The sequence below is a fragment of the Helianthus annuus genome, chromosome 15 (genome assembly GCF_002127325.2).
Source record: "Helianthus annuus cultivar XRQ/B chromosome 15, HanXRQr2.0-SUNRISE, whole genome shotgun sequence".
NCBI lineage: Eukaryota > Viridiplantae > Streptophyta > Magnoliopsida > Asterales > Asteraceae > Helianthus > Helianthus annuus.
The window spans coordinates 104,229,852-104,301,940 of record NC_035447.2 but is presented as its reverse complement, the minus strand read 5'-3'; the positions used below and the strand labels follow the sequence as shown (position 1 = coordinate 104,301,940).

The following is a 72,089-nucleotide window of genomic DNA, read 5'->3' as shown; positions in this document are numbered from 1 at the left end:
TAAGATCCAGTCAAGATGGTACGACCTAATTGAAAGGATTCTGATTCCCTGTTAACCTCTGTACGCATGTTAACCATCATGGCAGATGTGATTCGTTAAAATCACGCACGTCATTCTTATACAATATTCTTTTAAAGGATTTCAAACCCCACTAAATGATTTATAAATCGTGGGTTAAATCACAATGAAAGGTGATCAGTATTATTAAAACATCCATTAGTGATGTAGTGCCTACGGGCCAGTATTATAAAAACATCCATTAGTGATGTAGTGCCTACGGGCCAGTATTATAAAAACATCCATTAGTGATGTAGTGCCTACGGGCCAGTATTATAAAAACAATCCATTAGTGATGTAGTGCCTACGGGCCAACCTTATAAAAACATCCATTAGTGATGTAGTGCCTACGGGCCAACCTTATTAAGAACATCCATTTGAGATGTAGTGCCCTACGGCGCGACCATATAAAACATCCATTAGAGGTGTAGTGCCTATGGGCCATAATAATTGTCTTATAACGACAAAGGCAGTGGTAGTCTATGACTCTCTGTCAGAAAGAGATAAAAGACCACGGTTCAAATCTCTATGCCTTTGATTCTCTGAAATCTCGGCTAATATTATAAAACATCATCATGATTAGGCTTTATGCCGCCAATATTATCTATATAGCTGAAATAGGATATATTCAGATCCTAATATGTAATGAAATAATAAGTTAACCAAATATGGTCTCTGTACCATGGTTGACAAATTGTCATAAAAGACAATTATATAATAATCTCTTGAATAAAATTTTGTTATCTTCTGTAACAGATTCAAGTTACAATGGCGGATCCCAATGGAGAGAACAGCCACACAAATGAAGATGACTATGACAATACGCCAGTGCATCTGACAGGCGCACAACTGAAGGCTCTGATTGACAATGCTGTTCAGGCAGCTATTGATCGTCAATATACTGAGTCCCAAGGCAGAACCGTGTCAAAACCACCCTCTAAACCAAAGACACACTCCAAACCACCCTCTGAACCCAAGAAAGATGACGACAAACACTCGTCCACTGAGCACAGCGTTCATCGCGATAGAGAATATACTGACGCATCCAGTGCTAAGGGTTGCACCTACAAATACTTTGTATCATGTAAGCCCCGGGAATTTACAGGGGATAAAGGTGCTGTTGATTGCATCACCTGGCTAGATGAGATGGACACTATTGTGGACATCAGCGGGTGTGCAGCGAGGGATGTGGTGAAGTATGTGTCCCAGTCTTTGAAGGGCGAGGCCCTGGCATGGTGGAGGGCGTTGGTGCAGGCATCTGGTAAGTCTGCTTTGTACAGGATGACATGGGAGGAATTTATTGCTCTCATTAAAGAAAACTACTGCCCTCAGCACGAGGTTGAGAAGATAGAGGCTGATTTTGTCTCACTGGTGATGACGAACCTGGACTGCCAGGCATATTTGACGAGTTTCAATACCATGTCTCGTCTAGTTCCATACCTGGTGACACCAGAACCCAGAAGAATCGCCCGTTTCATTGGGGGATTGGAGCCTGCAATAAAGGCTAGCGTAAAGGCTTCTCGGCCGACGACCTTCAGGTCAGTTACTGACCTCTCCTTGTCTCTTACACTTGATGCTGTCCGTCTGAGGGCACAAAGGAGCAAGGAGGCTGAAAAGCGAAAACGTGAGGATGATACCTCACGAAAGTCTGGGAAAAAGCACCGTGGAAACGGTGAGGGCAATAGAGGGTCGGAGGCAAAGAAGGAGGGGCAAGCTGATGGAAGACCTCACTGTAAGGTCTGCAAGAAACCTCACTCCGGGAAGTGTAGGTTTGCGTCTGGTTCACAGTCGCAACAAAAGACTCCATCCTGTGGGCTATGCAAGTCCAAGGATCATAAGACCGTGGAGTGCAAAAAGATAAAGGATGCAACCTGCTATGGTTGTAACGAAAAGGGGCACATAAAGAGTAATTGCCCAAAGTATGCGAAAAAGGCGGAAGAGACAAAGAAGTCGAATGCGAGAGTTTTTCGCATGGATGCAAAGGAAGCGGTTAAGGACGACAATGTGCTTACAGGTACTTTTCTCGTAAATAATATATTTGCAAGAGTACTATTCGATTCTGGCGCTGATAAATCCTTTGTAGACCAGAAATTTTGCCAACTACTAAATATGCCTATCAAAACCCTTGATGCGAAATACGAAGTAGAGTTAGCAGACGGCACGATAGAAACCGTCTCTACTGTTCTAGAAGGATGTGAAATGTCCATTAAGAACCATTCTTTTCCTTTATCTTTACTTCCCTTCAAATTAGCGGGTTTTGACATTGTGCTAGGCATGGACTGGTTATCCCATAATCAGGCCCAAATCATTTGCGGCAAAAGGCAGATAGTTTTAAAGACTCCGAGTGGTGAATCTCTTACCATTCGAGGGGATACGCAGTACGGATTGCCCGAAGACGTATCTATGCTGAAAGCTTCAAGGTGTTTGAACAGAGGCTGCGTAATTTACATGGCTCAGGTGATAATAGAAGAACCAAAGCCGAAGATCGAGGATCTTCCTGTAATTTCTAAATACCCCGAGGTTTTTCCCGAAGAACTACCTGGTTTGCCACCATATAGACAAGTGGAGTTCAGAATAGACATCATTCCTGGAGCGGCTCCGATAGCAAGAGCACCTTACAGATTAGCTCCGACGGAAATGAAAGAACTGAGGACCCAGTTGGATGAACTGCTGGCGAAAGGTTTTATCAGACCTAGTTCATCTCCCTGGGGAGCTCCTGTCCTATTTGTAAAGAAGAAGGACGGATCGATGCGGTTGTGCATCGACTATCGAGAACTGAATAAAGTTACCATAAAGAACAGATATCCTTTGCCAAGGATCGATGATCTGTTCGATCAGCTGCAAGGAGCGAGCTACTTCTCAAAGATCGACTTAAGGTCGGGCTATCATCAACTAAGGGTCAGAGATGAAGATGTACATAAGACAGCATTTAGGACTCGCTATGGTCATTACGAGTTCCTAGTGATGCCTTTTGGGCTCATAAATGCACCGGCTGCGTTCATGGATCTTATGAATCGCGTTTGCAAGCCGTACTTGGACAAATTCGTCATAGTCTTCATCGACGATATCCTTATCTATTCCAAGAACCAAGCTGACCACGAGAAGCACCTCTGTTGCATTCTCGAATTACTACAGCGTGAGAAACTCTACGCCAAATTCTCGAAGTGTGAATTCTGGCTACGAGAGGTTCAGTTTTTAGGACACGTTGTGAGTGAGTGTGGTATCCAAGTGGATCCCGCTAAGGTAAAGGCGGTCATGAACTGGCAAGAGCCAAAGACGCCTACCGAAATCCGTAGCTTCCTGGGGTTAGCAGGATACTACCGGAGGTTTATCGAAAATTTTTCAAGGATTGCTGCGCCCTTGACTTCCTTGACCAAGAAGAAAGAAAAGTACATTTGGGGCCCAAAGCAGCAAGAGTCCTTCGAAATACTGAAGCAAAAGCTAAGCAACGCACCTGTGTTGACATTACCTGAAGGTACTGATGAATTTGTAGTTTACTGCGATGCATCACACACAGGCATGGGGTGTGTGCTTATGCAGAAGGGCAAGGTGATTGCCTATGCTTCAAGGCAATTAAAGGTGCACGAAAAGAATTACACCACCCATGATTTGGAGTTGGGTGCCGTTGTATTTGCACTGAAATTATGGAGGCACTACCTTTATGGTATTAAATTTGTGATTTATTCTGATCACAAAAGCCTCCAGCACCTGTTCAACCAGAAGGAGTTGAACATGAGGCAGCGCCGTTGGATGGAAACCCTGAATGATTATGACTGCGAAATCAGGTACCATCCCGGCAAGGCGAATGTAGTCGCCGATGCCTTGAGCAGAAAGGAAAGGGTAAAACCCATTCGAATCAATGCCAAGAGCATTGAAGTCAAGAACAATTTAATTGAAAGGATATTAGCTGCACAGCGAGAGGCTGTGTTGGAAGCTAACTATCCAAATGAAAAGCTGGGAGTAACTGAGGAGCAGTTGACTCTTAGCAAGGATGGAATCTTGAGGCTGAACGGACGTATATGGGTTCCGATTTATGGAGGACTACGAGATGTTGTTCTCCAGGAAGCCCATAGTTCCAAATACTCAGTTCATCCTGGTGCTGATAAGATGTACCAAGACTTAAAGGCAAATTATTGGTGGATAGGCTTGAAAAAGTCTGTAGCCGCCCACGTAGCAAAGTGCTTGACTTGTGCTCAAGTCAAAGCCGAGCACCAAAAGCCGTCTGGCTTGCTACAACAGCCTGAACTTCCCGAGTGGAAGTGGGAATGCGTAACTATGGACTTCATAACCAAGTTACCCAAAACCAGGAAAGGAAACGATACGATATGGGTCATAGTCGATAGGCTGACTAAATCAGCTCACTTTCTACCCATCAAGGAGACGTATAGCTCCGATATGTTAGCCCAACTTTATGTTGATAAGATTGTAGCCTTACACGGCATACCTGTGTCTATTATCTCCGACAGGGATACTAGATACACATCACACTTCTGGAAGAGTTTCCAGCAATCTTTGGGCACACGTTTAAACTTTAGTACGGCTTACCATCCACAGACGGACGGTCAGAGTGAGCGTACTATCCAAATGCTAGAAGACATGCTTCGTGCATGTGCGATCGATTTAGGTGGTAACTGGGATAAGAATCTACCCCTAATCGAATTCTCCTACAATAATAGCTACCACACCAGCATAAAGGCTGCGCCTTTTGAGGCACTATACGGTAGGAAATGTAGATCGCCTGTTTGTTGGGCGGAAGTAGGAGAGGTCCAATTATCAGGACCAGAGATTGTTTTCCAGACAACGGACAAGATTGTCCAGATCCGGGAACGTCTCAAGGCTGCCCGCGATAGGCAGAAGAGCTACGCTGATCCAAAGCGTAAGGATTTTCACTTCGAAGTGGGTGAAAAGGTATTACTTAAGGTGTCACCCTGGAAGGGGGTGATGCGTTTCGGCAAGAAAGGCAAACTGAGTCCGAGATACATAGGACCTTTTGAGGTCATTGAACGGGTCGGGTCAGTCGCCTATAAGTTGAACTTGCCTGAAGAGCTCAATGGAATTCACAACGTGTTCCACATCTGCAATCTCAAAAAGTGCTTCGCCGATGAATCATTGGTGATTCCACACACAGATGTGCATATAGATGAGAGCTTAAAATTTATAGAAAAACCTTTGTCGATTGAAGATCGACAGGTGAAGAAGCTTCGCAGAAAGCACGTACCGATTGTAAAAGTCAAATGGGATGCTCGTAGAGGTCCTGAATATACGTGGGAAGTCGAAGCTACAATGAAAGAAAAGTACCCCTATTTATTTGAGTAAATCTCGGGTCGAGATTTATTTTAAGGGGGTGAGGATGTAACACCTCGAATTTTTGTGTCCAATAATGTGTTAACACGTGTCATTTGTTTACACGTGGCATTGATAATAAATAAAGGACTAATTTTGACAAACCTTGAAAGTATATAAATTCGAGGGTTATAAATGTCAACAAGGGTAAATATACTGTATAGTAACCCTAAATAATGCTTAAACCTTCAAACGAACAAATCATAGATCGTGCGGAAGCGAAACGCGGAAGAAAGTGAGAGATTACGAGCTACAGGGGTTAACTGTGTCAACATGTTTAATATTACCTCTGAGTGACCCTTTAACTTTCCCAAGGCTTCGTAACAGTATTATACGCTCACTAGAATATACTGTATAAATTCCGCGAAGTTCCGTCTTAAAACGAAAGAGTTATACTCAAATTCGTATGAAAAGGGTTAAAAGCGTCAACAGTGAAAGTTAAGGCTTTCCAAATAATTAATAAACTAACCGGGGACTTTATAATGCGGGTATATAACACGAGGCCCCTATCGGTAAATAACCAAGGGCCAAACCGCAAAGTTACCCCTTCAAACCCGAAAGGTCAGGTAAATCATTACGAAAGATTTCGTTATTAATTACCGGATTCTGATAATCATTACAAAAGATTTTAAAAATCTGAAAAACAGACCTCTCGCGACCAGCGTGAAGGTTAGGCTTAAGTGTAGGCGGGCCGCGAGCCTCCTAAATTACACGCCTGATATTTGAACTTTAGGCGACCCGCGTTAAAGGAGCATGGAACTTCCATGCGGGTCGCGTAAAGTGCCCAGATGCAGAAACTTTGTAGTTTCTTGCCTTTTGAGCATTGTGAACGATCAAACCTCAATAAATGAGGCATGGGCACCCTACACTTGACCCATATCACTCAGGAGACATCTACCCATCATCATGATTAGTGTAGGTTGTTGTGTAGTGATCTAGAGAGCTTTCTTTGGCTATAAATAGCCACATTATGTGCATAACAATTCACACAACACAAAACACATTCATCTAATCATTCCAAGAGCTCTCTAGCATCCATCTCTGCTCTATAAGCAAGAACACACTTCTGTAAGTCGTTTACAACCATTTTGATCATACATTTCCATAGTTATAGCCTATAAACACAACCGTCGTAACTAACGGTTGTCAATACAATAACTTGCAAATGGTTCAGTCTTATGACGGATCAAAAGTAGTTTTGAGTAGGTAATTATGTGGGTAATAAACCTCTAAAAGGGTTCCCCCTGATCACCACTCTAACTATGTCAAATATCGAGTCAAACGTGCGGTTAAAAAGTCAACAGAAAGCTATTTTAGCGATTTATGCATAATCTGTAATGTACATACTATGGAACCTGTTTTGACAATCATAAAACATGATAATAAGTATATAAACTTGTTTGCGCTCGTTTGAATCGATCATTTGCTATATTGAACCGGTTCGGAGCCGAATGTCGCAAAAGTTTGACTTTTGCTTTGACTTCAGTTCTGACCCGTTTTAGTGAGGTATAAATATACCTTAGGACCCTCTTAGGACCAGGTCACATGTTGGAATAAACTTCTGTGATCGGTTCATGGGTTATCCGAGTCTTTTGCGCATTTCCGTCATTCGCTTAAAAGTTGACCGTAACGGCCTTTATAAAATAAAACGAGTATTTCGGACACGTGAACGGACCATTACCTTGCTTATTAAATTATAAGCATGTCCTTAAAGTTTCACGTCAATCCGAGGTCTAGAATGAGAGTTATGCTAAAAAGCGCAACTAAAGTAAACTTTAGTAATTAACGGCGCAATTAGCATAACGACCATCTAAACCAAGATTTCGTCACCAAAACTTTTACCCACTGTATTGGAATAATATTTTGGGAATTTTAAAGATTTTTAATAATTTTTACCTCGCTCATAACCTGCGGTTATGGCTACGGTTCGGTAAATACCGAATATGCCCTTTTCGGCCAAAACATGAGTTCTACAAGGTCTTTTGACCCGATTCCAGTTGCTACTGATTTTAAATAATAAATAAAGTATTTTAAGCTTTATAAGCTGTTCGGGAAACTCAGATTTCCTGTAGAACTCGAAAAGCCTTTTTAAAGTCTTTAAAATGACCGAAAAGCCCCTACGGGGCATAATATTAACTTAAACTCGTTACGGGCGTCACGGGAGGTATCCTACTGATACCACAACCCATTTAAGGCATATTGACTTAGGAAATAAGCGTACGACTCTCATGGTTAACCGTTTCGCCTATTGCGCGCACGGTTCGGCTTATGAAACTAGTTTTCATAATTTAGCCGATACGGGTCAAATTATATTATTTGAACCCCAAAATCCAGAGTGTGAACCTTGAACCCATATAAAACAAGTCTCTGAACTTGTTTGGGGCAGAATCACATTCCATTCTCGGTTTTCGCCTTTCACGCGATTAAACCATATCTATACATATCGGAACCAACCGGTCTAGGCTACGGCCATTATAAAGACTAGTTAGGATTCTAAGAGGTTAATTAAAACCTTCGTTCCAGATTAGGAGCCCCAGTAAAAGCTATCGGTGATTTAATCCAAATTAAGGAAATATACTTGCAAAGGTAAATACTTTAACTTATTTCCCCTATATGGGCTTGGGTTACGGTATATTAATACCGCTTGATTGAGCATTATATTCATCCATCGCTTAGGTGGTTAATTAAATAATATGATCGGCTCATTTAAACAGTTTTGTTGCTTATAAGCCTTTGGGGGGTTTAATGACCGTTGTCCCGGATATCCTTGGCATCATTTTACGAAATGGCCACGACCATCGACATCCCGGTGTAGGCGTACACCCGGTATAAAGTGTCGACATTAAATTAAAAGACGTAGCCGTTGGTTTTTATACTACGGTTTTACGCAAACGTGGTGTGTCTATAAATCTTTAACCCGACACGACCCGGGCTACTGAACGCATAAAAGAACATGTAAAACGTTCACAAGATTTTATTATAATTTTCCCAAGTTATAAAAGAGTTTGTGCCTTGTGCATTCAAATCAATTTTAAGAAACATTTTCAAATGTGTCAGTTGAATGTATTTACCAGTGTAAACTGACGTATTTTCCCCAAAAAGATTAAGTGCAGGTACCTAGACGTAAATTGGCTGGTATTAGCTCCCTAGCGTCGTGATAAGTCTCGCAAGCTTGATTGCAGTATCTGATGGAACAATACTTTATGTTTATTTACGATCCATTGTGGATATATTCAACCCCTGTAATACATTTTGATATTACAACCAGAGGTTGAAGTTTATATATTTATCTTATGCTTCCGCTGTGCATTATATAATTGTGTGGTTTGACTATATTGTTGCCAACATCGTCACGGTAATCCCCCACCGGGCCCACCGGTGAGACACGTGGAAATCGGGGTGTGACACTGTGCTCGTTGGTTTTAGCGGAGAAGCCAGGAATACCGTAGGGGAGATAAAACTGCTTGTATACGTTGAAGGGGTCAACTCAATGCAGCGCTTTTGTGTCATTGACTCCCTATCCTGCTATAATATTATATTAGGTAGACCTTGGATCCATGACATGAAAGCTGTCCCATCGACCTATCATCAATGCATCAAGATACCTACCCCTTGGGGAGTAGTAAAAGTGGAAAGTGATCAACAGGAAGCAAAGGAGTGCTATTCTTCTTCAATGAAGTCCTCGACGAAGCCTAGTGCAGCATAGCAATTAAAGATGCGGTCCCAGGATATTGTGGAGGCTTCTGAGCAGGATGTAAAGAAAATAATCATGGATCAGGATAATCCAGATATCTCGGTGCTCGTAGGAACCAATATCCCTCAGGATATTGAAAATCAATTGACTAACTTTTTGAAATACAGGATGTCAACATTCACGTGGAAACATGAGGATATGACAGGCATTTCCAAGGATATTATAACTCACAAGCTCAGAATTGACAAATCATTTAAGCCTGTCCAGCAAAAGAGAAGGAAGTTTGCTCCGGAACGAAATGTGATCATCCAATAGGAAGTTGAAGGACTACTAAAAAGCAAGATGATTAGGGAAGTGAAGTTTCCTAAGTGGCTGGCAAATGTAGTTGTGGTGCAAAAGAAAAACGGGAAATGGAGAGTATGTGTGGATTACACAGACTTGAACAAAGCTTGTCCCAAAGACCCGTTTCCTCTACCTCATATTGATTCAATGGTGGATGCTACCGCTGGACACGAGATGTTAGCCTTCATGGATGCCTCTTCAGGATTTCAGCAGATCCAAATGGAACCCTCCGATCAGGAGGATACTGCTTTTATGACACCAACAGGTATTTATTGTTATACTACTATGCCTTTTGGTTTAACAAATGCAGGTGCAACATACCAAAGGTGTTACACCCCAACCAATGGCGGAAACATCGGGATGAGACGAAGTGTGAAGATTGCTAGAGTCATCATAACGCTATTTGTGACAATATTTAATAAACCAATTTCATTTCATAATTCTTTTGTCAACATTACAAAGAAATCAAATAACATCAAGTTCAAAGGAAATACAATACAACATAATCAACATTGATACAACGATTAAACCTAAACGTCTATATGTGTATCTAGGCATCAACGCTACTTCATTTCATAGCATCATCGTCCTCAACCTGTAACATGTTTAAAATAAAGTTCAATGCAAAAGCAAAGGCGAGTATACAAGTTTGATACGTACATAGCAAAAGATAAGTTTGAACAATTCCACATAGCAAGCATGTGATTCAAGATAAACATTTAAACATGGCATGTGTCTAACATATCAAACCAAGAAAACGCAATATGCTCATGACATAACCGATGATAAAGGGCGGGTCGTTAATCCTATAGCGCTACATATGTCACGGTTTGGCTCGTACGAAGTTAATGATAAGTTCAACACATAAGAATCACCCAAGTTTAAAGTATCAAGCCATCACGTATACAAGCATGTTATAGGAATGTTCATGTGTTTAAGCAAAATGTTCATGTGTAAGTTTGTTGATAGATAAAACATGTTACACCCCAAAAGTGATAAAAGTAAAAGGGGAATACGAGTATACTCACAAAGTTTGCATATGTTTTCCGATTATCCAATGTGACAAAGTTGCCGAGGTTGGAAGGTTGAATGCGTAAGGGTTTAAGTTCAAGCATGTTTAGAGTCGAGATTTGGAATGAAAGTGACATGAAAATATTATATCAAAATATTCATCTTCACACATAACACTTGTATGACACTTGGTAACCTCATGGGTTATAATGATTTTATGAGTTGAACACCCATAAGAATCATAACAAGGTTTAGGTCCTTAGATGATAACCTACTACTTTGACAAATGAATATGATTTCAACATCAAAGATTCGAGTGTACATAGATAGTATGTAGGTCGTATATTATACACATATTATTAAGTCCAAATGTTCAAGTATTCAAGTAAGAGGTAGAAGATTACATCTTCATTTAGGTACCTCAAGTTGAGTCATGGGTGTCATGGATGGGGTAGGAAGACAAGACTTCCATTTAGGTACCCCTTTGATGTTCACCACTACACTTGATGTAAAAACAACCAAGGAGGGTCATGAACTAAGGTCTTTACATGTATGTAAAGTAAACTAACTAATAGAAATCATCAAATCATGTGAGGATTGTATGTTTGGACAACCCAAGTTGTTCCATAATCACTCATGTATCAAAGACTATGTTTGACATGATTTGTGGGTTGAAACCCTAGACAAAACACCAAGTTTATGAGGTTTAATCCTCTGATTTCAAATGTATCAACCTTGTTTTTAAGCTTAACCAACCATGGAATAAGTTGTAAGCATTAGGACATAGGCATGAGATGTGTTAGACACAAGTTGCATAGGTTTAAACAAGTTTTGAAGAACATAAAAATCAAACAGAAAGTTTATGGACTATTTCAGGGCATTTCCAGGTCTGATTTCTCCAAGGAGAAGTCTAGGAATCGAACCCCATGATTATCCAAGCAAGTAGGAAAAAGAATCAAGTGAATCGGATAAGAATTGAGTGAGTTATGCTCATTTTCGTGAAGGGGTGTCAATCTGCTCGAACCTTTGCTTTCAGCTACGGTTTGGAGGATGTTTTGAGAGTTTTTAGTGTTGCAAAAGTGGTAGGGAGGCTAGTTATAAGTGGTATTTATAGGGGGAAGGATTAGGGTTTCAATGGGTTGGGCTTTGGAAGTGTTTAGAAGGGGTTACACCTTGAAACTAGCCCACAAAACCCAACTATATGGGGCTGAATTTTGCTGAATTGGGGCTGCCATATTTCTTTATTTTTTTTTATTTTTTAAAACATTATAATGAGTAATTTTGTTAATTAAGTTGTGTAATAATATGCAACAATGTTTCCCCTAACTTGTAACAAGGTGAAATATGAAATAAAACATGATTTAACTAGGTAAAAAGTGTAATGTACAAGTATGTAACATGTTTGTAAGTGACAAGTATATGTCACATATTAGATGATTAACCGTTGTATAAATAAGCATATTATTAGGGGTTTTTAGGTATCAACAATATAAGGACAAGCATGGACATGCATCGTGAATAAGTATAAGTATGAATTACAAATAAGGATTCGATGTACAATGAATTCGAACGTATGAACATGTATGAATATGTAGATGGTGAATTTAAAGAAATACGAATTTTATTTATGATCCAACTCTCGGATTTTACAACGAAAAGACGACTACAATAATACAAGATTTCCAAAAATAGCATTACAAGGCGAGCTTTCTAATTATGGAAAGTATGAAAAAGCAGGGCGTTACAGTCTCCCCTCCTTTAGGAAATTTCGTCCCGAAATTTATTCAAGAGGAAGACCTTGGAGAAAAAGCATTTTGGCTAAAAGAATCGAGACTTGGGAGTTTTGAAACGTTTAGAAAAGTACGAAATTTTGAAGAACGATAGGATAGGAATTTGTTTGACTAAAATGGGTTGAGGCGTTTAAGCATAGGTAAAACGGGTATGCGTGCGCATAGGCAAAGGAGTTTAAATAAGTTTGAATGTGAACGGGGTTCATATGAAAGAAAGGATAATGGAGAATAATAGGAGTATGGGGTGAACAATTGACACTAAATGAATGCAAGTATATGAATGATATAAGTATTAGATAGACGAAAGTAGCGTGTTAAAGATGAAGTCTCGGCATGGATAATCGGATATGATGCGTTTGTGAGTTGTTTAAAGCTTGTATTAGGTCCAAAAGGTCTGTAAAACACTGAATTTCTCATGGCACGTTTTACGAAAGTTTGGTAACATGGTGAAAACACTTATATATGGAAGTACCAGCGGCGTATCCACCATGTTTTGACCATGTTACATCCGTTTCGTCTTCGGTGTCATGTTACGTTCCGTGTATTACCATACGCAGTAGCACACTCTATGGTTCTCATACGCCTATCACTATAATCCCGTGTGCACCCGTGATTATTTTGATCGTCGCATGATCTGCATAGCTTGTACTAGTTGTGTATGAATCGGGGTATACACAAAAAAAAATTTAGAATGTGTACGTACAAGAATGTAGTATATAAGCAAGTCCATGTTTAAGTATGTGTGGGACCCATGCAAGCGAATCCCTCGGTTTGCGCTCGCGTATAGGTACGAATGTATGAATCATGAGTAAGGATGAAAGTATGAGCATAAGTTTAAGTATGAATACGCATGTATGTATGAGCATAAACATAAAACGTGTAAGTAGTATGTGTACAAGTAGAAGCGTAAAACGTATAAGTAGTATGCGTATAAGTACAAGCATAAGACGTATGAACATAGGTGTAGGTATGAAAAATAAATATTGCGTAAATAGTGTTTGTTGGGACACCACGGATCTAAGTGTATAAAACATTCAAAAGGTCGAGTATGTAAATACGAATGATATAAATGATGTTATCGCGAGGTATCGACCAAAATGTGTACGATGATATGCATGTATAGTTGTTTAAATGAAACATTGAGTTTATCGAATCAAAATTAGGTTGACCTTGGTTGAAAGGGTAGAATATAGTTGTGTATGTAAGAGGATATAAAGTACTAATTGGTTAAGCATAATGTATTTTTGTAATGATTGAAATGCTACTTTTGTTAAAAAAAAAAATTCATGTAAGTCAACGATTGTCGGTTCCCATGAAGACTTCTTGCCCGCGTGTTTTGTAAATTGGTGTAGGAAAAAGGTTTTCGTTAAAAAGTAAGTTCGTTTCATCAAATAAGAAATTATGAATTTAGGAGGTCCTTGTGAAAACTAGGATCTTTAGAAGGGACATTTAGCAAAAGGACTTAGAAATAAAAATAAAATAACAATTGATTTGTTGGTGTTGGAAAGGGTATTTGGTAAAACAATCATATAACTTCTATAAGATCTTATAAGTATTCGGGAAAGGTTGGTTGGATTTTGATTAAAAGTAGAAGGTGGGCGTGTTTTAGTGATTAAGTCAAATATGAAGTTCATGGGCAAGAGTTTCATTGAACCGATTAAATTGTTAGGTAGCATTTCGTAAGGTTTTGAAGTTCGAGCAATAAAACGTTTTAAGACATGATTATGAATTTCGCGTATATGAGTTGAGTGAAAATAGATTGTAGAATAAAAAGTACGTTTGATAAAACAATGTATTTTGAAATCTGTATGAGTGGGTATTTTTAAATAACATTAAACAATTTGGGTATAAAGTATGATCGAGTTTGCATAATAAGATGTTTCGAAAGAGAAGTTTTGGTAACGGTCACCTAAGTTAGGGAATCACCCCTAACTCGTTGGTGAGGTCGTTTTAAGGAAAAGGGAGTGGAGCTAATCGTCAAGGTAAGGAAGTCACTCCCATCTCGATGATATTTCTCCACTTGTCGTTACAAGGAAAACGAATTTAAATTATATGAAATCATGCATATGTATAAATGTATGGAAAAGGTTCAATATGTTGTGTGTGTGAAAAGAGAAATCGAAAGTAAACTCGAGTTTGAAAGATTGCATCGTATAAATAAATAATAGAAACACATGTTTGACCAAAGTTTGGAGTGTTCCAAACGGAACTTTGACTAACCAAAGTGGTCGAAAAGTCTTTTGAATTTGAGGAGCATGCTTTGGCCTAATAGGTAAAATACTCTCGCCGACAAGTCGGTTAACGGTATTTACCCTTCCGGTTACTACATGTCCCAAATCAATCGAAATTTCGAGACTTGGCGGGATTTATAGTGGAACTAGTCGCCAAGGTGTGGGTTTCACCCCTAACTTGACGGTTTCGTATCCTAAGTGTGGTTGGTACTCGTCGGGTCAAAATTTAATTTCAACACTTTGACGAGGGTCCACTAGAATTTGAAATTTGAACTTCTCCATCAAGGTGAGGATTTCACTCCTAACTTGATGGTGAATTTCGTGTAAAAAGAAAAGGAAAGTGGATGGATTGAGAGTTGTTCACCAAATTATGGGTTTCACGCCTATTTTGGTGAACTCGTCTCGTTTGTGTAATATGCGTGTTGTCAGATTTAGAATAATCGAGTAAAACGCGTAAGGAAAAGTGTATATTAAAGATTAAACAAACAAGTATAACATGTCAAGAACATCACAATAAAAGTGAAATGATGAAACAAATATTAACGCATAAAAAGTATGTCAAGAACACACATAAAGGATAAAATGAAGAAACAAGTATTAACACATAATAAAATCAAGTATAGCATGTTAAGTGTTAACCCAAAAGTGACACATATGCTTACAAGATCAAAAGAGAATAAATAAAAGCAAATAAGATAGCATGCTAGTAATTTCAAGTAAAACATACGAATAAAGCTCTAGAACTATAGACTAGGTTAAAACATTCCTACTTTTCCTAATTCCCTATAGTTATGGCTCTGATACCAATCTGTCACACCCCAACCAATGGCGGAAACATCGGGATGAGACGAAGTGTGAAGATTGCTAGAGTTATCATAACGCTATTTGTGACAATATTTAATAAACCGATTTCATTTCATAATTCTTTTGTCAACATTACAAAGAAATCAAATAACATCAAGTTCAAAGGAAATACAATACAACATAATCAACATTGATACAACGATTAAACCTAAACGTCTATATGTGTATCTAGGCATCAACGCTACTTCATTTCATAGCATCATCGTCCACAACCTGTAACATGTTTAAAATAAAGTTCAATGCAAAAGCAAAGGCGAGTATACAAGTTTGATACGTACATAGCAAAAGATAAGTTTGAACAATTCCACATAGCAAGCATGTGATTCAAGATAAACATTTAAACATGGCATGTGTCTAACATATCAAACCAAGAAAACGCAATATGCTCATGACATAACCGATGATAAAGGGCGGGTCGTTAATCCTATAGCGCTACATATGTCACGGTTTGGCTCGTACGAAGTTAATGATAAGTTCAACACATAAGAATCACCCAAGTTTAAAGTATCAAGCCATCACGTATACAAGCATGTTATAGGAATGTTCATGTGTTTAAGCAAAATGTTCATGTGTAAGTTTGTTGATAGATAAAACATGTTACACCCCAAAAGTGATAAAAGTAAAAGGGGAATACGAGTATACTCACAAAGTTTGCATATGTTTTCTGATTATCCAATGTGACAAAGTTGCCGAGGTTGGAAGGTTGAATGCGTAAGGGTTTAAGTTCAAGCATGTTTAGAGTCGAGATTTGGAATGAAAGTGACATGAAAATATTATATCAAAATATTCATCTTCACACATAACACTTGTATGACACTTGGTAACCTCATGGGTTATAATGATTTTATGAGTTGAACACCCATAAGAATCATAACAAGGTTTAGGTCCTTAGATGATAACCTACTACTTTGACAAATGAATATGATTTCAACATCAAAGATTCGAGTGTACACAGATAGTATGTAGGTCGTATGTTATACACATATTATTAAGTCCAAATGTTCAAGTATTCAAGTAAGAGGTAGAAGATTACATCTTCATTTAGGTACCTCAAGTTGAGTCATGGGTGTCATGGATGGGGTAGGAAGACAAGGCTTCCATTTAGGTACCCCTTTGATGTTCACCACTACACTTGATATAAAAACAACCAAGGAGGGTCATGAACTAAGGTCTTTACATGTATGTAAAGTAAATAACTAATAGAAATCATCAAATCATGTGAGGATTGTATGTTTGGACAACCCAAGTTGTTCCATAATCACTCATGTATCAAAGACTATGTTTGACATGATTTGTGGGTTGAAACCCTAGACAAAACACCAAGTTTATGAGGTTTAATCCTCTGATTTCAAATGTATCAACCTTGTTTTTAAGCTTAACCAACCATGGAATAAGTTGTAAGCATTAGGACATAGGCATGAGATGTGTTAGACACAAGTTGCATAGGTTTAAACAAGTTTTGAAGAACATAAAAATCAAACAGAAAGTTTATGGACTATTTCAGGGCATTTCCAGGTCTGATTTCTCCAAGGAGAAGTCTAGGAATCGAACCCCATGATTATCCAAGCAAGTAGGAAAAAGAATCAAGTGAATCGGATAAGAATTGAGTGAGTTATGCTCATTTTCGTGAAGGGGTGTCAATCTGCTCGAACCTTTGCTTTCAGCTACGGTTTGGAGGATGTTTTGAGAGTTTTTAGTGTTGCAAAAGTGGTAGGGAGGCTAGTTATAAGTGGTATTTATAGGGGGAAGGATTAGGGTTTCAATGGGTTGGGCTTTGGAAGTGTTTAGAAGGGGTTACACCTTGAAACTAGCCCACAAAACCCAACTATATGGGGCTGAATTTTGCTGAATTGGGGCTGCCATATTTCTTTATTTTTTTTTTATTTTTTAAAACATTATAATGAGTAATTTTGTTAATTAAGTTGTGTAATAATATGCAACAATGTTTTCCCTAACTTGTAACAAGGTGAAATATGAAATAAAACATGATTTAACTAGGTAAAAAGTGTAATGTACAAGTATGTAACATGTTTGTAAGTGACAAGTATATGTCACATATTAGATGATTAACCGTTGTATAAATAAGCATATTATTAGGGGTTTTTAGGTATCAACAATATAAGGACAAGCATGGACATGCATCGTGAATAAGTATAAGTATGAATTACAAATAAGGATTCGATGTACAATGAATTCGAACGTATGAACATGTATGAATATGTAGATGGTGAATTTAAAGAAATACGAATTTTATTTATGATCCAAGTCTCGGATTTTACAACGAAAAGACGACTACAATAATACAAGATTTCCAAAAATAGCATTACAAGGCGAGCTTTCTAATTATGGAAAGTATGAAAAAGCAGGGCGTTACAAAAGGTTGGTGATCATGATGTTTAAAGACAAACTGGGGGACACCATGGAAGTATACATCGATGATATGGTAGTCAAATCCAAGAAGGCTGAGGATCATCTCCAGGATATTATGGGAGCATTTGATATCCTGGACCAGTACAACATGAAATTGAATTCTGCTAAATGCCATTTTGGAGTGGGGGCAGGAAAGTTTCTAGGATACATGGTGACAAAAAGGGGGATAGAGGCAAGCCCAGAGCAGATTAAAGCCATCTTGGATATCAAGTCACCTTCAAATATGAAGGAGGTTCAACGATTAACAGTGCGAGTAGCAGCATTAAACAGATTTATCTCAAGATCCTCGGAAAAATGCAAGGAATTTTATGATACCCTGAAGAAAAATAAGAAATTCGAATGGGAGAGAAGAATGAAACAGCCCTGCAGCATTTGAAGAAGTATCTTTCAACTGCACCTCTGTTAATGAAACCTGAGGATGGCGAACCACTATCCCTATATCTCGCAATATCAGGGAATGAAGTAAGTGTTGTCCTTGTAAAGGATCATGAAGGTCAGCAGTATCCTGTCTATTATGTTAGTAAAAGTTTATTAGATACTGAAACTAGGTATTCTCACTTAGAAAAAACTGATATTAGCACTAGTTATGGCATCGACAAAACTTAGACATTATTTTGAAACACATAGGATCCATGTAAAAACCAACTATCCTGTAAAAAAATGTGCTTAGGAAACCCGAAATGTCAGGTAGGATGGCTAAATTGTCGGTGAAATTAAGTGCCTTTGACCTAGTATATGAACCTAGAAATGCCATAAAGTCTTAGGCTTTAGCCGACTTTGTGGCTGATTTAAGTAGTGATATTCAAAATGAAGTAGACCTAGAAGTACAACAGCTAAGAGAAAACTTAGAATCTTGGATATTATATACTGATGGTGCATCTAATGTAAGAGGTGTAGGTTTGGGTATACTACTAAAATCGCCACAGGGGGACATATTACCCCAGGCTATTAGATTTGAGTTTCATGCCACCAATAATGAAGCAGAATATGAAGCTTTAATTGCAGGATTAGAATTGGCTGAAAGCATGAATATCAAAAGTTTGCGAGTGTATGTCGATTCTTTGTTAATTACTAATCATTTTAATGGATCCTATGTAGTTAAAGATGAGAAGTTAATCGAGTATCTCGAAATTCTTAAAAAATTAGCAGGATATTTCGATATTTTTACACTTGAACAGGTACCAAGAGAAGATAATGCTGAAGCTGATGCCTTGGCAAATCTGGGATCATCAGTCAGGATACCAGAAGGGACCCAAATACCAATATTACATATCCTGTATCCTGCGATGGATCCTCAGGATAAGGAAGTAATGAGTGTTCAGGATCCTGGTGCTGAATATCCTGAAGAGGATCCTAAATCCTGGACGGCTCCAATCATAAGATATCTCAAGGAAGGACACATCCCAAAGGATGAGAATCCTAAGGCCTTTAGGATGAAGGTATCACGATTCACTATTATAAATAATGTTTTGTATAAGAAATCTCTTGCAAGACCATAACTGAGGTTCTTGGAGGATCCCAAAACCAAAGAAGTGCTTCAGGATATACACGAAGGGGATTGTGGTAACCATACTGGGGGTAGGTCGCAATTCTCAGAAGTATTAAGAACAGGATATTATTGTCCAACCATGAGGAAAGATGTTGCAGAATATGCTCGAAGGTGTGACGCATGTCAAAGACATAGTAATATATTACATCAGCCTGCTGAACCACTGTATCCTATTGCTTCCCCTTGGCCATTCATGAAACGGGGAATGGATATAGTAGGAAAATTGCCAAAGGCTCAAGGAGGAAAGGTCTTCATGTTGGCAATGACTGATTATTTCTCTAAGTGGGTTGAAGCTGAAGCATTTGTTCTAGTTAGAGATCAAGAAGTGGTATCCTTCATAAAAAGGAATATCCTGACTAGGTTTGGTGTACCAGCTGAGATAATTTGTGACAATGGATCTCAATTTATAAGTAAAAGGACTACTGACTTTTGCAAGAGTTGGGGTATCAAAATGATCACATCCACACCAGTACATCCTCAAGCAAATGGACAAGCAGAATACTCAAACAAGATAATTGTCAACAGTTTGAAGAAAAGGCTTGGAGCTAAGAAGGGAAGATGGGCAGAAGAACTACCCTTTGTTTTATGGGCTGATAGGACGACGGTGAAAAGTGCAACTGGCCAAACCCCGTTTTCCTTGGTATTTGGAGCAGAGGCGGTAATCCCGACAGAAATGGTAATACCTACAGCAAGATCCAGCCTCCGGGATCCTGAGCAGAATCCTGAAGTCCTGTGTCAGGAATTGGATACTATCGATGAGACAAGAAACGCAGCAAGGCTAAGGATGGCAGCATATCAACAGAGGATATCTAAAGCATATAACAAGAATATAAGGACTAGAAGGTTCCAGATTGGAGATTGGGTATTGAGAAAGACTTTTCAGAATACCACTAATCCTGTAGATGGAAAGTTGGCTCCAAAATGGGAAGGACCCTACGAGATCGAATCGGAATCAGGAAAAGGAGCATACCGACTCAAGAATATGGAGGGGGATATGTTACCAAGATCCTGGAATGCTATACATTTAAAACTTTATTTCAAGTGAGTTTGGAATTTGAATTCTAACTCAGGATGGTATGGATTCTATCTTTTTTAAATATGTTTTAATATTATTGTTTTGAACCCATTACTGACTTAAGCATCGGAGGGGTGTTAGCCAGGCTAACACCCACCTTAGCTTACAATTGTTTTTCAGTATATGCTTCGGGATATAGCTCCAGGATACGCATTCAAGATACTTCGAAAGATTAGAGGATTGGCCCCCTCTCTCACGTTTAAGGGATCCTGATCCCTCCACAGGTTTTATGGTATTCACCTTTCTCACGAATTAGGTTTAAACACCCCGCCTGGAGCGCAAGTTATCCAGGGATAGTTTAAGGTGGCGGGAACAGTTCATGTAAAAGTGGCTGACAATTTCGTCACTGTTGGCTATATCCTGGATCCTTAAGGTATATGAGGATTGATCACCCTCTCTCGCGAAAGGGTATTTTCATACTCTCTAAGGTTTAAAGGTTTTCACCTTTCTAAGTCTTGGAGTTTATACACTCCCGCCTGTAGCGCATGAAAATTAGGGATTTTCCCCAGGATACCTATGGGTTTATCCCCAGAACACTAAGGATTTATCTCCAGTATACTTTAGGGTTTACCCCCGGTAACACAAGAACTGTCCATACAGTTAAAACTTGAATTCAAAAATTTTCTAAGTGTTCGAAGACTTCGTGCACAGGGGACATTCCTCCTAAGGCGATTGTGTAAGGCTTGAAGAATCAAATTTGAACCTAGTATGCTAAGTATCTCGGACTGGGGACATCTTAGTGAAAGAAGTTGCAAAAGGATTGAAGTTCGATGCTAGGGTTACACTCTATTCCTGGTATGATCTTTCCTTTGTAAACTTTACATAAGTTATTTAAACCTTTGCAACTATGTTTAAGGCTCAGATATCTTGATTAGGATATATCCTTAGGATATCAAAATCTGTTTTTAAGATATGTTTCAGGATATTTGATTGGAATATTAGGGGTATAATACTTGGGTTAAAAACTAATACTCTAGTCAAACAAGTGTTATCAAAACAGATTTTGAAAAATAAACTACTCTTTATTCTTTGAAGGCTTTGTCTAAATTATTTGAATTTTGTAAAGTCCTATTTGACGGAAGTCTTCATAGGATACCGCTGAGTATATTGATCGGGATATTTTGAAAAGATGACTGCACTGATTTTGCGAAGCTAAAATTTAAACTAAGTAATGCATGACAAAAAAATTAAAAGACAACAACGAGTACTACAAAAGGTGGTTATGTTATTAACATGTCAAAAGTTGTGCTTTTGGTTTCACCTCAAACCGAGGACCATCCGCCAAAAGCACAATTAGTTTTTACCATATTTAAGCAACGGTTGAAGGTTTCATCTCAAAACGAGACCCATCCGCCTCCAACCGTTGCATCATTCAAAACAACTTATACTAACTGATAACCAAGGGCTTCATCCTGAAACCCAGGATCCATCCACCTTTGGTCATTATATTGTTCTAGTGCAGGAAATGTAAGTTGTTCAAAGACAAGAAAAGTAAATTGTTCAAACAGACCACAACTATCAGAATTAATAAAGTGGGCTCCAGCCTTGGCACGTATATCCATCATCGCCCACTTTGCTGCACTTAAGGGGCAGCTCCTTCCTTCATCATGATGTCTCCGGCGGCATCCTCTCCAGCGGCATCCTCTCCGGCATTTGTCCCAGCATCATCGGCGGCATCCTCTCCAGCGGCATCCTCTCTAGCGTTTGTCCCAGCATCACCACCAACATCCTTTGAAGCACTAGCATTAAGCACCTTGGCAGGTTCTTCCGCAGCAGATTTGGCAGGATGCTCCACAGGATTCCCCCCAAGATCTCTTAGTTTCGCCTCCCAGGCCTTAGTGTTCCAAGAAGGGCATTGAAAACCCAAGGCCATTGCCTCATAGGCCATTTTCAGTCTGGCCTGAAGAAGGGAGATGACAACAGAATTCTTGAGGCTCTCCCGTTATGAAGCCATAGCCTGCTCGTGTTGAACTTGGGCGGCGTCGAACCTGGCCTCAGCTTCGTGGGTGACCTTTTGGATGGCAGACTGCTGCTCTTGGGCCATTGCCTTGTATTTGGCTTTGAAGTGTTCTGATTTAGCGGTGGCAATCGCTGCTTGGTCTGCAATAGTGGCTTCGGCCTTTTTCAGCTGGCTTTCAAGCATGACGTTCGAGCCACATGCATCCTCATAAAGGAACACTAGGCATTCAAGACCCTGTAAGGTAAGGAAATAAGTATCAACCTAAATTAACATGTATAATCAGCATATGGTGCAGGATATAGGTCAAAAATACGAACCTGGATAAGGAAGCCAGTCAGAAATTTGCTAGATTCCGTAAACCCATGGTTCTCAAATGGGAATACGTGGGGTGTAGCGGGATGCTCTACTTCCTTTCTCTTCTGGAGCTGGAGGCCCGGGTCCTGGATGCTGGAGGAGCTTTTGGAGCGCTAGTAGTCTTCGAGCTGGTAGGCTTGGGTGTGACAAACGACTTCGGGTTGGATTCTTGCTTGACAGGTGCGAGGCTAGAGTAACTATCCAACTCGTCGAGTTGGAAGCCTTCGAGGTTGATAACCGGCACTGCATAAGGGAAGATACTTTTAGACTTGTTATACCTTTAAAATATAATCGGTTTAACAAATAAAAATAATTTCTGAAAATATGCTTACCAGACGTGTCGGCACTTGATCTTTGAATTGAGCTTGTGAGTGGCAGGGTAAAGGTCCTTTCACTTTCTGGAAGCTTGTAGATTTCTTTTATTCTTCCTTTCGATTCGGCGCTTGGGGGAGCTAATTCCTTGAAGTTTGCTGCAAAAAACTAAACATATCGGGATATCAGTTCAGGATGTAGTCTTGGGATATAATTGGGGATTATCCTAAAACCCTAAATCCTACCAGAAGTTAACCATCTTTTAGGAAGGTCAAAACCCCTGTTGATGGAGTCCCTTTTTACAAAAAAGAATTTTTCTTGTCCATTTATCCTCGTTCTTGGTAACCTTAAGAATGAGAGGATCTTTGGAGATAGAAAATAGAAGGAACTGGCTGGAACCATGGGATCTTAAACGATAGGCCATCGAAAGATCTTCGATGCACAAGTCGGGCATGTGACGAGCCTTAATCTGCTCCAAGGTGACTAATACGCGCCAAACCATGGGCATGGTTTGGGCGAAGTTAAGGCCAGACAACTCAAAGAATCGAGATATGAAGGGTGAAAACGGATATTGAAGACCAATAGAGAAAGGATAAGCAAAAAAGCATACCCACTCGTCGAAACAAAAATCCGATTGGACCTCTCGGTCGAATGGACAGAAAATTATCCCGGCGGAAAGGCACCGGAAGCTCGTAAAGCCGCGATATCGGCATTATCGAATGAGCACACCTCTCTTGAGGGTTCCTTAAGAAGGTTTTGTTTATGAAAGGGGGAAGCGGAATCCGCCATTTGGGATCTAGTGCGGGTAGCCATGGAGGATCACAACCAGAGAACAGGTGATTCAAACAAGGAAGAGAGAGAGAAAGTACCTGAAATTCGCTTGAAGATAGAAATGATCACAATGCGAGATGTTTCAGCTAATTATAGGCTGAATATAGGGGGGTGAAGAGTAAATACCGCGTTGGAAGTTGCATCAATGTCACTTCAATCGTCGTTTCGTTTTAATTGCCTCGGATAATGAGATAAAGTTTTAAAATATATCTGTTGGATTGGTATACCAACAGATATATTTTGGGGACAATTGTTATGGGCCATTTTCTGAATGCATATCCTGACTAATATTTGTTAGGGCATGGATTTTGTGCTAAGGATCATCTATCCTGAGACTGGGCATGGATTACGGATCCTTAACGGATTATGCAGGGAGTCTGAGGATCCAGAGTCTAAGGATCCAGAGTCTGAGAATCCAGGATCATTAACATTACTTATGATTTCTAACAATTGTCACGTTTTTAATGTTTATATTCAGGTAATGGACGTTGTGGACTAATTCTCAGCTAGAATCTCGGGAATATTCCTTCAAGATGCCCCACATGTGCTATTTTCACGATGGTCATGGGGAGAAAATGTGGTCTTCATTAATTTTCGGACTTGTTTGTTATTTCTAATTTAAGGGGTTGATCAAGTTTAGATAACACATTATACAATAAGCAGAAAACACACACTCTCTCTCGTGAATATCAGCTCTCAAACACACTAACACTTTAGAAAATATTGTACAACACTTGATCAACTTCTGAAGTTGTAAACCTTTACTCGTTTAATGCATTTGGTGATCGGTAGTTTCCATCACCCGAGGTTTTTTGTGCCGGAGATCTTCTAAAGATCAAGGGCTTTTTCGTCTTATAAATCTCGGTGTTAATCGTTGATTTCATATACTTGTCATTCATACAATTAACCAAGCATCATACCTCACAAAATCGGATTTGGTTGCATTATCCTTGTGTGATTTTTGACCAAAACAGTTTGGCGCCCACCGTGGGGCAATTGGTGCTCTATTTCTGAGAAATTTTGTTCATTTCGATCATTCCGGTTCATCTCCTTCAACCACATGGCTTCTTAGGGAAAAACTACTTCAAGTCCCATGTCGGCGGTTACCTCATCACAGAGCATTCCACCGTTGCATCATCTTCCCCCTGCATTCCAGAAGAATACTGAGAATTCTCCAAAGAAGACAACCCCCGTTTTCAAAAAACCAACTGTAGTTTCTTCCTCTACACCTACTAACAGTGATCTTTATACTTTGATTTTGCAGATGAAGGATCACATGCAGCAGCAGGATAAATATAATGGCAGGATCCTTTGCAAAATTGATGAAATCAAGAAATTGAAAAAATCAGCAGAGGATCACTCCCCATTGATGCCCAGGTCATTGGATTTTACTACTCCATCTTCAACAATCCAGTTTTCCAAAGGATCCAATGTCCAGATTCAAGGATCCTCTATCCTTCGGCAAGGATCACTGGAGTCAACCTAGCATCAAGGATCCTACTTCCAGCCTCAAGGATCCTCTTTTCAGCCTCAAGGATCCTCATCTCAGCATCAAGGATCCTTCTCAAGTTCAGGAGGATACATGGGGACTCTCTCGGCTCAAGGATCCTATCTTCAGCATCTAGGATCCTCTTGACAGGTTCAAGGATCCTCATCGCAGGTTCACGGATCCATGGAGTATCCTCCAAGACCTTCAGCTCTGATGCATACTGGATCCAGCATCTTTCAGGATCAAGGATCCTTAAGGAGTCAACAACCCAGAAGTTCAGAGATTCATGTGGGAGACTTCATTCCCATGCAGATCATTACTTCGTCTGGTCCTACTATTGCACCAGACACGTCTTATCCTAGATACACTTCCGAGATACCGATTCCAAATCAATTAGGAGGTAACAATTTAAATACTTCTTATAATGCTAACCATGGCTTTATGCAGGATACAGGAATCAACCAAGCTATGGCTAAGGAATTACAGAAACTCAAGGATATGATATCCAGTGTCCCGGGAATGGTTAAACCCATTCCTGAGATTCCGGATGGGAATCATAGAACATCTCGTTTTGCACCACCTATTTGTGATGCAGAGATACCAGAGAGGTTTCAAACACCAAATATGAAGCTCTATGATGGCACAACTGATCCAGAGGAGCATGTAGCTCAATACAGGGAGAGAATGGAGAACAACCCCATTCTAGAAAGGTTAAAGGAAGCATGTCTTTGCAAGGGTTTCGGATCCACACTGACAGGATCAGCTCCAAAATGGCTGCTAAGTCTTCCCCCTTACTCTATTACTTCATTTTCTAATTTAGTTAACTTGTTCAATAGTCAATTTTCCTGTAGTAGAACTTTTGAAAGGTTAACTAGTGACTTATATAAGATCACCCAAGGTCATAACGAATCATTAAGGGATTATATAACTACATTCAGTAGAGAATCCTTAGAAATCACTAACTTAGATATTGCTACTGCTATTGAATCTTTTAAAATGGGTTTACTTGAGGATTCTCAGTTCTATGATGATCTTGTTATGACACGTTGCAGGAACCTAGATGAGGTAAGGAACAGGGCCCTTAGGTTCATCCGTTTAGAGGATGACAAAAGGATCCAGGAGAGAATGTCAGGATCCTCAAAGCAAGACAAACAAGGATCCTATTTCAAGAATAACTGATCCAAGCAATATTCCAAGCATGACAACCAGATTGTGCATGCTATGAAACAAGAGGAAGATGATGAGGATTTTCCTCCTATTTCTGAATATTGTTTTTCTGCTGATAATAATGAACTAATCCTTGCTATGCTGAATTTAGGTGATAAGGCTAGGTGGCCAAGGAAGAATGACAAACCGCCTGCTACCAAAGACAAATCGAAATGGTATGCTTACCATGAGGATTTTGGTCATCTCACAGATGAGTGCCTAGCATTAAGGAAGGAGATAGGTTACATTTTGAGCAAAGGATAATTGAAAGAATTGCTTGGAAGGAAAAAAGTAACGATCCAGGATTCTGAGAAAGTTCCTGAAAAAGCTCCTCCTCCACCAGCTGATGCTAAAATCATCCATTTCATCTCCGGAGGTTCTCAGCAGCTAAGAGACATGCAAAGGAAACAAAGATGGAGAATAAGGGCAGACCTATTCGGACCTCCGTCCTTACCCAACAGAAAGTGATATCCTTTGATGAGGATGATCGTGATTCTCATTGATGGGAGAAGCTCAGTGAACATAATCCAGTTGGATGTCCTCAAAAGAATGAACATCCTTGAATCTGATATTGTGCCAAGATCATCTGTCCTTGTAGGATTCAGTGGAGAGACAAAGATTACATTGGAGGACATCAAACTTCCTATTTATATAGAGGGAGTGAATTCAGTTCAAAAATTCTATGTTATTGATTGCTTATCTTGCTATAATGTTATCTTTGGCAGGCCATGGATACACGATATGAAGGCAGTCCCCCTCAACATATCATCAATGTGTCAAGCTCCCAACTCTATGGGGTGTGGTGAAGATAGAGATGATCAGCAGGAGGCAAAGAACTGTTACACTTCTTCAATGAAGCCAGCCTCCAAGGAGCAAGACATCATAGAAGCAGGAGAGCAAGACGTCAAGGATATTCTGTTGAACCCAGAGGATCCTGAATCCAAAAATTTTATAGGATCTGGGATCCTAGACAGTTTTGAGCAGGATTTAATATCCTTCTTGAACAAAGTCTACCTTTGCTTGGAAACATGAAGACATGACAGGTATATCTAAGAATGTTATTACTCACAAACTTGGTATTGACAGGTCTTTCAAGCCAATACACCAAAAAAGGAGAAAGTTTGCACTTGAAAGGAATGTCATTATCCAAGAAGAGGTAGACAAATTGCTTAAGCCAGGTAAGACATGTTGAGGAAGAATAAGAAGTTTGAGTGGACTGATAAGCATGAAGCTGCACTCAAGGCTCTTAAGGATTATCTATCTTCAGCACCTGCCCTTATGAAACCAGAAAATGGAGAATCATTATCCTTATACTTAGTTGTTTCAGCTTAAGCAGGAAGTGCAGTCCTAGTTAAGGATCGTGAAGGCTCTCAACATCCGGTATACTATGTAAGTAAAAGTCTACTTGATGCTAAGGCCAGGTATTCTCATTTAAAGAAATTAATTCTTGATTTGATTATGGCTTTCGCTAAACATAGACATTATTTCGAAACTCACACTATTATGGTGAAAGCTAACTTTCCTATTAAGAATATTCCCAGGAAAACTGAAATGGCAGGTAGAATGGCAAAGTGGATAGTCAAGCTTAATGCATATGACATTAAGAATGAACCTAGGACTTTCATCAAGTCCCAAGCTTTAGCTGACTTTGTGGCTGATTTCAGTAGTGATGTACAAAGGGAAGCTGAATTAGAAGTTCAACAACTTGAGAAGACCAAGGATCCTTGGATACTCTTCACTGATGGAGCTTCTAATGTTAAAGGAACTGGGCTTGGAATACTACTAAAATCGCCACAGGGGGACATAATACCCCACTCAATAGCTTGTGAGTTTCAAACTACTAACAATGAGGCTGAATATGATGCCTTGATAGCTGGTTTGCAAATTGCTAAGCATATGAGGATCAGGTATCTTGAGGTACATGTATATTTATTATTAATTACTAATCACTTTAATGGATCATATGTTGTTAAAGGTGAAAAGCTAATCAAATATCTAGAGATAGTCAAGGAATTGGCACTATCTTTTGTTTCTTTTAACTTGACTCAGGTACCCAGAGAAGAAAATGCAGAAGCTGATGCATTGGCCAACTTAGGATCATCACTGAAGATTCCAAAGGATGTGAAAATACTCATCATCCATGTTTTAACTCCTGCAATTGAGGATCACGCAGTTATGAAGATAGTAGAGGATTCTGCAATCATACCTAGTGATGGTGCACAATCAAGTTCAGGATCCTGGATCCTTCCAATCATGAGATATATACAACATTGAGAGATTCCTATAGGAGAAAATCCTTGAGCTTTCAAAGTCAAGGTATCTCAATTTACAATACTAAATAACATGTTATATAAACGATCTCTTGTAGGTCCATATCTAAGGTGCATCGAGGATCCAGAAATTCAAGAAGTTCTAAGGACTTTCATGAAGGAGATTGTGGAAACCACACTTGTGGCAGAGCACTATTCTCAAGGATCCTTAGAACAACATACTATAGGCCTACCACGAAGAAGGATGCTGTGGATTATGCAAAGAAATGTGATGCTTATCAAAGACATAGCCATATCCTTCATCAACCAGCGGAACCTCTGCATCATGCATCATTTTCTTGGCCATTCATGAGATGAGGAATGGATATAATTGACAAACTTCCCAAGGCACTAGGAGGGAAAGTATTTATGCTAGCCATGACAAACTACTTCTCTAAATGGATAGAAGTAGAAGCTTTTGCTCAAGTCAGAGAAAAGGAAGTTATATCCTTCATTAAAAGAAACATTATTACCAGATTTGATGGCCAGTTATCAACAAAGAATGGCTGGAGCAAACAACAAGAATGTCAGGTTCAGAAGATTTCAAGTTGGTGACTTTGTGCTAAGGAAAGCATTTCAGAATAGTACGAATTCGGCTGATGGCAAATTAGCATCAAAATGGAAGGTCCCTACTTAATTGAAGCTGAAGCAGGAAAGGGGGCATATCATTTGTTAACAATGGATGGTGACCTCCTACCAAGAGCTTGGAATGTTGTTCGTCTTAAAAAGTACTTTATGTAAGAAGGATCAGGGATCCTCAGCGATACCAGTATTCTGATCAAGGATCCGGGATCCTCAAAGGATATATGATTCTACATTTGGTAACACATTACTTTCATTTTCATTCATTTTATTCTTATTACTTATCATAAGTTAAAGATGTTAATCAGTTAACATCTATTTCCACAAATTTTAAGCTTTTGCAGAGTTGTTATCATTTTACAGAAGATCAAAGTGGTTGGCCAACTCTCCAGTTTGTTGGGCTTGTCCCCAGTTTTTTGGGCTTGTCCCCAGTTATTTGGGCTTGTCCCCGGTTTTTGGGCCTGTCCCCAGTTTCGCAAGTAGCGCACGATGATCCTGGTGCAGTTCAAGGCAGTGGGACCAGTACCCGCTTTAGGGGCTGACAATTTCATTGTACTGGCTGTATTCAGGATCCTACGTATAATGGTAGATGTACCATACATCTGTTCCTAAGGTTTCTAACGTTTTCACGTTAGCTAAGGTTTTGGCATTTTCATGTCACTAAGTTTGGATAGTCGCCAGTGAGGGCCATACTCCAGTTTACACAAGTTATTTGGGCTTGTCCCCAGTTTGTTGGGCTTGTCCCCAGTTTATTTGGGCTTGTCCCCAGTGATTTGGGCTTGTCCCCAGTTTGTTGGGCTTGTCCCCAGTTTATTTGGGCTTGTCCCCAGTTTATTTGGGCTTGTCCCCAGTTTATTGGGCTTGTCCCCAGTTTATTTGGGCTTGTCCCCAGTTATTATGGGTTCATTCCCATTTATTTGGCTTGGTCCCAAGTTTATTTTCTCTTACAGGATCTTAGAGCTCTAAAGTTATACAAGTTCTGACAATAAGGATCCTAGATCCTCAAAACTTTACTTTACACAGTTTGTTTATTCAGTAATAATTTACAAGGATATAGAATCCTAACTTGGATTCTCTGGTATGTTATATTCTAACTTTTTCTAAGCTACAAATTATCTCTTGTCCTTTTTGGTTAAGGATCATTGATCCACATTTGTCTGAACACTTCAAGTTTTCTATAAAAAGTTTAACATTATCATCAGATTTCCAATAACTTTCCAGTTGTTAGGAGATGATAGCTTTGAAAATAGAAAGCATACATGAAAAATAAGAGGGAAGAAACAACAGATGTAGCTAAAATAGTTTAATGTTATTACCTATTCATTATGTATCAAAATCATCTGGCCTGGATTTCACCAGCAAAATCGTGGACCATCCCTCCAGGCCGGATAGGGCTATCTAATACTTAAAGTGTCTATGCAGAAATTAAAGTGCATGAAGGTTAATAGCGAACGATGTCGAAGGATTCATTCTCCACGAACAGAAGGATCTTCTGATCTGTAAAGGCACTTGAAGAGTTATCTCTAACTCTATATTTTGCAATGATGATTATAGCAGGTCTTATCAGTGACGACAGGCAGTGTAATGACTAGTTACCAGCAACAACGGCTAGTCCGCTTCTAACGGAAATATGACAGCTGTGAATTCTTATCACAACTGCCATATTAGGGGCAATTGTTAGGGCATGGATTTTGTGCTAAGGATCATCTATCCTGAGACTGGGCATGGATCATGGATCCTTAACGGATTATGCAGGGAGTTTGAGGATCCAGAGTCTGAGGATCCAGGATCCTTAACATTACTTATGATTTCTAACAATTGTCACATTTTTAATGTTTATATGCAGGTAATGGACGTTGTGGACTAATTCTCAGCTAGAATCTCGGGAATATTCCTTCAAGATCCCCTACATGTGCTATTTTCACGATGGTCATGGGGAGAAAACGTGGTCTTCCTTAATTTTCGGACTTGTTTGTTAATTCTAATTTAAGGGGTTGATCAAGTTTAGATAACACATTATGCAATAAGCAGAAAACACACACACTCTCTCATGAATATCAGCTCTCAAACACACTCACACTTTAGAAAATATTGTACAACACTTGATCAACTTCTGAAGTTGTAAACCTTTACTCGTTTAATGCATTTGGTGATCGGTAGTTTCCATTACCCGAGGTTTTTTATGCCGAAGATCTTCTAAAGATCAAGGGCTTTTTCCTCGTATAAATCTCGGTGTTCATTGTTGATTTCATATACTTGTCGTTCATACAATTAACCAAGCATCATACCTCACAAAATCAGATTTGGTTGCATTATCCTTGTGTGATTTTTGACCAAAACAATATTCTGATTTTGATTGCTTATTTATGATTAGGATACCGGATCAGGATATTAGTAACATCATGATGCGATATCCTAGTAATGACTGATTTAACCACGTGCAGATTAGGAGGTGCAAGTCTCTAACGGTCAAGTGGACCTCTTCTCCTTAAGACTCGGGCAAACCAGTTATATGAGAGACGTTGAACCCGGAAGAAGTGGACTACAACGTTCACTTGAGGAATATTCGAAGCATCCCGATTTAATAGGATAGTTAGTTGTTTTCGTTTAACTATAAGTAGATTGATCGGAGCAGATTAACACACTCTCTTTCGCACACTTTGCTCTCTAGCTACTAGCAATCACTACACACAAACACTTGTACTCAGATTACGTTGTAACACTTAGTTGATCCGCATCATATCCTGCACTGTATCCTGATATTTGAAGTAATAGAAGAACAAGGCAGCTACGATTATCGGCTCCCGAGGTTTTGTGCCGGCGATCTAGATTGATCAAGGGCTTTCCTCGTACATCCTGTGTCACCCTTTACATTTTTTGCTCATTGTTTGATCATAAATACAGCTCTATATCCTGAGCCGTATCCTGAAACTGTTTTGCAAATAACCTAACTAGCATATTTTCAACACACATTTCTAGCACACTACCTCACTTAACTAATTTGATCACTTAATTGCTTCGGTAATTTTTGAACAAAACAACGCCTATTTTGGTAAACTCGTCTCTTTCGTATAATATGAGTGTTTGTGGATTTAGGATAGTCGAGTAGAATGTATGAGGAAAAGCGTATGTTGAAGATTAAACAAACAAGTATAAACATGTCAAGAATGGCACATAAAGAATGACATATTAAAACAAATATTAACACATAATAAAACATGTATTAACACATAAGAATAGCATGTCAAGTATGTTACATAAGGATATATGACGTATACGTTCAAAAGGCTCAAAGAGAATAAATAAGAAACACATAAAGTGGCATGCATGTAGTTTCAAACAAAACATAAGAATAAGGCTCTAAAACTATAGACTAGGTAAAAGCATTCCTACTTTTCCTAATTCCCTATAGTTATGGCTCTGATACCAATCTGTCACACCCCAACCGATGGCGGAAACATCAGAGTGAGACGAAATAGATTACTCGAGACATCATAACACTAATAATTGTGACAAGTATTTAAATAATAATTTCATTCCATTTCTAAAGAATCAATTACAGGAATTTGAAGCAAAATACAACAACATGAATAATGAAATACAATACAATATGAATACAAATTTTAAAGTGTGTATCTAAGCATCCTACTAGATTCCATGCATCATCAACATCATCGCTAAACCTGCAACATATTTTAAAAGTGTAGTTCAATACAAAGGTATTGGCGAGTACACAAGTTTTAGACTCGTGTCATATGCATAAAAAGTATTTTCAATCCAACATAGCATTTTGGTATACAAGGTCAAACTATCATGCATAACTAAAAGTCAAACCCAAGTGTCCACTAGTATAATAGCATCCCTCGATGTAGCAACATCGAGACCGTAAAGTATGAATAATAGCATCCCTCGATATAACAATATCGAGACCGTAAAGAATATAACTTAACAAAACCCCATTGGGTGGTGTGTTACTCCTATAGCGCTATAATTGTTAAGGAGGGTTAACAAATAGTATGAATTCTAGCATGAACTTAAGCATAACAAAGCATGTATAAGGATTGATTGACTAAAGCATGTTTGTGAATTCGTGCATTTTAACAAGTTAAACATGTTGCACCCAAAGTGTATTAAAAGGAAAATGGGTCAAGTGTACTTACAAAATTCGCATATGCTTTCCGATTATCCAATTGTTGATGAGTAACGAGATCAGGAGGTCGAATGTATAAGGGTTAAAGTTCAAGCATGATTAGAGTCGAGATTTGGAGTTTAAAATAACATGTAAATAATATATGAAAATAATCACCCTTTACACAAGTACTTGTTTTTGACACTATGAAACCTCAAGGGTTAATGTTTTCATGAGTAGTACTCATTAGAATCGTAACAAGTCTTATGTCTTAGGTGATGTTATTCTAACACTATGACGAATGAACACAAGTTCATCATCAAGGGTTTGAATGATAAATAGTATCTAATTATAGGTATTATATGTATTATTATGTCCAATAGTCAAGCATGACGTAGAAGATTAAATCTTCATTTAGGCACCTCTAGTATCATGGAAATCATGTAGGAGGTAGGAAGAACAAGCTTCCATTTAGGTACCTCTTATGGTTCACCACTACACTTGATGTAAAAACATACAAGGAGGGTCATGAACTATGAACAATACAAGAATACAAACAACTACACTATGAGAAATCATCAAGTAATGTGGGGATTTTATGATGGACAACCCAAGTTAGTCCATAATCACACCTTCATCAAGCTTTAAGCTTAAACATCACTTGTGGGTTAAAAACCCTAAACAAAACAGAATATATGTGAGGTTTCACCTCTGATTTCGTATGTCTCAGCCCCGTATTTAAGCTTAATTAACCATAGAAGTAGTTATAAGCATAAGGACGTGGGTTTGAGTGAGTTAGACTCAAGTTTAAACAAGTATAAATAAAGTTTGATTCAAAACAAAACGAACAGTGAACTTTGGAGCCTTTTTACCGGAGTTCCAGGGACTTATTTGCTGCGAATCACCCATGGAATCGAAGCTAAGGAAAATCCAAGCACATAGGAAAAAGAATGAGCTAAAACGGACAAGAAACGAAGAAGTTATGCTTCATTGAAGGATTTGTTATACTTCTGTCCAAATTCCGAATTTGCAGCTTGTTTGTGGGTGTTTGAGAGTGAATTTGTGGTGTTTGAAAAGTGTAAGAAGTGTGGAGAAGAGTGGGATTTTATAGGGCAATGTTTGGTTAGTTATTAGGTGAGTAATTAATGTTAAAACTTAGTTTAAAACTCAAAAAATACTCAATTTCTCGCTTAAAAATGGAGCTGAAAGGGGTCTGATCAAGTTTCAGCGTGTTGGGCTTGCTTGGCAGGCCGCGGAGACAGGGCTGGCCTGGTTGCGGGCCGCCTGGACTTGGCTGAGCGAGAGTTTAAGAGGTTTAAGGGTTGGTATATTCACGACGTGAAGGCTGTGGTGGAACGGTTGGCGCGTGTTTGTTTGAGGCGGGTGACCCGGGTTCGAGTCCTGGCCAGTCCCCTTTTTGTTTTGATTATTTTTATAGTTTCAAATATTACTCATTCAGTCCCTGAAGTTTAGTTTAGCGAATTTGCACAAACAACCCTCGAATTTAATTAACCAAGTTATATTATAAAAGAAAAAGAAAACTAACTTTATAGGTTAACTAACTAAGTTAGTTTACTAACTTGAATACTTAACGGGACTAACTAGATATTATAAAATAAACTTTTTTTATATAATAATATTAATTAATTTAATTAACTAATTAAAATAGGATCGATAAATAACCAGATTTATGAACGAATTAAAATCAGGATAAAAATCCTTCAACGATTATTTATTTTACGAAGCTTCTGAGTCTCATTATTTTAATAGTTTTAACTAGTTTAACGAGTAACGAGTTTCGTTGATTAATAACAGACCAAAAGTCTTGGATAATATACTGGTTGCAACGAAAGACGGCATATGAGAGTACAAAGTTTCCAAAATCAGGATTTCAAGCAAGGGTTCCCAAATATAGAAAGTAGGAAAACGCAGGGCGTTACAGACAGGGAGATCCAATGTCTCCATACTTGTTTACGCTGGTTATGGAGGTCCTCACGTTAATTCTCCAAAAACAAGTTTCGATCTCATCGGAATTCAGATTCCATAGCAAGTGTGAAAAGCAACGGACTATCAACATTTGTTTTGCGGATGATCTCTTTTTATTTGCTAGAGGTGATCATGGTTCAGCCAAGGTAATCCTTGAGGCCAGTAACGTCTTCAAGAACATGTAGGGTCTTGTGCCGAGTATCAGCAAAAGTACTGTTTTCTTTGCTAATGTTTCGAATACTGTGAAAGACCGAATTCGAAGCTTCATGCTGTTTGAGGAGGGGCAATTACTGGTTCGTTATCTTGGAGTTCCTCTAATTTCATCTTGGCTTTCGTATAAGGATTGTAATCGGCTTCTAGAAAATATGGAAAGATGAATAACTGATTGGAAGAGTAAGTGTCTTTCGTTTGGTGGAAGGCCTCAACTAATTCGGCCAGTTCTTTCCTCGATGCACATCTATTGGGCGGCGATTTTCACTCTTCCTAAACGTACTATCTGTGAGCTGGAAGGCAAGATGAGACGTTTCCTGTGGACTCAAGGTAATGATATTAAAGGTAAAGCGAAAATGAGGTGGGAAAGAGTTTCTTTGCCGAAAAAGGAAGGTGGTTTGGGTATTCGTAGAATTGTGGATATGAACAACGCTCTTATGGTCGCTCATATATGGAGCCTTCTCACATGAGGGAATCGCTGTGGGTTAAATGGATGCACTCCTATCGCATTAGGGGCCGGAGTTTCTGGGATATTCCGTTGCGAACTAATGTCACTTGGACTTGGAGAAAGTTGTTAAGTCTTCGGCCTATGATCCAGCAACATTTTTGGATAAAGATTGGTGATGGTATGCAAGCTTCGATGTGGTTTGATAAGTGGGATGTCATTTGTCCTTTGAGCTCGCTCATCACTCCGAGAGCCATTGCTAATGCAGGGTTCACGCTATATACGAAAGTAGCAGATGTTTATCGCCAAGGGGAATGGGGATGGCCTGATCAATGGCTTGCCCGCTACCTGATCCTTCACAATATACAACATATTGATCTTCATCCTCGGAGTGATAAGGTGGTTTGGAGATCTTCGGGTGGGAAGGAGTTGGATTACAGTGCTTCGAGTGTTTGGGAAGATATTCGGGCCGCTCAGAATGAAGTTCCATGGTCGTCTATGGTTTGGTTTCCTCAAGCTAATGTGCGCCATTCGTTTTTCATGTGGCTATTGGTCAATAGGATATTGAAGACACAGGATATTATGGCCAGGTGGTGCGCGTTGGGTAATATGAATTTCAATTTGATGTGTTGTTCTCTGTGTACTTCCGGGCCAGATTCACATTAACACCTTTTCTTTGAATGCTCGTATGGAACTCAGGTTTGGAATGGTGTAAAGGATATAGCTGGATTAAGCTCGGTCGCTAATTCTTGGGACATCATATATAATCATCTGGTGCAATTCGCTAGCTCTAAGAAGGCTGTGCATGTGATTGGGAAGCTGGTAGTTAGTGCGGCAGGCTATTTTGTCTGGCAGGAAAGGAACTCACGGTTGTTTACTTCCAAGAAAAGATGTGTTGCTCGGCTTACAGAAATTATCTTAGCAACCGTCAGGATGAAACTTCATACGATGCGGTTTAAAAGAACAAGTCAGGTGGAGAGGATTTTACAAGAATGGAGTCTGCCTCGTGGGCTAGTTGTTGAAGACGATGATTGTGGTTAAGAGTCGTGTTTTTCGTTATGTAATGACTGACGGGTGTGTCTAGTCTTGTTTGTTTTGTTTGCTTGTTTGTTGGTGTAACTCTAGTTTGGCATGTCTTTCTAGAGAACTGGGGATTTCTCTTTTCCTCACTTGGTTTATTGGTTTATGATATAAAATTCACCGGGGTAACCCTTTACCCAAAAAAAAACAAGCGTATTCAATCACAGGGACTATTTGCGACATAACTGCGAAAGTCTGCCAATTCTCATAGCAACGTACACTTCGGAACAAGGACATAAGCTAAACATATCCTAAATACCCTTTACATGGCTTAGAAATAAGTTTTGAGGGGTTCGGTGTGTGAAAATATGCTTATTTGATCACAGAGACTAAAAGCGTCAAAACTGCGAAAGTATGCAAACTCGCGCATATTCTGTGTTCTGACCATATCCGTACATCCAAAAATTTTTGTAATCATTAAAATATTGTATTTCAGTGATGGGAATGCAAAAATTTCATTCGTCGCGTAATTTGGATCGTTTTTGCGTCCGTTCGAAAATTCGTCGTAATTAACCAAAAAACGCGACCGTACGACCGAACAAACCGACATCCACAATATTTCCAAGCATTTTTCAAGTCCCCTATGCTTTAACATCCTTTTAAAGCCTTGAAATTGGGTTAACGGGGGTTAAACGCGTCGAAAAACAAGTTTAGGGGCTGTAGGGACCATTAGGATCTGACCAAACACATTTTGTAACCATAGTTGTATAGGGAATAACCTTTCGAGGTTATATACCTTATGGTCACTTCGTTTGGTTAGTTGTATGATAGGTAGTTTATATGCCATTAGAAAAATGACCAAAATGCCCTTTTTGCGCATAAATTCAATTTAAACATATGTAACCTAAATTTTGACACTTAAACTGATTGTGCAACATTAGTAAACATGTTTAGGCATATAAGACTTATCATAGGACTAGTTAGACCATCCAAATGCGCATTTGCGCAAATGACACGTTAAAGTAGCGTAAACTACCTTAACGGGTCAAAAGCACTTAGGATTCATTCCAAATCAGAATGTAGACTTAGTTAAACCATATCATATGAGTTCCAACACTCATTTTGTTTACAAGACCTCGTTCTATCCCATTTTCCGATTTAGGTCCCGATTTATTAACATAATGATTCCATACTAGGTGCCATTTGATTCCTTGATTTCCCGAGCTTTGTTAGTTCATTAGATTAAGTATACTTTGCAATTTCAAGTGAGTATATAGTTCCCCTATTTTATGCTTTCAATTGTTTTGGGATGATTCATATTGCTAAAACGATTTCAAGTTTTCAAAAACAAGTACTATGGTTTATATTAAACACAACGATTTCAATAATGTGAACGAACTTGTTGGTGCGTTAATTCATAACACGAATGACATTCATTAGATTTGGCCGAGCCGACCAGTAGTATGTTATGGTACCATAGGATCTGACAAATCCCGCTATCCGGCTATTTCACTGGGTCTGTGAATAGTTTGGGATAACGACAGAATCTGTTATTTTAACAAACCCTTTGGTGGTTTGTTAGTCGATTTAAAGATACCCTTTGGTGGTATAGTCAAGTCACACAGGTTTGAATGTATTCAAATAGAACGACCAAAAGTTTTTCACAATTAAAACAAGGACGTTTGACGAATGGTTTTATAACACGGACGAAAGACGATTTGTTTATAACATGGACGAATGATAACACAGACGATTGATAACACGGACGATTGATAACACGGAGAAATTGAACGATTGGTTTATGGTAAGTGATTAGATAACGGGACAGGTGTAATGTGATATAAGCATGGTGGATACGCCGCTCGTACTTTCTATATATAAGTGCTTTTATCATATTACATTTCGTGGCGTTATTTAGTTCACTTGGACGAATGTTTTCAAACAATGTCACATAACGATGTTTATTAAATGATATAAACCATACAAGTTTTCTTACAAGACAATTTACAATTTGGTTTACAAAAGCAAATGTTTTGGTCAAAATTCATGGCAACGAGATTTCATAAACTTAAACCAACATGTTTTAGTTGGTTAATTATATTGCAATACCAAACACTTTTTGATACAAGGTTTTCAATTATCGACTCTAGTAGTCATAGGAGGTATTGCAATATGTATACAAGCCATGAATTTGACACACTCACAAAACCTATGTACTCGCCGACATTTTTATGCTGACTTTCTTTTCACATATGTTTCAGGTGCCGTTGATTGATGATCATGATGCAAAACATAGGATTGGACGCGGGCCTTAATGACATAAAACATGAAAGACATTATGTTTAAACTTTGTTTCTATTTAATCTAATACAATGTAACATATTTAATTCAATAAAATGAAACTTCAAATCCATGTGTTGTGCAACAATTTATCCTGTGACGTGACTCCCCGACATTTCCGTCGCGGTTTGTTGTTTTACGCGGTCGGGGTGTTACAGGAGAGGTTGGTATCAGAGCCATGGTTATACGGAATTTGGTTATTAGTAATGCTTTGACCTAGACTATAACCTTTCTAGGACCCTAACACAAGTTATCTTGTGTTTAGATCTTAAAACAATACCGTCACCTATCTTTAGGTGACTACCACAACAAGAACACAAATTTCAAATCCGTTTTTGAAAATCAATCGTCTATTCTTAGATGATTTGTTTTATGCCTTCTGCCTTCAAAGTTTTAAAAATCTCGTCAAAGTTTGGGTTTTATTAATGTGAACACGTGCAATCTGGAAGGGTGGGTGCCTGTATCCCGAGTTTTCTGTCTAAGGCTAGAGTGTTCGTACAAATCCGCAGTATCGGACCAGTCACTCTTACCTGGGAACTCTTAGGATGAGTGTCCACTTATAGGCTAAAGCATGTCTTCGCGATACATTATAAAGACCCATTTACTTTGATTAGTCACTGGGTGTCGTTTGTTTGTTCGAGGTAATGAACAATGATCACCTTCCATATGTTTCGTCGATATTTTTAATACCTCTTTTGTTTATCCAAATGTCAATCTCACTCGTTTCTCATGTTTCCTTGTTCATTTTAGAATGCCTCCTAGATGTGATCAAACTCAAGACGCTGCAATAGCAGCCTTAGATGCTCAGCAAATTGCAGCTGTGCTCCTGAACCCCATTACTCAGATAAATCAAGTGAATAACAATAACAACAATAACAATGCTCAGTGCAACTATAAGATGTTCAATTCGGATAAACCGCTAAAATTTTCTGGGTCTGAAGGAGCTACTGGGCTCCTACAATGGTTCGAGAGTCTGGAAAGCACATTCCGACACGTTCAATGTCCAAACGAGCAAAACATTAAGTTCGCATCTAGTGTCTTTGAGAAAATGGCGTTAACATGGTGGAATAGTGTGATGAGAGACAGGGGTGCCGATGAGGCGATGGCTCAAACTTAGGAAGAGCTTCGGGCTCTCATGATGAAAGAGTTATGTCCCTGTCACGAAATAAGGGCGTTGGAAAGGGAATTTGATGATCTTAAACAAGATGGGGGAGAACACCGTGCTTACACAGATCGTTATGAGGAATTGAGCTTACTATATCCCACAATGGTTACCCCGCTGGATAAAGCAATCGAAAGGTATATCGATGGTTTGCCTGACCCTTTGCAAGACATAGTTACTGGTAGCAACCCTACCACTTTACGTCAGGCCATCGAGTTGGCTGCAACCCTAACTAAGTCCCAAGTCAGGAAGGGTAAACTTTTTCGGAAAGGAGATAAAAAACATGCAACCAAAACCACTCAAGACAAAACGAAAGACAAGAAGAAGCCGAGTCATCGAGGAAGTCGAAGAAGCGCAAGGCTTCCCAAAACTTTGATGTTACCGAACAAGCCAACCAGAACACTCAAAACCAATCGGCACAGCCTCCTGCGAGGAAACAATATGCTGGTACTGCACCATTGTGTAATCGGTGCAATGGTCATCATTCGGCTCAGCTAGTTTGTCGACAGTGTACATCTTGTGGGAAACTTGGCCACACGGCTAATATTTCTCGATCCGTTCCAAATTAAGCTGCACAAAACACAGTACATGCTCAAGGAAATGCTGCTCGACCTCCATTCCCATCTGGTTCATGTTATAACTGTGGCGAGATGGGTCACTATAAGAACAACTATCCGAAGCTTGTGAATGTGAACACTAATCCAGCACGTGGACGTACCTTCAACATAAACGCCAATGAGGCTCGTGCTGATAACGAAGTCCTTAATGGTACGTTCCTTGTTAACCATCACCCTACATCTGTTCTTTTCGATTCTTGTGCCGATAGAAGTTTTGTATTGTTAGCCTTTGAGCCTTTACTTGCGATGCCTATAACTAAACTAGGGAAGCCCTTATCGGTGGAAATTGCTACTGGTGAACCTCTTGTACTCGATTTTGTCATTCGTGATTGCCAATTGAACCTTGATAACCACATTTTTCCTATTGACCTCACGCCGATGCAACTTGGAAGTTTCGATATTATCATAGGAATGGATTGGTTAACCAAGCACCATGCTAAGGTGATCTGCTTCGATAAGATTGTTCGTATACCTCTTTCATCTGGTGAAATCTTGGAGGTTCGTGGAGAAAAACTGTAACACCTCGAAATTTTGCATCCAATAATGTATTAACACGTGTCTTGAGTTTACACGTGGTGTTAAATACTGAATAAAGGACTAAAGTTGACAAACATGGAAAGTATGTATATTCGAGGGCTAAAAATGTCAACGAGGGATAAATATACTGTACAGTAGCCCTAAATGATGCTCGTACCTTCAAACGAATGAATCACGGATCGTACGGAACGAATTGTGGAAGAAAGTGAGGAATTACAAATTACAGGGGCCAAATGTGTCAACATGTTTAAATTATATCTCTGAGTGACCTTTAGGCATACCCGAGGCTTTGTAATGGTAAATTATACTCACTAGAATGTGTGATTTAAATTTTGCGAGGTTCCGATTCAAAACGAGAAAGTTATGATCGAATTCGTTAAAAAGGGTTAAAAGCGCCAAACATGGAAAGATAAGACTTTTTGGGTAATAATATATTAACCAAGGGTTAATATGTTGGGTAGAAGTTACATGGCCCTTATACGCAAATAATCGAGGCCCAAATCGCAAAGTTACCCCTTCAAAACCGAAAGGCCAGGTCAATGATTACAAAAGATTTGAAAATCTTGAAAATTAGCTTTCAGGCGGGCCGCGTAGATGAAACAAGGAAGCTTACGCGGGCCACGTGAGCAGTGCAGATTCATTGCCTGACATTAGGATTCAGGTGACCCGCGTAAGGGTAGCCTAAACCTTAACGTGGGCCGCGTTAGACCGCCAGTTGCAGAAAACGTGCACAGGTTCAATGTTTGCTGTTTTAACCGACCTTGGATGCAATTATGGCAGCATGGGCGCCCCCTACACGTCCCCTAACACTCGGGGACAGTTGTTGAACATCCATGATCAATTATAGACCTTGTTGTCATGATCTAATGCACCAATTTTCACTATAAAAGGCCTTATTGTGCACACATTTGAAACACACCTCAATCTGCTTTCTTGATCACTTCTAGAGCTCAAGAACACTCTTCTATCATCTCTGGTCGTGTACCAAGCTTCTGTAAGTATGCCTAACCCTTTGTGGTTTAGTTTTTACATAGTTATAGCTTAAAAGTCAATCCGTCGTAATTAACGATTGACTTTGCGATAAATCACAAATGGTCCAGTGGTTTGTCGAATCAAAGGTAGTTATATGTTGGTAATCATGTGGGCTTTAAACCCCTAAAAGGGCACCCTCTGATTCCCACTCTAACTAGTCCGATTGTCGAGTCAAACTTGCTTAGAAAAAGTCAACAGAATGCTATTTTGCGATTTTATGCATAATCGGTAATGTAGATAGCGTGTAACCTTTTTTAACACTCACATAACATGATAATAAGTATATTAACTAGTCTAAGCTTGTTTGATCCGACCATTTTCTGTTTTGACCCGGTTCGGAGCCGAAAGTCGCAAAACTTTGACTTTTGCTTTGACTTCAGTTCTGACCCGTTATGGTATGATTTAGATATGCCTTAGGACTCTCTTAGGACCATGTTACATGATGGTATAACCCTCTGTGACCGGTTCGTTGTTTGTCCGAGACTTTAGCACATTTCCGCTAATTGCTTAAAAGTTGACCGTAACGCCCCTTTCACTTTAAAACGGGAGTTTTGGACACGTGAAAGGACAATAACCTTAGTTACTGATTTCTAAGCATGTCCCTAAAATTTCACGTCAATCCGAGGTCCAGAATAGGAGTTATGCTAAATAGCGCAATTACGGAAACTTTAGTAATTAAACGGCGCATTTAGCATAAAGCCTATCTAAACCTAAATTTCGACACCAAACCTTTTACCCACTGATGTAAAATAATATTTTGGAATTTTTAAAGATTTTTAATAATTTTTAACCTGCTCATAACCTGCGGTTATGGCATCGGTTCGGTAAATACCGAATATACCCTTTTCGGACATAACTTGAGTTCTACATGGTCTTTTGACCCGATTCCAGTTGCTACTGATTTTAAATAATAAATAGAGTATTTTGGACTTTATAAACTGTTCGGAAAACTCAGATTTCCTGTAGAACTCAGAAACCTCTTTTATAATCTTTAAAATGACCAAAATACCCCTACGGGGCATATAATGGATTTAAACTCGTTACGGGCATTATGGAAGGTATCCTACTGATACCACAACCTCTTTAAAGCATAATAACTTAGGAAACTTGTGTAGGACTCTTACGGTTACCCGTTACGCCTTTTGCGCGCACGGTTCGGTTTATGTAACTAGTTTACATAAACTAGCCGAAACGGGTCAAACCTTATTGTTCTGACCTCAAAATCCAGAGTGTGGTTATATTACCCATATAAAACAAGTCTTCAAACTTGTTGGGTCCAAACCACATTCCATTCCCGGTTTTCGCCTTTCACACGATTAAACCGTAATTATCCTTTGAAACTGACCGGTCTGAGCTAAGGCTAAATTAAAGACCCGTTAGGATTCTAATAGGTTGTTTAAACCTTCGTTCCAGAATAGGAGACCAGTAAAAGAAACTTGCATTTGTTTATTAAGGATATTACTTGCTCAGGTAAATACTTTTAACTTATTTTCCCTATACGGGCTTGGGTTATAAATTACCGCTTGGTCGGGCATTAAATCTTCCATCATATGGTGGTTAATTGAATAATTTAATTGGCACGTTTAAATACGTTTTGTTGGCTTTACGCCTTTGGGAGCTTAATGAGCATGTCCCGGATATCCTTGGCATCATTTTACGAAATGGCCACGACCTCGACACGCGGGTGTAGGCGTACACCCGACAATGTGTCTATATTATTAAAGGTATAACCGTTGGTTTTCCCGCCACGGCTTTATGCTTTGTGGCGTGTCTATTAACCTTAAACCCGGCACGACCCGGGCGACCGAACGCATAGTGAACATGTAATTCTTTTACAAGATTTAATTAAAAATAATCCCAAGTTATAAAGAGTTTGTGCCTTGTGCATTCAAATCAATTTTTATTAAACATTTTACAAAAGTGTCGGTTGAATGTATTTACCAGTGTAAACTAACGTATTTTCCCCAAAAAGATTAATGCAGGTTCTACTCGTAATAGGCTGGCCACTCCTTAGCATCGTTAGAGTCTCGCAAGCTTGGGATGCCAATATCTGTTGAACAATATTTTATATTTTATTTTGATCCCCTGTGGATTTGTTTCGACTACTCGTGATACTTGGATATTACAATCAGTGGTTGAAATATAATTTATCTTTATGCTTCCGCTGTGCATTTAAATATTGTGGTTTGACTATATTGTTGCCAACTACGTCACGGTAATCCCCCACCGGGCCCACCGGTGAAACACGTGGAAATTGGGGTGTGACAGGTTGGTATCAGAGCCAACATTGAGTGAATTAAACACTATCCTTATGTGTTTAATCTCAATGACACAATTGCACATACTTGAGTCTAGATAAGAACATAGGACAAATTCGAATTGTTATTCCAGTTTGTCTTTTATCGTTTATTATGATTTAAAGAATTGTTAAGCAGGAATTATGCCACCAGCAATTAGAAGAGGAGGAAGAGGCAAAGGGCCGATCACTACTCACAATGATCACGAGGGCGGACCTTCGAACATGCGAGCGTCTTCCAGCACGAGGAGCGAAGAACCTCAGAGACGCAGAAGAAACCTCTTTGAGCCAGCAAGATGGTCTACCTCACACAGTTCGACACCTTCATACCGTCACTCTTTTGGACCAGATTCGGAGAACAATCCCAGTAACCCTCAACCTTCGTTTATACCTCTCCAGCGATCTGCTTCGCACCGTTCCTATGGTGATCCTACTCCTTTCTTTCAAGGCCGATTTAACCCGGCTGATTACGTCCAAGAACCAATAGGTTATAACCCTTTAGGACCTGAAGACCATTTCTCCGAAGATAATGCGGTAGATATGGATGAAGACACGGATCCCATAGAACCTGCACGAGGTACTCCCAACCATCCTATCGAGATCTCTGACGGGTCATCCTTTCATGGAACACCCTACCAAGGTCCCGACAGTTACCAGGCGAGGTTTAACCAGTGTGATTGGTACTTCACACCTTCTCACCACTTCTCGCCTCATGAGCAGCAGCAGCAACAGGATCCTTCCGAGGATTCGCGTTTCGTGGCAGTTACGCCACCGCCTCCACCGCCACCAGTTCAACTAGCACCTCCTGATCTGCCAAGGCGTAGGAGATCAGGCGCGCGGATGTCTACCCGAGGAGGGGAATTCCACTTCAGCACCCCTCGCCACTCGAGTGCAAGTCACTTTCCGCCAGTGCCTGAAGAAACACAGTTAGGGGAACCTTCGGGTCACCCTGCAGAGGTGAATTCTGCACCAGTTGCACCACCTCCGCCACCATTCGGATATGACAATCCGATACCAGCGTACGCCGGTTTCACCGCGTACAACCCGTTTGAGCAGCCGACTCACACACACTACAACTATAATTATGATGTCGACCCATACGTGGTAGCGGCTAATTACAATGCCCTCCATCCCGACAGACCTTATGGAAACCTTTGGGGAGTAGATTACTCAGCTCATGGGTATCCAGCACCTCCTAGACCTCCGGTTCAGCAACCGTCGCAGCAGCCACGTTTTTCTCCACCGGAGCAAGAAGAAATCCTCCACCGTCTAAACCGAGTGGAATGAGACTTTGAGCAAGAACGTAAAAGTAATCGTGCATTCCTTAAAGGCCTAGCAAACCTACTAAAAGGGAGGAAGAAACGAGATCATTAGTCTCTTTGTGTACTATAGTATTTACTATTACAATCAAGTTCCTACGAGGACATTTGTTTTGAGTATTTTAGTCCCTGCGTGGACATTTATCGTGTTTAGTCCCTGGTGGACTTATCTTTTAGTCCCTATGCGGACATCTATCCTTGTATTGGGTCCCTACGTGGACTTGTTTTCTGTAAACCTCTGCGTAGGTATTTATCTATTTAAAAGTCCCGTTTAGGGCAGTATGTAATCTTTTACATGTAATGGAATGTTAAGTTATAAATTTCATTTTGTTATTATATACATTATTATATGAAATAAATCAAAAATCATTCCTTTTTAATTAATCTGCCTAAATAAAGATTCTTAACAGTGAAACCTAGCCTGGTGTCATTATAAGACCCGGCCAAGATGGTAAGACTTGATTAAAAGGTTCAGATTCCTGTTAACCTCTGTAAACATGTTAACGTTCTTGGCAGATGTGATTCGTTAAAATCACACGCGTCATTCTTATATAAAAATCCTTCAAGGGATTCCAAAACCCAAATTAATGATTTGTAAATCATGGGTTAAATCGTCAATAAAGATGATCATTTATTAAACATCCATTAGTGATGTAGTGCCTACGGGCCAAACTTATCAAACATCCATTAGTGATGTAGTGCCTACGGGCCATACTTATTGTCATATAAGACAAAAGACATTTGTAGTCTATGACTCCCTGTCAGAAAAGGTAAAAGGACTACGGTTCAAACCTTCATGCCTTGATTCTCTGTAATCCCGGCTTATATTATAAAAACGTCCTTGTGACTAGGCTTTTGTGCCACAAACTATATTGTTTGTAATTAGGATAAGTTATATTCAAATCCTAAATAAAAGTGAGTAACAAATTAACCAAATGTGGTCTATGCTTACCATGGTTAATGAATTGCCAGAAAAGACAATTCCATAATAAACTCCTAAATAAAACTTTGTCATTATCTTCTGTAGCAGATTCAAGTTTGCAATGGCTGACCCAAATGAAGTTAATGGTCATTCGAAGGAGGATGACAATGATAACGCCCAAATTCATATTACGGGCGCGGAATTGAAAGCTCTAGTAGACGGCGCTGTTAAGGCAGCCTTGGATCGACAATACGAAGAATACACCGAGTCCCGAAGCAGAACCCTATCTACACCACACTCAAAGCCAAAAACTCACTCTAAATCTCACAGCAAACCAACCTCGACTCCGTCTAAGCCTAAGAAGGACGACGATAGGCACTCATCCAATGAGAATAGCGTCCACCCCAAGAAGAAAGTGGTCGATGACGCACCTCGCGCCAAGGGTTGCACGTATAAGTACTTTGTCTCCTGCAAGCCCAGAGATTTTACTGGGAAAAAGGGCTCGGTGGATTGTATGACCTGGTTAGATGAGATAGACACTGTTGTGGACATCAGTGGTTGTGCTGAGAGAGCCGTGGTAAAGTTTGTTTCACAGTCGTTCAAGGGTGAAGCCCTAGCGTGGTGGAGATCTCTGGTTCAAGCCTCTGGGAAGGCTGTGTTGTATAGCATAACATGGGAGGAATTTATTGCTCTCATCAAGGAAAACTACTGCCCTCAGCACGAGGTTGAGAAAATAGAGTCTGACTTCTTATCATTGGTCATGAAGAACCTGGATTGCCAGGCATATCACACGACTTTCAACACTCGGTCGAGATTGGTTCCGTATCTAGTAACACCGGAACCCAAACGGATCGCGCGCTTCATTGGGGGTTTGGCCCCAGAGATAAAAGCTAGCGTGAAGGCTTCTAGGCCTGCTACCTTCAGATCCGTGGTAGATATATCTCTGTCTCTCACGCTGGATGCAGTAAGGCAGAGATCGTTGAGAAATGCTGATAATGAGAAGAGGAAACGTGAGGATGATGATTCACGAAAATCCAACAAGAAGCATCGGGGCAATCGTGACCACAAGAGGGGGTCAGAGAACAAGAAGAATGATCGACAGATGGGCGATAAGCCCTTGTGCAAGGTCTGTCAGAAGCACCATTTCGGAAGGTGCAGGTTTGAAAAGAAATCCCAGCCGAAAGCGTGTGGGATATGTAAGTCCTCCGAGCACAGGACTCTTGAGTGCAAGACTCAAGGATGCAACTTGCTATAGTTGCAACGAGAAAGGGCACATCAAGACTAACTGCCCGAAGATAGTGAAGAAGGCTGAAGATGGGAAAAAGACCAATGCGAGGGTCTTTCAGATGGATGTTAAAGAGGCTATCCAGAACGACAACGTCATAACTGGTACGTTTCTTATCAATGATGTATTCGCAAGAGTATTGTTTGATTCTGGAGCAGATAAATCCTTAGTGGATGATAAGTTCTGCGAGTTGTTAAAATTGCCTGTTAAAACCTTGAATGTAAAATACGAAGTAGAACTAGCTGATGGTACTATGGGAATAGTCTCAACTGTTTTAGATGGATGTGTTATATCCATTAGGAATCACTCATTTCCTTTATCCATGTTGCCCTTTAAACTCGCTGGTTTCGACGTAGTGTTGGGTATGGATTGGTTATCGCATAACCAAGCCCAAATCGTGTGCAACCAGAAACAAGTGGTAATCAAGACTCCGTCTGGAGAACCGCTCACCATTCAGGGAGATACTCGACATGGATTGCCTGCACAGGTATCTATGCTAAAGGCATCCAGATGTTTGAAGAAAGGATGTGTCATTTATATGGCACAGGTGACTATTGGGGAGGAGAAGCCCAAGATTGAAGACATTCCAGTCATCTCTGACTATCCTGAAGTTTTCCCAGAAGAACTGCCTGGTTTGCCACCAAATAGGCAAGTGGAATTCAGTATAGACATCATCCCAGGAGCCGCGTCTATCGCAAGAGCGCCCTATAGATTGGCACCCACGGAAATGTAAGAATTGAGGATGCAGCTAGATGATCTGCTAGCCAAAGGTTTTGTTAGACCAAGTTCATCTCCTTGGGGAGCGCCAATCCTGTTCGTCAAGAAGAAAGATGGTTCGATGTGTCTATGCATCGACTACCGTGAGCTGAACAAAGTTACAATCAAGAATAGGTATCCTTTGCCCAGGATCGACGATTTGTTCGATCAGTTGCAAGGAGCGAGCTATTTCTCCAAGATTGACCTACAGTCAGGGTACCATCAATTAAAGGTCAAGGACGAAGATGTGCATAAAACTGCGTTTAGGACTCGATATGGTCATTTCGAGTTCCTAGTGATGCCTTTCGGGCTCACTAATGCACCTGCCGCATTCATGGATCTCATGAATCGCGTTTGTAAGCATTATTTGGATAAATTTGTCATTGTCTTCATCGATGACATCCTTATCTATTCAAAGAGTCAAGCTGACCACAAGAAACATCTTCGATGTATTCTCAAACTGCTTCATCAAGAGAAGCTTTATGCCAAGTTCTCTAAATGTGACTTTTGGCTACGAGAAGTCCAGTTCCTTGGAGATGTAGTCAGCGAGCGTGGTATCCAGGTGGATCCCGCTAAAGTTGAAGCCGTCATGAACTGGCAGGAGCCGAAGACACCTACGGAAATTCGCAGTTTCCTAGGTCTAGCGGGATACTACAGACGCTTCATCGAAAATTTTTCAAGAATTGCTGCACCCCTAACTTCTTTAACTAGAAAGAAAATAAAGTTCAATTGGGGCCCTAAGCAGCAAGAAGCTTTTGATATCCTCAAACAAAAGCTGAGCAATGCTCCAGTGTTGACATTGCCAGACGGAATGGAAGAATTTGTCGTATATTGTGATGCATCACACACCGGTATGGGTTGTGTGCTTATGCAGAGGGGCAAGGTGATTGCCTATGCTTCGCGACAATTGAAAGTGCATGAAAAGAACTACACCACCCATGACTTGGAGTTGGGTGCTGTTGTATTTGCACTAAAGCTTTGGAGGCATTACCTTTATGGCATTAAATTTGTGATCTATTCTGATCACAAAAGCCTTCAGCATCTATTCAATCAGAAAGATCTGAATATGAGGTAACGACGTTAGATGGAAACTCTGAACAACTATGACTGTGAAATAAGATACCATCCAGGCAAGGCCAATGTAGTCACAGATGCCTTGAGCAGGAAAGAAAGAGTGAAGCCAATAAGGATCAATGCCAAGAGCATTGAAATAAAGAACAGTCTGAATGAACGATTGTTAGCTGCACAGAAAGAAGCTGTGTTGGAAGCTAACTATCCAAACGAAAAGCTAGGGGTAACTGAAGAGCAGTTATCTTATGGCAAAGACGGAATTCTGAGATTGAATGGGAGGATATGGGTTCCTGTTTGTGGAGGTCTTCGTGACGTTATCCTTTAGGAAGCCCACAGTTCCCGATATTCCGTTCATCCTGGTGCTGATAAAATGTACCAGGACTTAAAGGCAAATTTCTGGTGGATAGGCTTGAAGAAGTCTATAGCCACCTATGTAGCAAAGTGCTTGACTTGTGCACAAGTAAAAGCCGAGCATCAAAAGTCATCAGGCTTGCTACAACAGCCTGAACTTCCCGAGTGGAAATGGGAAATGGTGACGATGGATTTCATCACCAAATTACCAAAAACAAAGAAGGGAAATGATACAATATGGGTAATAGTTGATAGACTGACTAAGTCAGCACATTTCCTACCCATAAAGGAGACTCATAGCTCCGATATATTAGCCCAGTTGTTTGTAGACAAGATTGTAGCCCTTCATGGAGTGCCTGTGTCTATCATCTCTGATAGAGATACCAGATACACATCACACTTCTGGAGAAGCTTCCAACAATCTTTGGGTACACGTTTGAACTTCAGTACGACTTACCACCCTCAGACAGATGGACAGAGTGAGCGTACAATCCAGACGTTGGAAGACATGCTCCGTGCGTGTGCGATCAACCTAGGTGGCAGTTGGGATAACCACCTACCATTAGTCGAATTCTCCTATAACAACAGCTACCATACAAGCATTAAGGCTGCACCTTTTGAAGCCCTCTATGGTAGAAAATGTAGAACGCCCGTTTGTTGTCAGAAGTTGGAGATGTCCAGATGACAGGACCTGATATAATATTCGAAACAACGGACAAGATTGTCCAAATTCGCGATCGATTGATAGCTGCTCGAGACAGGCAGAAGAGCTACGCAGATTTGAAGCGTAAGCCTTTCAATTTCGAAGTAGGCGACAAGGTATTATTAAAGGTATCACCCTGGAAAGGGGTGATGCGATTCGGTAAGAAAGGCAAACTAAGCCCGAGATATATTGGACCTTTCGAGGTAATCGAACGTGTTAGATCGGTTGCCTACAAATTAAACTTACCGGAAGAGCTCAGTGGTATCCACAATGTGTTCCACATCTGTAACCTGAAGAAGTGTTTCGCTGACGAATCACTGGTTATACCGCATACAGATGTACACATCGACGAGAGCTTAAAATTCGTTGAGAAACCTGTGTCGATCGAGGATCGACAGGTTAAGAAACTTCACAGGAAGTATATACCTATTGTGAAGCCAATAAGGATCAATGCCAAGAGCATTGAAATAAAGAACAGTCTGAATGAACGATTGTTAGCTGCACAGAAAGAAGCTGTGTTGGAAGCTAACTATCCAAACGAAAAGCTAGGGGTAACTGAAGAGCAGTTATCTTATGGCAAAGACGGAATTCTGAGATTGAATGGGAGGATATGGGTTCCTGTTTGTGGAGGTCTTCGTGACGTTATCCTTTAGGAAGCCCACAGTTCCCGATATTCCGTTCATCCTGGTGCTGATAAAATGTACCAGGACTTAAAGGCAAATTTCTGGTGGATAGGCTTGAAGAAGTCTATAGCCACCTATGTAGCAAAGTGCTTGACTTGTGCACAAGTAAAAGCCGAGCATCAAAAGTCATCAGGCTTGCTACAACAGCCTGAACTTCCCGAGTGGAAATGGGAAATGGTGACGATGGATTTCATCACCAAATTACCAAAAACAAAGAAGGGAAACGATACAATATGGGTAATAGTTGATAGACTGACTAAGTCAGCACATTTCCTACCCATAAAGGAGACTCATAGCTCCGATATATTAGCCCAGTTGTTTGTAGACAAGATTGTAGCCCTTCATGGAGTGCCTGTGTCTATCATCTCTGATAGAGATACCAGATACACATCACACTTCTGGAGAAGCTTCCAACAATCTTTGGGTACACGTTTGAACTTCAGTACGGCTTACCACCCTCAGACAGATGGACAGAGTGAGCGTACAATCCAGACGTTGGAAGACATGCTCCGTGCGTGTGCGATCAACCTAGGTGGCAGTTGGGATAACCACCTACCATTAGTCGAATTCTCCTATAACAACAGCTACCATACAAGCATTAAGGCTGCACCTTTTGAAGCCCTCTATGGTAGAAAATGTAGAACGCCCGTTTGTTGTCAGAAGTTGGAGATGTCCAGATGACAGGACCTGATATAATATTCGAAACAACGGACAAGATTGTCCAAATTCGCGATCGATTGATAGCTGCTCGAGACAGGCAGAAGAGCTACGCAGATTTGAAGCGTAAGCCTTTCAATTTCGAAGTAGGCGACAAGGTATTATTAAAGGTATCACCCTGGAAAGGGGTGATGCGATTCGGTAAGAAAGGCAAACTAAGCCCGAGATATATTGGACCTTTCGAGGTAATCGAACGTGTTAGATCGGTTGCCTACAAATTAAACTTACCGGAAGAGCTCAGCGGTATCCACAATGTGTTCCACATCTGTAACCTGAAGAAGTGTTTCGCTGACGAATCACTGGTTATACCGCATACAGATGTACACATCGACGAGAGCTTAAAATTCGTTGAGAAACCTGTGTCGATCGAGGATCGACAGGTTAAGAAACTTCACAGGAAGTATATACCTATTGTGAAGGTGAAATGGGATGCCCGTAGAGGTCCCGAGTACACGTGGGAGGTAGAGTCCACAATGAAGGAGAAGTGCTCTCATCTATTCCAATAAATCTCGAGGTCGAGATTTCTTTTAAGGGGGTGAGGATGTAACACCTCGAAATTTTGCGTCCAATAATGTATTGACACGTGTCTTGAGTTTACACATGGTGTTAAATACTGAATAAAGGACTAAAGTTGACAAACATGGAAAGTATGTAAATTCGAGGGCTAAAAATGTCAACGAGGGATAAATATACTGTACAGTAGCCCTAAATGATGCTGGTACCTTCAAACGAATGAATCATGGATCGTACGGAACGAATTGTGGAAGAAAGTGAGGAATTACAAACTACAGGGGCCAAATGTGTCAACATGTTTAAATTATACCTCTGAGTGACCTTTGGGCATACCCGAGGCTTTGTAATGGTAAATTAAAATCACTAGAATGCGTGATTTAAATTTCGCGAAGTTCCGATTCAAAACGAGAAAGTTATGATCGAATTCGTTAAAAAGGGTTAAAAGCGCCAAACATGGAAAGATAAGACTTTTCGGGTAAGAATATATTAACCAAGGGTTAATATGTTGGGTAGAAGTTACGAGGCCCTTATACGCAAATAATCGAGGCCCAAATCGCAAAGTTACCCCTTCGAAACCGAAAGGCCAGGTCAATGATTACAAAAGATTTGAAAATCTTGAAAATTAGCTTTCAGGCGGGCCGCGTAGATGAAACAAGGAAGCTTACGCGGGCCGCGCGGGCAGTGCAGATTTGTTGCCTGACATTAGGATTCAGGCGACACGCGTAAGGGTAGCCAGATCCTTAACGCGGGTCGCGTCAGACCGCCAGTTGCAGAAAACGTGCACAGGTTCAATGTTTCCTGTTTTAACCGACCTTGGATGCAATTATGGCAGCATGGGCGCCCCCTACACGTCCCCTAACACTCAGGGACAGTTGTTGAACATCCATGATCAATTATAGACCTTGTTGTCATGATCTAATGCACCAATTTTCACTATAAAAGGCCTAATTGTGCACACATTTGAAACACACCTCAATCTGCTTTCTTGATCACTTCTGGAGCTCAAGAACACTCTTCTATCATCTCTGGTCGTGTACCAAGCTTCTGTAAGTATGCCTAACGCTTTGTGGTTTAGTTTTTACATAGTTATAGCTTAAAAGTCAATCCGTCATAATTAACGATTGACTTTGCGATAAATCACAAATGGTCCAGTGGTTTGTCGAATCAAAGGTAGTTATATGTTGGTAATCATGTGGGCTTTAAACCCCTAAAAGGGCACCCTCTGATTCCCACTCTAACTAGTCCGATTGTCGAGTCAAACTTGCTTAGAAAAAGTCAACAGAATGCTATTTTGCGATTTTATGCATAATCGGTAATGTAGATAGCGTGTAACCTGTTTTAACACTCACATAACATGATAATAAGTATATTAACTAGTCTAAGCTTGTTTGATCCGACCATTTTCTGTTTTGACCCGGTTCGGAGCCGAAAGACGCAAAACTTTGACTTTTGCTTTGACTTCAGTTCTGACCCGTTATGGTATGATTTAGATATGCCTTAGGACTCTCTTAGGACCAGATTACATGATGGTATAACCCTCTATGACTGGTTCGTTGTTTGTCCGAGTCTTTAGCACATTTCCGCTAAATGCTTAAAAGTTGACCGTAACGCCCTTTTCACTTTAAAACGAGAGTTCTGGACACGTGAAAGGAAATAACCTTAGTTACTGATTTCAAGCATGTCCCTAAAATTTCACGTCAATCCGAGGTCCAGAATAGGAGTTATGCTAAATAGCGCAATTACGGAAACTTTAGTAATTAAACGGCGCATTTAGCATAAAGCCTATCTAAACCTAAATTTCGACACCAAGCCTTTTACCCCTGATGTAAAATAATATTTTGGAATTTTTAAAGATTTTTAATAATTTTTAACCTGCTCATAACCTGCGGTTATGGCATCGGTTCGGTAAATACCGAATATACCCTTTTCGGACATAACTTGAGTCCTACATGGTCTTTTGACCCGATTCCAGTTGCTACTGATTTTAAATAATAAATAGAGTATTTTGGACTTTATAAACTGTTCGGAAAACTCAGATTTCCTGTAGAACTCAGAAACCTCTTTTATAATCTTTAAAATGACCAAAATACCCCTACGGGGCATATAATGGATTTAAACTCGTTACAGGCATTATGGAAGGTATCCTACAGATACCACAACCTCTTTAAAGCATATTAACTTAGGAAACTTGTGTAGGACTCTTAGGGTTACCCGTTACCCCTTTTGCGCGCACGGTTCGGTTTATGTAACTAGTTTACATAAACTAGCCGAAACGGGTCAAACCTTATTGTTCTGACCTCAAAATCCAGAGTGTGGTTATATTACCCATATAAAACAAGTGTTCAAACTTGTTGGGTCCAAACCACATTCCATTCCCGGTTTTCGCCTTTCACGCGATTAAACCGTAATTATCCTTTGAAACTGACCGGTCGGAGCTAAGGCTAAATTAAAGACCCGTTAGGATTCTAATAGGTTGTTTAAACCTTCGTTCCAGAATAGAAGACCAGTAAAAGAAACTTGCATTTGTTTATTAAGGATATTACTTGCTCAGGTAAATACTTTTAACTTATTTTCCCTATACGGGCTTGGGTTACGGTATATAAATTACCGCTTGGTCGGGCATTAAATCTTCCATCATATGGTGGTTAATTGAATAATTTAATCGGCCTGTTTAAATACGTTTTGTTGGCTTTACGCCTTTGGGAGCTTAATGACCATGTCCCGGATATCCTTGGCATCATTTTACGAAATGGCCACGACCTCGAGACGCGGGTGTAGGCGTACACCCGACAATGTGTCTATATTATTAAAGGTATAACCGTTGGTTTTCCAGCCACGGCTTTATGCTTAGTGGCGTGTCTATTAACCTTAAACCCGGCACGACTCGGGCGACCGAACGCATAGTGAACATGTAATTCTTTTACAAGATTTAATTATAAATTATCCCAAGTTATAAAGAGTTTGTGCCTTGTGCATTCAAATCAATTTTTATTAAACATTTTACAAAAGTGTCGGTTGAATGTATTTACCAGTGTAAACTGATGTATTTTCCCCAAAAAGATTAATGCAGGTTCTACTCGTAATAGGCTGGCCACTCCTTAGCATCGTTAGAGTCTCGCAAGCTTGGGATGCCAATATCTGTTGAACAATATTTTATATTTTATTTTGATCCCCTGTGGATTTGTTTCGACTACTCGTGATACTTGGATATTACAATCAGTGGTTGAAATATAATTTATCTTTATGCTTCCGCTGTGCATTTAAATATTGTGGTTTGACTATATTGTTGCCAACTACGTCACGGTAATCCCCCACCGGGCCCACCGGTGAAACACGTGGAAATCGGGGTGTAACAAAAACCCTCGGGTGGTTTGAAACTCATGACATGTACTCAAGCCCAAAAATACCTACGAAAGAATTATGTGACCTTTCTGGAACATGTCGTAGAGGAGAAAGGCAAGAGCAAGTGTATTCAAGATATTCCCATTGTTCGAGATTATCCAGAGGTGTTTCCTGATGAACTGCCTGGTTTACCTCCAGTTCGTCAAGTCAAGTTTCATATTGATCTTGTACCTAATGACAACCCAATTGCTAAAGCACCTTACCGTTTTACACCTTCGGAGATGCAAGAGTTATCGAAGCAGCTTCAAGAGTTATCTGACAAAGGATTCATCCGTCCGAGTTATTCACCTTGGGGCGCTCCAGTCCTGTTTGTGAAAAAGAAAGATGGATCTTTCCGTATATGTATCGATTATCGTGAGCTCAATAAACTCACAATCAAAAATCGATATCCACTACCACGAATTGATGATATCTTTGATCAGCTGCAAGGTGCTACATGTTTCTCCAAGATCGATTTGCATTCTGGGTATCATTAGCTTCGTGTACTCGAAGAAGATATTCCCAAGACTGCTTTCCGCATGAGATATGGTCACTTCGAGTTCACTGTCATGCCTTTTGGTTTGACGAATGCTCCAGCTATCTTCGTGGACTTAATGAATAGGGTTTGTAAACCTTATTTAGACAAGTTCATCATTGTTTTCATCGACGACATTCTCATTTATTCGAAGTCACGAGCCGATCACGAACAATACCTTCGTCTGACAATGGAACTCCTAAAGAAGGAACAACTCTTTGCCAAGTTCTCCAAGTGTGAATTTTTGCTTAAGGAAGTTCAGTTTTTGGGTCATATTGTCAACGAGCAAGGTATTCATGTGGACCCTTCCAAAATCGCAGCGATTAAGGATTGGAACACACCCACTACACCTACATAAGTTCGATCATTTCTAGGTCTTGCTGGATACTATCGTCGATTTATCGCGAACTTCTCAAAGATCGCGGTCTTAAAGATCGCGGTCCCTCTCACTGCTTTGACTCAGAAGAATAAGCCTTTTGAGTGGAGACCCAAGCAAGAGGAAGCTTTCCAAACACTAAAATGAAAACTCTGTGATGCTCCTGTCTTATCTTTACCTGATGGTAACGATTATTTCATTGTCTATTGTGACGCATCGAACCTAGGCCTTGGTTGTGTTCTCATGCAACGAGGTAAAGTTATAGCCTATGCGTCAAGGCAATTGAAAATCCATGAGAAAAACTACATGACTCACGATCTTGAGTTAGGTGCTATGGTTTTTGTTCTCAAAATCTGGACACACTACCTCTATGCAACGAAGTGTGTGGTTTTCACAGACCACAAAAGTCTCCAACACATTTTCAATCAAAAGGAGCTAAACATGAGATAACGACGTTGGATCGAACTCTTGAACGATTACGACTTCGAGATTCGCTACCATCCTAGTAAGGCGAATGTCGTAGCCGATGCACTAAGTCGAAAGGAACGTGTCAAGCTACATTGTGTTTGAATTCTATTTGATATCCAAACACGTGTCCTTCAAGCACAACGTACATGTGTAACCCAAGGCTTGTTGAAAAATGAGCTACCACATAATCTCGAGCTTCAACTCGAAACAAAAGAAAATGGGTTACTTTATTTCAAGAACCGTTTGTGGATTCCGAGTCAAGACAATCTCCGCATTTTAGTGATGTTCGAAGCTCAAAAGTCTCGTTATTCTATCCATCCTGGTGCAGACAAAATGCACAAAGATCTTCGTACTCAGTATTGGTGGCCGAGTATGAAGAAGGATGTTGCCTTGTATGTATCTAAATGCCTAACTTATCTCAAAGTCAAGGCTGAACATCAACGTCCATCTGGTTTGCTTGAACAACCAGAGATACCGGTATGGAAGTGGGAGAACATTGCGATGGATCTCATCACTAAGTTACCGCGCACATCTAGAGGTCATGATGTCATTTGGGTAGTCATTGATCGTCTAACAAAATCAGCACACTTTTTGCCGATTCGCGAGGATCTATTTACTGATAAACTCGCCAAGATCTATGTTGGTGAGATTGTGTCTCGACATGGTGTTCCTTTGAACATCATATCTGACCATGATGCTCGATTCTCATCTCACTTTTGGAACACCATGCAATCTGCTATGGGAACCCAACTAAATCAGAGCACTGCTTATCATCCCCAAATGGATGGACAATCCAAGAGGACGATACAAACACTGGAGGATATGCTTAGCGCATGTGTGATAGACTTTGGTGGTAATTGGGATTCGCATCTATCATTGATCGAGTTCTCTTACAACAATAGTTATCATGCTAGCATCAACATGGCGCCTTTCGAAGCTTTATACGGTCAAAAATGTCGTTCACCTGTCTGTTGGAATGAGGTTGGTGAAGCTCAGCTTACTAGACCTGAACTCATTCTGGAAACAACGGACAAAGTCAAGAAAATTCACGATAATCTTCTGAGAGCTAGAAGCCGTCAAAAGAGTTATGCAGACATGCGACGCAAGCCCTTAGAATTTCAAGTCAGAGACCATGTCCTACTCAAGGCATCCCCTTGGAAGGGAGTGATGAGATTTGGAAAGAAAGGAAAACTTGCACTACGATACGTTGGACCATTTAAGATTGTTGAAAGAATCGTAAAGGTGGCCTACCGACTCGAGCTACCTCCTGAACTTGGGAATATTCACCCAACATTCCACGTGTCCAATTTAAAGAAGTGTTTAGCCGATACTAATCTCCACACCCCCCCCTCGACGAAATCCATGTTGATGACACAATGCACTTTGTCGAGAAACCTGTCGAGATAATGGACCGTGAAGTCAAGAGACTAAAGCACAAACGAATACCAATAGTCAAAGTTCGCTGGGAATCCAAACGTGGCCCATAATTTACTTGGGAACGTGAGGACCAAATGAAGGCGAAATATCCACATTTGTTTTCACAAGTGTCCTCTAGCTAAAATTTCGAGACGAAATTTCTTAAAGTAGTGGAGACTGTGACATTTGTGCTCTTGTAAACACTGTACGATGTAGAACAACTTCAATATCAATGAAACATTGTGTTTTGATCCCAAGATTTGTTTATTTATGTTTGACAATTTCACGTTTTAATTTTTATTCGATTTCAAGCTTTTAAATAGTTTCTAGAAAGTGTTACATAAACTTAATCAGTTTAACGCGACATACACTCCGGAATAGTGATATTTGCTAAACATACCCTAAATATCCTTTACATAGCTTAGAAATAAGTTTTGAAGGATTCAGTATGTCAAAAACAAGCTTATTCAATCACAGGGACTATTTGCCACAAACTACGAAAGTCTGCCAATTCTCATAGCAACGTACACTCCAGAACAAGGTCATAATAATACCATTTACATAGCTTAGAAATAAGTTTTTAAGGGTTCGGTGTGTGAAAATATGCTTATTTGATCACAGGGACTAAAAGCGTCAAAACTGCGAAAGTATGCAAACTCGTGCATATTCTGCGTTCTGACCATATCCGGATATCTAAAAAAATTGTAATCATTAAAATATTGTATTTTAGTGATGGGAATGCAAAAATTTCTTTCGTTGCGTAATTTGGATCGTTTTTGCGTCCATTCGAAAGTTCGTCGTAATTAACTGAAAAACGCGACCGTACGATCAAAGGAACTGACATCCACAATATTTCCAAGCATATTTCAAGTCTCCTATGCTTTAACATCCTTGTAAAGCCTTGAAATTGGGTTAACGGGGGTTAAACGCGTCGAAAAACAAGTTTAGGGGCTACAGGGACCATTTCTTCCAATTTGAGAAACTTCTGTTCTGAAGTGGCTGGCGGGGCGCGACCCACTGGGCCTTCCGGGTCGCGCGGGGTGGGGGGTGAGGCACATCAGAGAAAGAAGCTGTTTTTCTTTAAAAATCAGCTGAATTGATGGTTTTGTTTGCTTGTTTTCTTGTTTAGGGACCAAGTTTAGTGTTCTACAAGGCTACTAATCAGGACTAAACACTTGTATGGTGGAGATTAATCCTTGGAGAATACATAAACACTTGTAATGATCTTACAAATCCATGAACTACTATAAATACCCTTCACCTTTCACCTTCAAACTTGCTCATTTCCATTCTTCTTCTCTCTAAGCTCTGATCAGAGGCTACCACATTTGTTGGAGGCTTCCTAACTGAGTTTTCTAGTCATCTTTTCATCCTAGAACACTTTAAGTGTTCTTCCTAGTCTTTTTATTTATATCAAGCTAAAAGTCAAACAGTGTTTGACTTTCGGCTTTGACCATGAACTGGTCAAGACAAACTTCAATTGAACTTTGCAACGTGATCGTAATCATGATGGTTATAGTCCCTTGCGACTATACCTACTGATTACCATGTTGACTAGTCGAAGTGACGAGACAAAGTTTCGGTCAAAATGCACGAGTATGTGCATTTTGCGACGGAACTATTTTCGGGTATCAAAACACTTTGTGTTGATACCAAATCAGTTTTCTAACTTAGTTAAACATGTTTAACTCGTCACTTCTAGTTTAGTGCTTATTTAGGGTCGTAAGTCAAGCGGTCTTAACAACCGCTTAGACTTTCAAACCCGACCTATTTGGTCGATCATTAGGATCCGACCAAACACATTTTGTGACCATAGTTGTATAGGGAATAACCTTCCGAGGTTATACTTTATGGTCACTTCGTTTGGTTAGTTGTATGATAGGTAGTTTATATGCCTTAGGAAAATGACCAAAATGCCCTTTTTGCGCATAAATTCAATTTAAGCATATGTAACCTAATTTTGACACTTAAACTGATTGTGCAACATTAGTAAACATGCTTAGGCATATAAGACTTATCATAGGACTAGTTAGACCATCCGAACGTGCATTTGCCCAAGTGACACGTTAAAGTTGCGTAAACTACCTTAACGGGTCATAACGATTTAAAAGCACTTAGGATTCATTCCAAATCAGAATGTAGACTTTGTTAAACCATATCATATGAGTTACAACACTCATTTTGTTTACAAGACCTCGTTATCCGATTTACCGATTTAGGTCCCGATTTATTAACATAATGATTCCATACTAGGTGCCACTTGATTCCTTGATTTCCCGAGCTTTGTTAGTTCATTAGATCAAGGATACTTTGCAATTTCAAGTGAGTACATAGTTCCCCTATTTTATGCTTTTAATTGTTTTGGGGTGATTCTTATGTGCTAAAACTATTTCAAGTTTTCAAAAACAAATACTATGGTGTATATTAAACACAACGATTTCAATTATGTGAACGAACTTGTTCGTGCGTTAATTCATAACATGAATGACATTCATTAGCTTTGGCCGAGCCGACCAGTAGTATGTTATGGTACCATAGGATCTGACAAATCCCGCTATCGGGCTATTTCATTGGGTCTGTGGATAGTTTGGGATAACGACAAAATCTTTTATTTTAACAAACCCTTAGGTGGTTCGTTAGTCGATTTAAAGATACGCTTTGGTGGTATAGTCGAGTCACACAGGTTTAAATGTATTCAAATAGAACGACCAAAAGTTTGTCACAATTAAAACAAGGACGATTGATGAATCGTTTTATAACATGGGCGAAAGACGATTTATTTATAACACGGACGAATGATAACACGGACAATTGATAACACGGACGAATTGAACGATTGGTTTATGGTTAGTGATTAGATAACGGGATGGGTGTAATGTGATATATGCATGGTGGATACGCCATTGGTACTTCCTATATATAAGTGCTTTTATCATATTACATTCCATGGCGCTTGGATGAATGTTTTCAAACAATGTCACGCAACGATGTTTATTAAATGATATAAACCATACAAGTTTTCTTACAAGACGATTTACAATTTGGTTTACAAAAGCAAATGTTTTGGTTAAAATTCATGGCAATGGGGTTTCATAAACTTAAACCAACATGTTTTAGTTGGTTAATTATTATGCAATACCAAACACTTTTCGATACAAGGTTTTCAATTATCGACTCTAGTAGTCGCACGAGGTATTGCAATATGTATACAAGCCATGAATTTGACACTGATGCGTATGTGGTGGTATATATATTTTATGTATATTTTTAGCCCTTTTTACGCTTTAGTCAAGTTTTAAATGTATAAAACACGATATTTTACTAACACCAAACACACATATGGGCTAGTGCACCCATCGTGAGCGTAGTATAGTGTTGGTAAGATACCGAGGTCGTTCAAGGACATAAGAGCTTTTAGTACCGGTTTATGCACAACGTCTAATCAAATCAGAATTTTAGAAAAAGGTTTTAAACTAGAAAATAAAAACTAAAAATGCTGAAAAATAAAAATAAAAATAAAACAGATAGACAAGATGAATCACTTGGATCCGACTCGCCTTTATTGTAACCTTTGATTATTTTCGCATTTTTGCACTTTTTTAAGAGATTATCTTAGTTACAGTAGTAGGCCCCTCTTTTGAAGGTGACGTTACCCTCAACCCAGTAGTTTGAGTCAGCAAGCATACAATCCTAAAGGGTTGGATTATTGAAAGATAATTAATTAAGTTATTAATGCATAATGTGGTAGGCCCCTCTTTTGAAGGTAACGTTACCCTCGGCTAAGTAGTTTGAGTCAGCAGAGATACAATCCTAAATAGCCGGGTTAAAGTTTTAATAGTAGTTTACATATGAGGGGTCAAGGAGTTCGGACCCCCGCCATCCAATACCAGTGGGTATTGAAGGAGGTCCTACTAAACTTGACCCAGGTCCTTGTAGGATCTATACACTGAACAAGGCAAGACTCTTACCAAACCATTCCCTTAACCCCCGACCAGGTAGCCAACATATCTCCATATAGACCGTGGAGATATGAATGGTGAAAATCTTTTATTTTAAATAGACAGTAAAATAACACCAAGACACCACAGACAATTGATAAGGAAGACTCACCTTCAACATAAGAAACTAGTTACTAAATTCATTAATACATAACCAAATAAAAAGTGTGAAAATATTAAAAATAAAAAGTATTACACTAAACACTTGTCTTCACCAAGTGATGTAAGAGACTTAGGCAAACATGGCCTTTGATTGTCAAGAACTCTTACGATCAATCTTGGATCCCGAGACTACTCACACACTCTATGATAGATGATGGATGATGGTGGTGGATGTGGGTTGTGATGGTGGTGGTGGGTGGGTGAAGTGTGAGAGAGGTGGTTTGCCAAGGGATGGTTTGCAAGTGAGCCAAGCACCCCTGTTTATAGCCTGCACAGAAGCCAGGACACGGCCCCGTGTCGACCCATCTTCTCTTTCTTCATTAAATGCAGTTTGTCTGCATTGGTTGACCACGCCCCCGTGTCCGCTGGGCACGACCCCGTGTGAAGAAGCGTATCTGTACTATCAAGATTTGTCTAGATTCTGCGAATCTTTGCATTGACCACGGCCCCGTGTCCGCTGGGCACGCCCCAGTGGTAGGTGATAGAAGCTTCTACAACTTTATCTTTTCTGCAGACACTTGGGTACGCCCCCGTGCTCACTGAGCACGGGGCGTGTTCAGCCTTCTGTTCTCTAGTTTTTGCTTGGGAAGATGCTATCAAGGGTCGGACATGCCACGTTTATTCCTTTTCTTGTATTATTATTAGATTTGGTTGCATTTTTGCTTCTTTTGTTCATTTAAGCTCTTTTAATCTGGAAAATACAAAAGGAAGACAAAAACACACTTTTTCCAACATTAGTACTAAAAAATGGTTAGTTTTATGCCTCATTTGATGTAATTTATATGTTGTATTTTGCGCACATCAAATACCCCCACACTTGAATCTTTGCTTGTCCTCAAGAAAACTCTTTATAATGTGGCTTACACTCCCAAATGGAATGGGTAGAAGAGAATGTTTGTGGGCTTACCATAGAGTGTTGGGATTCCAAGATTCTTTGTTAAGTTTTATTTTTATCTTATTTACAATCCTATTCGTCATGATTTATTAGAACATTACATAAAATAAATTACTTATTAGGGCATAACATGCCTTTTTATAATTCTATTTATATACAAGTTCACATACCTCACGGGGGATCACTCAACACTCGGCCGAAGATGTATTTTTATGAAACACTCGAGAGCAGCATGGAACTTACTTCTACCATAAGCTTGCCAAGCAATCAATCCTCCTCCTTTTTAACTATATACCTTTGTAAATATCAAGATGAGTTTTGGGGGAAGGGTTAGGCTTAGGTTAAAGGTAGGTGGTAGGGTTAGTGGTTAGTAGAAAAGGGCGAAAGGCGTAAAAAGCATCGGTTTTCGTAAGACTTTTTATTTTTATAACTTTTTATTTTAATGAAGCATTTCTTCAAACAAAGTTCTTTTTGATGAACTTGTTTGTTTTATTTCCTGGCTTCATCATTTCAATTTTTTTAAGGAAGTCACAAGAAAACCGAGCTTTGTTACTAAAATAAAAGGTTTAAAATGAAAAAGGGTTTTGGTGGGTAAAAAGGGTGTTTGTTTTGGGTTAAGAAATGAAAAGGTTTAGGCTCAAAGGGGTTAACTAGGGGGATTTTGGGTAGGTGGTAAAAAAAAAAAGAAAATAATGGTGTTGAAATAAAAAGGGTTAGTCCTAATGCCTCCATCATTTATTTACTTGATTTTAAGTTGGTAAGGACTAGGAATGTATCGTCATGGCAAGTTCTAGAGTCGTAAGAACCAAGCGGCTATTCATACAAGAAACGAAAAATGAGCATTTAGTTTAAAGATGTATATTTGTATACTCAATAAAGGCTCAAAACTCACTTTTTGTGGGAATGGGTTTTTATGTGATCAAGTATATATAATCAAATTTTAACCAAATTTGTCATGCCGTTTCATAATTTTCTTATATTGGTTCTTTTTATCACGACGCTGTCGGTTGTAAATTTGTAAAAATATAACCTTTTTAGAACTTGTAATTCCCAAATTAAACCAAGACAAGTAAAAAAAAATGAAAAGTTTTTGAAAAAAATTTGGGGTGTTTAGCGGTTCCAATAGAGTTTTGTGTAAGGCTTGTAATTAGGACTTGCAAGATTCAAGGTTTTAGCATCCCCCCCCCCCCCCGCACTTAAATTACACATTGTCCTCAATGTGTCCCAAAAATAAGTTTTTAGGTTGATTAAATGTGTAAAAGTGTGTTTAAAAACAAATTTTAATGTTACTGGGCATCTGGACACGGGCCCGTGTTGGATGAGCACGGCTCCGTGGTCAGATTGCCAGTAACGAGAACTTACAGAAGGTGGACGCGGTGGCGTGTCGGCTGGGCACGACCCCGTGTCTGGCAAAAATCTGCATAATGTAGACAAACAGCAAGTCTGGGGCAATGGGCACGGGGGCGTGTTGGCTGAACACGACACCGTGTGGACAAACTGCAAAGATGTAAAACAGGTTTCTGGCTTCGGTTTTCCTATCCCGGCTTTAGTAGCACTAATGTTTAGTGCTCTAAGCCTCGTATGTACCTGTTTAACTAATAAATACCACACCAATCATCACAAACAACCTAAATTACTAGAGTTAATCATCCACATCACAAGTTAAAAAGAAAAAGAAATGCAGAAAATAAAAAGTGTTAGAGAAAGTAAATTGTTCAACAAGCGGCACGCAGGCCGGAAATTGTTTGTGAAATAAGGGGGGTTAACCTGTGGGACCTTCAACCATGAACAGCTACCTCCACTCCTCCCGCTCAGTTCATATCCTTGTCTTCATCATCATCACCTCCTCTGTGGCCCGCCATATACTCCCGGAGGTTTCCAATGTCATCCTGTATGTCGGAGATGTTTCTCTCTTTTGCTCTGACCTGGGTGTATGTGTTGCTAGCCATGTTGTAGGTGTTCCTGGGCACATAAGGTTTTCCTACAATAAATCATGTAAGCTTTGAAAGTTAGGAAAACCGCCTCCTTGTGAGGAGGATTGACCCGGATCACCATGGTGCTGGTAATGGTACTGAGGAGGATGGATGGGTGGAGCGTGTAAGACGAGTGCTTCTTGCGGGTTCCATGCATGCCCTTGAACTGTCTGAAATCTGACCGTCCCGTCATCTAATTCATAAATCAAGTTCATGGAGAGGCAAATGACCATGTCCACTCTCCCCGACCATGGCCCCTTGTGGAAGGACCTCGGCATGTTCACGAAGTGTTTGAAGAGGCGGTATATCGACCCTCCAAAGAAGATAGGAGTCAGGGGAGTAGCGAGCTGGTTCCAGTGCATGTTTCGGAGCAGGAGGTATGGAACATCAATGTTGACCCGGTTGTCGATGCAATGAAGGACTATTAGATCCTGCAAACCTACAACACCGCTGCTGTCGTGCCTCTGACTAAGAGAGTAGGTGAGGACCCTGTGGATGTAGCGGTAAAGAGGGTCTCGCAAGAGGGTACTCTTAGTTCGGCTCGGATTGTAGTGGCCTTCTCCTATTTGAGCCCAAGCAGCTTGGCGGTCATTTTCCTTGATCTCGCGGAGACCGCTAGTGTTTTACTCATCCCCAGCATCTTCTTCCGAGTACAACCCCACCAGAGCCCCAAATTGAGCAATTGAGATCCGGTATGTGGTTCCTCCACAGCGAAACTCCAACCCTTCATTGTCAAACAGCTCGGCTCTTGTGTTGAAAACGAGCGTGCTGTAGAGTTCCATGTTGTATTCATGCACAGAGTGAAGCCGAGTGCAAAGGGCAGCTCGTAGCGGGCCGGTGACAATAGTGTTGAATCGGTCCAGTTGGTCCACTGCTTCAAGAGTGTTTGTGCAAACTTGTCTGGGGTTCTCCTCAGGCCTAGTCCTTAACACATCATAACGAGCTTGAGCCGCCAACTCAATAGCATTGAATCGAGTGAACTTCTTGGCCATCTGAAAGAAAACACCAAACAATTAGCAAGAAACAGTGAAAAATTTGGAGAAAACTGAAAACAGTCGACTGAACACGGCCCCGTGTTCAGCAGACATGCCCCGAGTTTGCTAGAATTCGGCTGGACACGCCCCCGTGCTCAGCGAGCACGACCCCGTGTCCAGGCGTCTGTTTCCCAAAAATCACATTTTTCGACCCAGTCCCGAAAACTTGAAAATTTTTGGTCCACTAGGGGCGGTTTTCCCCGAAAATGAAACCCCAAGTGCCGTTTTTCTCAAAAAAAAAACCGTTTACCCCTTCAATTTTATCTTTTTCGGTTCAAAAACAATGGTTTGGGGTTTTTGTGAGAAATCGGGCAAATCTACAAACAATACAAGTTGGTTTACTTCCTATAACATGAATCTAAACTAATGCTAACAGATTTATGCAAAAATTTGAAGTTCGATCTGGTTCAAGTTGTAGAACCCTAGATTTTTCCCCAAATCTTGATGTTAAACTACATGCAAATGCTTAATCTAACTACTAATGATGATAGAATCATACCTTGATGTTGTAAGAAGTAGAGGAGACTTCGAAATCTTGTAGAAAAATCGCCAGAACCAGAGAGTTTGTGGGGAAACGGGGCGTGTGAAATGAAGAAACTGTTTGAAAAGGGGGTTTTATTCCCGTCAGTTGCACGAACACGGCCCCGTGCTCGCTGAGCACGGCCCCTGTGGGCGGGCAAAATTAAAAAAAAATTCAATGCTTGTGTGAGTGCCCTGTTTCCCAAAACCTTGGTTTTAGAAATCTTACCGATTTAGATGTTCTCCTGATTGTTCGTAACTTACCAGGTATGATGTTGATGCCTTCATTCTTCGACCGTTTGAAGAGAGATTTCTTCCTCTTCATCCTCAATGAATCCTTGATAGAGCTTCAGCCGTTGGCCATTGACTTTGAATGGAATTCCATTCCGAGATTTAATTTCTACTGCACCGTGTGGGAAAATATGGGTGATGGAAAAAGGTCCTGACCATCTAGACTTTAATTTACCAGGAAATAACAAAAGTCGTGAATTAAACAATAGAACTTGATCTCCTACTCGAAATTCATTAGGTTTAATGTGTTTATCATGCAAGTTTTTCATTCTTTCCTTATAAATTTCGGAGTTAGAATATGCATAATTCTTTAATTCGTCTAATTCATTTAATTGACAAAATCAATTTTTACCTGCAAATTCTAAGTCTAAGTTTACATTTTTAATTGCCCAATAGGCTTTGTGTGCAATTTCTATTGTTGTTTTATAAGCAGTTCGAAAAGCCCATAAAGCGTCATCTAATTTATCGGCCCATTCTTTTTTATTAAACCCTATGGTTTTTTCAAGTGTTCGTTTAAACCTCTATTACTCACTTCGGCTTGTCTGTTTGTTTGAGGGTGATATGCTGTTGAGACCCGGTGATAAACCCCATATCTTGTTAAAAAATTTTCAAGTTGATGGTTACAAAAATGGGTACCTCTATCACTTATTAATGCTTTAGGGGTTCCAAAATGAGAGAATAATTTTTTCAGAAATCTTACCACGATTCTTCCATCATTTGTTGGAAGTGCCTCGGCCTCGGCCCATTTAGACAAGTAATCTACCGCCACAAGTATATATTTGTTTCCTTTTGACGGTGGGAAAGGTCCCATAAAGTCGAGTCCCCACACATCAAAAATTTCACAAACAAGAATGCCATTTTGTGGCATTTCTTTTTTGGAAGAAATATTACCTGTTCTTTGGCAAGCGTCACATGTCTTGACAAGATTTTGGGCGTCTTTGTAAATGGTTGGCCAATAAAATCTTGAATCAAATACCTTTCATGTGGTACTGGCGGCACCATGATGTCCTCCGTATGGACCTTCATGACAATGGCGAACAATTCTCCTTGCTTCACTACCATGTACGCATCGGCGGATGAGTTGATCAGCACACATTTTGAAAAGATAAGGGTCTTCCCAAAAATAATGCTTCACATCAGCAAAGAATTTCTTCCATTGATGATGTGGCCATCCTTTCGCGACTATACTGCTAGATTGGTAGTTAGCATACTCGGCGTACCATGGTTCTTCTCGGTATTCCACCATTTACAGGGACTCCGTTGGGAATTTTTCATTGATTTGCTCGTCCCTAGTTGCCTCCAAAGCTGGGTATTCTAAGCGCGAGAGATGATCTGCTGCGGTGTTTTCTGCTCCTCTTTTGTCTTTGATTTCAATGTCAAATTCTTGGAGGAGTAGAATCCACCGAATCAAACGTGGTTTAGCATCCTGTTTCTTGAAGAGATATCGAATGGCTGCATGATCTACATAGACTATTATTTTAGAAAGAACAAGATAGGAACGAAATTTATTAAAAGCAAATACCGCGGCTAGTAATTCTTTTTCTGTTGTTGTGTAATTTTCTTGTGCATCGTTAAGTGTTTTACTAGCATAATAAATTGGGTGAAAATGCTTATCTTTTCTTTGTCCCAAGACGGCTCCAACTGCAAAGTCACTTGCATCACACATGATTTCGAAAGGTAATTTCCAATCAGGCGCTATCATGATAGGTGCATTGACTAGCATTTCTTTTAGGGTTAGAAATGCTTGATTGCAATCCTTGTCAAAGATGAAAGGGACATCTTTTTCAAGTAATTTTGTCAGAGGCCTTGAGATTTTAGAAAAGTCCTTGATAAATCGTCTATAGAATCCGGCATGCCCTAGGAAACTTCTGATAGCTCTAACGGAGGATGGGGGTGGTAATCGAGAAATAGTGTCTATTTTTGCTCGATAAACCTCCATTCCTTCGCTTGAGATTTTGTGACCGAGTACTATTCCCTCCGTTACCATGAAATGGCATTTTTCCCAGCTAAGGACGAGGTTAGTTTCCTCACATCAGGATAGCATTCGTTCAAGGTTATCGAGGCATTGGTCGTATGAATCTCCAAAGATAGAAAAGTTGTCCATGAAGACTTCCATTGTCTTTTCTATCATATCATGAAAGATGGCCACCATGCAACGTTGAAAGGTTGTGGGGGCATTACATAGACCAAACAGCATGCGTCGATAAGCAAAAGTTCCATAGGGACATGTAAATGTTGTCTTTTCTTGGTCTTCGGGTGCTATCGGGATTTGAAAGTAACCTGAAAAACCATCTAAGAAACAATAAAATTTGTGACCGAATAATCTTTCTAACATTTGATCAATAAAGGGTAAAGGAAAGTGATCTTTCCTTGTTGCCTCATTTAATCGACGATAATCTATACATACCCTCCATCCTGTGACGGTTTTCGTTGGTATTAATTGATTTTTCTCATTAGTAATTACCGTTGTACCTCCTTTTTTTGGAACTACTTGGATGGGACTTACCCAAGGACTATCGGAGATAGGGTAGATAAGTTCGGCGTCAAGTAATTTGATGACTTCGTTTTTAACCACTTTTTAGACATTTGGATTTACTCTACGTTGTGGTTGTATTACCGATTTATAGTCATCATTCATTAAAATTTTGTGCGTGCACGTGGAAGGACTTATTCCTTTAATATCTACAAGCTTCCAAGCGATCGCATTTTTGTGTTTTTTCAAAAGCTTAATTAATTTTTCTTTTTCTAAACTACTTAATTTTGACGAAATAATTACAGGTGATTTACCATCTTTGTCTAGAGAAACATATTCCAAACCTTTTGGGAGTTCTTTGAGCTCAAGAGGTGGGTATTTAGGAGACTCCTTATTCGGCTGCTCATTTTGATCAAGAACTTAAAAAGTTTGTTCTATGGCGACCTCTTCTTCAACAAAGTGGTCAATTACTTTTCTTGTATCGGGTGGTTCATCTTCATCTTCAATTAGGGGGTCATTATTGCCGAATGGATATTTCATTGAATGCTCAAGATCGACACTTCTTTTAAATGCCCCTAATTGAATAGATAGATTGTTGTACTTCCGGTTTTTCAAAGCTTCGTGGGTTTTTACAAAAGGTCGCCCCAACACTAGAGGAGCGTCATCAAGGATGACAAAGTCGGTTGGGATTACCATTTAATTTGTTTGGACCAAGACATCCTCAACTACACCGATTGATTTTATTACTTTCCGATTGGATAGAAAAATGGGTATTTGAAGTGGAGAAAAATCACTAATACTTAATTTTTCGAAAATGTAGTTTGGCATTATATTAACACAAAGATCTTTATCAATTGTGATATTACTAATAAAGGAATTTTGAAAAAAACATGGAACCGATGTGATGTTAATTTCAAATGGGTCTACTTTTATTAGCGCAGTTTGATCATTGTTAACTTAACGCTTACCGTTTCGTCAATTTTAGTGTTAGTGTTTAGCTCTTTTAAAAACTTAGCATGAGTGGGTACTAAACAGTGATTTTCGA

General features: G+C 39.8%; 1 protein-coding gene across 1 annotated transcript; it reads left to right on the top strand.

Moving 5' to 3' along the window:
• The first annotated feature begins 36,343 nt into the window (after positions 1–36,343).
• On the top strand, positions 36,344–37,240 carry LOC110913951. The gene is made up of 2 exons (XM_022158767.2): positions 36,344–36,751; positions 36,899–37,240. Exons 1-2 carry the CDS (start codon positions 36,344–36,346, stop codon positions 37,238–37,240), a joined length of 750 nt encoding a protein of 249 aa, XP_022014459.2.
• The last annotated feature ends 34,849 nt before the right edge of the window (positions 37,241–72,089 follow it).

Bases quoted from the DNA above. Each gene is read 5' to 3' on its own strand.
- LOC110913951 (XM_022158767.2), top strand. From the start codon at position 36,344: ATGATCCAGCAACATTTTTGGATAAAGATTGGTGATGGTATGCAAGCT. The intron at 36,752-36,898 runs GTCAATAGGATA...TATGGAACTCAG, and splicing joins CGTTTTTCATGTGGCTATTG to GTTTGGAATGGTGTAAAGGA.